Source organism: Fukomys damarensis, unplaced genomic scaffold (genome assembly GCF_012274545.1).
Source record: "Fukomys damarensis isolate Sample0158 unplaced genomic scaffold, DMR_v1.0_HiC HiC_scaffold_29, whole genome shotgun sequence".
In the NCBI taxonomy this organism is placed as follows: Eukaryota; Metazoa; Chordata; class Mammalia; order Rodentia; family Bathyergidae; genus Fukomys; species Fukomys damarensis.
Window position 1 is genome coordinate 31,897,104 of NW_022900941.1, and position 72,089 is coordinate 31,969,192.

General features: G+C 38.2%; 2 pseudogenes; one reads left to right on the forward strand and one right to left on the reverse strand.

The window, feature by feature from the left end:
• Positions 1 to 16,265: 16,265 nt before the first annotated feature.
• On the reverse strand, positions 16,266 to 17,618 carry LOC104860008 (annotated as a pseudogene).
• Positions 17,619 to 40,817: 23,199 nt separating this feature from the next.
• Positions 40,818 to 55,573, forward strand: LOC104860009 (annotated as a pseudogene).
• Positions 55,574 to 72,089: the final 16,516 nt, after the last annotated feature.

Consider the following 72,089-nt stretch of genomic DNA (forward strand, 5'->3'; position numbering starts at 1 on the left):
ATTAACTACACCAGGCTGAATATTTTACAGTACCACTGTTGGTCAACAATGTCACACCATAATTAAAATCTATTTCTGACTTCATTAGAGCCTTAGGAAGTGGTAAACTTAGCAGAAATTTGTAGACCTCTAAGATTCTTTGAGGAGGTTTATAACTCCCTAGCGGAGGCAGTCAAAACCCAGGTTCTTTATAATTCACAACAGAAAGGCAACAGAAATAATTAAACTGCATACATAAAGAGAGAACTGTTTTCTGAAATAAAACCTGAGTTGTCTTTGCTTACATATTTTATTTCACCAAAGAGAGCCCATCTTAATATCAATCATGTGATTTTGGCAATAAAAATTCATTTCTGACATCAAGTAGAGTAATTAGTAAAATTTTGAAACTTGGTAGATATGGATGACTAGGAAAAATTGAGAAAACAACTTCTGTAGTATGCCTCTGTCTGAAATAATGCTACCTAGAATTTAGGTTCTCATTTAAGACAACTGACTGTCCCTAGAGTTGAAGTCATTTGGCATATGCATTCTATTGCCAGCCTATCTGGAAGTGCTATAAAGTTTATTTTAAGCATTATGGCTGGAAAGGTCCCAAGAGTTATGCCCAAGACCAGATATGTACTATATTAAAAGAAAGCATGCCACCACCTGTACCAAATGATTCTACCCATGTCTGGGCTAGGAAAAAGTACACATTGAAAAACACCCTGTCAGAAGATGATCACTGAGCTACATTTACACAATCTGTATTTATCAATCTGATTTATCAGCAGTATGCTTTACCCATTATTAAGATAGTTTTCAAAATAGAAAAAGAGAAAATGTCATTAAATTTCTTGTAAAACCCTGTGATGATATTGGTAAAACTAGAGGGAACCTATTCCTATAGATTAATTTGGGAAGAACTGTCATTTTTAGACAATGAAATCCAACACTCATGATCATGAGGTGTCTCTTTTTTATTTCTTCTACTTACACATCCTAGAGCAAAGTATCCCAACCTAGGCACTATTGATATTTGGTGCCACATAACTCCCTATTATGCTGAACATTGTAGAATGTTTAGCAGTGTCCCTGGTCTCTATCAACCAGATACAATGCTAGTAGTTTATTCTACCCAGATGTGACTAGCAAAAATGTCCTCAAGCATTGGCAAATATCTCTGCCTTCTATTGAGATCTACTTCCCTAAGGAAACTCTTGCACAGATTATCACTAAATATGTACAAATATATTCATCGCAACATTGTTTGTAATGCAAAATATCAGAAAATAATTAATCATTTAATAGTAATAGTATGGAAAAATAAACCTTGACTTATTGGTACAACAAAATTCTATTCAGCAGCAGAAAATGAAATTGAATAATGTAGCTCTATCATATATCTCTAAATGTGAATAAATATTGAAAAACATGTCAAATTGAAAAAAACTTTTGCATAGACCAGTATCATGTAGCACCATTAATATACATGCCTCACATAACAAACACATCCCTGTAATAATAACATCGGTCTGGACATAAAGACTCTTAGATGTTTTTTTAAAGTCCTGCCTCTCAACACTCTTACTATGAAAGAAACAGTTTCCAGTACATGGTCTTTAGGGGACACATTCAAACCTGGGCTCTCAAACAATACTTTAAATGTAAAAATTTTTAAATGCATGGGAATAATTCCTGAAAATTTCAGAATAGTGGAAGAGCCAAAAAGTGGTGGCACTGTAGTAGGGTTTTATCTTTAGTTTTTAAAATTTTGTTCCTTCCACAAACAATCTGAAAAAAGTATGACACAATATATGTTAAGTCTTAATGGTTGATTTATAGGTCTCTGTAAGGTCATTTTGGATATCCCTTATATTATTGTTACTTCATAAAAATTACAAAGTACAATTATATTTTGGAATAAATCTATGACTCTCTCTTTAAAGGATTCACTAAAACTGGAAAGTATGGGCAATTTTAGATGCCAACTCAAATGAATCAGAAGTATCTAGACCCCTGATCAAATGTGATTTCTGGGTGTGTCTCTGAAAGTGTTTCCAAAGGAGACTGGAATATGAGTTAGTGGGCTAAGTGGGGAGGACCTATCCTTAGTATGGTTGGGCACCATCCAATTAGCTTTGGACCTGGGTAGAGTAAAAAGGCAGAGGAAAGAGAAATTCCATCTCTGCTGGAGCCTCTATACATTTTTTCCCCTTTCCCAGGTTCTCAAGCCTTCATCCTTGGACTGAGAGTTACAGTATCAGCTTCTCTTGTTCTCAAGCTTTAGGGCTTGGCCTAAGCCACACTACCGAATCTTCTCATTCTCTAAGATCTCCAGACAGCCTGTCATGAGACTCCTCAGCCTCCATTAGCTGGTGAGCCAAGCCCCTCAGTGAATCTCTAGTCATGTATATAAATACATGATCTACAGAACTCTCACGAACACAGAAAGCTTATACATTTACAAGAGTGATTTGTTTTCAAATATTTCAGTAGACTCTTTAAACAGTTTCTGAATTCCCCTCAACACTCATTTGCAAAAGGTAATTAACATTTTTTTCATGTCAGTATTAGTCAGTAATGTAAATACTGCAACATTTGCTCAGAGCAAACACTAGGATCTACTAAAGGAGCCCTTAAATTATCCAAATACAAATTACTCTTCTGACATTTGAAGATTCAAACTTTAATAGCATGTTTAATATTTAAATTATAACAAGTTGTGTGTTTTATCCTCATACTGGTGGTGAAGAACATCATTACTCCTAAAATTTAGAGAACTGTACATATTGGTTGACTTATTGACAGCTGTACAGCAACTAGTTACAAGTGCTATAATTTACCAAATGATATATCTCAACTTTGACAAACACAATGAAAACTACTTGGTATGATTGTAACTTATACCTTGCAGGAAATATTTATAATTTTATGGTTCTTCAGCATCCATTTTGAGTGTGGCATTCACTATTTTATTCTGGGTTATCTGCCCTATATCTATGCCTTTCTATAGCACAAAAATACACATGCCACACTCCCCACCGATTCCCCACAGTCCATGGGAACTGTGTAGATGTGTCAAAGAGACAACACCTCAGCCATAGCCTCTATCCACAGGACTGACATCTGCTTACTCTAAACCAGTTAATTAGACCTCTCTGTGGGATACCAGTTTAAGTAATCTCACGGACTCCGGGAAAGGCCACACTCACAGGTCTGACTTTCTCTGGCTCCCCATTTGTGGTTGAAGAAAAAGTTGTAAAAGGCTGAAATATATTGTGTCTCAGATTGGAAACCCCAAGAAGTCTGCAGCTATAGCTAAATCAAAGGACAGTTCATATTGAAGTTTTGACTTCCTTTTCAATTTCTATTCTTTTAAAAGGCCATATGACTTAAAGTGATTCCTTTCATACAGCAAGAAAATGAAAGGTCCCAAATAATAAGAGCAGATGATAATAATCATAATTATGATAAAAGTGCCATCAGTGTACTCACAGATGACATTTTATTAACATCAAGAGCTTGGTACAAAAAAATGGAAAAAGCAAAATAATGTTCTTATAGTGCTGGTGTCTGGGCATTTGAAGGCAATCATACTTCACTGACACAAAATAGCCTGCTAGCAGGTGTACAATTTAGAAATAGATGATAATTTCCTCCTTTATTTAAAAACAAAAATTGAATTTCTATATCAAATTCTATCAGCAAGAGATATATTAATTTCTCATCAATCAAGTATTTCAGTTGGTAACACTGTGACTTTTTCCAGATATGCAAATTATTTGCAATTTAAATTGCTTTGAATTAAACTTCAAAAGTTAACACCTACAGAATATGAGGAAAAGACTTTTTTAAATTCATAACTCATAAATAAAAGAGATATTTTCACCATTTGAGTAATATGATAAAATCATAGCAGCAAGTAATTCCTCTCAGGCCAAAGGAACTGGACCAGAAACAGCCTGTTAAATAGCTACCAACAAGTAGAGGTCATCTGAGACATTTGAAAACCCTAGACTTGGCTTCAAATCACAAACTTGCAGAGGGCCAAACAGCATCTCCAGCCAAGGAAACTTCACACCCATTGTATTTTACTGAAAACAAGGAATTAAACAGAGGTTTACCCACTGAATATCAAGACCTCCAGTCATTATCCCAGGATTAGTTCCAAAACTGCTGGCACACAAGCTACTATTCTCCAGGCAACAGATTAGAATTTCATTTTCTAAGGATTCTAAACTGCCCAAGGGAAGATAACTAAAGATAACAGCATTAGAGTTCTGATTTAGAAAAAAATTAGATGAAATACAGTCAGATCACCCTCAGTTTGGCTCACTGCTGATAAGCCCCAGTTTCACCATAGAGTTTCTAAGTTACCTTTTGATATTCAGTCTTTGAACATAAAGCAATCAATGAAACTCAACAGATATATGAAGAAATGTCTCAAATAATAAATTATATATTAATATTATTAATATTTATGTGGAGGCCAGATAAATCAGCTAATTGGGAGGAAATAAAGAATATGCAGGGATTTTTCTAGGAATGTATATCTTGAACATGATATGGTCACATCATTGTGGCCTCAGGAGGAAAGAACAAGTTTAGAAGAAAGAAGTTTATTATAATCACTGGTCCCAGAGAAGGGATCTGAGAATTTCATGCCACAAAGTGAAGGGTTCCCACCACTCAGATTCGTGCTGCCCACTGTTCTCCAAAAGACATGGGAAGTAGTATTAGTGGAAAAGAAAAAAAGATTTACTCAAAGCCAGCTCCAAAAGAAACAGGAAAGCCTCTGCCTCAAATCTCTGTCTCCTCTTGTTAGGTGTGCAAGAGTTCTTATGAAGAGAGGGGAAATACAATGATATAATAGACCAGAAATTTTCCATGCTATTTTATCCCCTGACTGTTCTTGGCTCCTTCCCTCCTTTATGGAAGGCAAACTGGACCCCAGCCTTCTGAGGCCAGCATCTCATATTCTTTTCTGACAGATATGCTAGTTTTATGATAAAGATGTTGTTTTTATGATCTGTTATCTGAGGATAATTGGTTGAGGAGAGGAGGGAATGGTAGATAATTCTTTTAAAAAGCACAAAGAAGCTTTGGAGAAGCCTCTTACCTCTAAAACAAAACAGTCCTAGTTTTAAAATATCCATTTTACCATCTCAATTACTGAACCACCAATACAAGGAGCAGAAAACAGAAGCAAAAGGCAAGTCTATCCTGTGCTTGAGCTTCTGCAGGAAAGGCAAGGCAAGGCAAAGAGAATAGTTTAGGGATAGCTACTTTGAATAATTTTTGCAGGCTTTAGGCTAAATGAGGACTCTCTGTCTGTTACTTGGCACTTGGAAGACTTAAAGTAGGGGAAATATTGGCTTAATGTAGATGCGATGATTGGGGGACACAGACTCAATTTGTTAGTGATTGTCTTAGTACAGTTATGCTGGTACAACAGAATGCCACAGACATAGCAATTTATAAAACACAGAAATTTATTTCACAGTTCTGTAGCCTGGGAAGTCCAAGATTATGGGTGCAGCCTCTGATGAAGACTTTCAGGCTGAGACTTCACACAGCAGAAGGTGGAAGGGCATAAGAACAAATGTTATCTAATCCAAGAATTAGGAAGGATAAGAAAGGGGATGAGTTCAAGGCCAGCCTGAGCTACACAGTAAGACACTGTCAAGAGAGAGATGCTATCTTCACAAGTAGGAAGGCAAGAAAAGAAAAACTTTCTGTTTATATCCTTTGTAAGAGAACCCAACCCCTTTAATAAGGGAAAAGTCCTTGCAGGCTAATCATCTTTTAATATACATTGGCAATACCCAAATTTTGGAGAAGGCCTACCCAATGGTCAGTGCCATTCACCTGTAAATTGAGCTTGTATTTTTCACCTATAGACTGAGCCCTTGCCTTTCATCCCTCAAAAAAAGCAACACTGTTAAATGGGTAACAAATCTGTAAATTTCAACAGTGCAGATGGTTTGCATTCTAACTAGCCCACCAAATGCGTAAACTGAGAGACACTAGGAATACAAATCCTATGTTTTGAGGACATAAAACCCTCAGCCCTATGCACTTCTAAATGCACTTCTGAAGGCCCTCACTCTATTTTCTCTGAGTTTGTACATCTTTAATTCTGCTAAATTCATCTTTCTTTCTAGTTCCATCCATCTCCAAAGTTTCCAGTATCATTTTTCCATTGTGTTGATGAATCACATTTGGTTCCCTTATGTACATACTAATCTCATTGGTCACTTGGCCACACTTTAGTTTTATCTCCTAAACACACTTTATTCTTTACATAGACAGAATTTTCTTAATCTTCACCCTCTTCTTTCCCTTTATTTAAAAATTTTATCCTTAAATTGTTTCATTCTTCTTTGTCTTAACTACGCACAATTAGAAGTCAGTTTTCCTCTGCCAAATACACTACTACCTCATCAGCTGTAAGTTCTACTTCCATAAAGTCCCAGAACGTGAGTATGAGGAGTCTGATGTCCTTCAGCCAAGTTCTTTGCCATTTTATAACAAGACCAGCCTTTCCCCCAGTTTCCAGTAGGATATTCCTCATTTTCATCTGATATGTCATCTGGATGGTCTTTACAATCCACGTTTCTGCCAACAGTCTGATTTGACCACTTGAGTAATCACTTAGAAAAATGAGCCTTTACCTTCAGTTCCTCTCTTCTGAGGTCTCACTAAAATTGCCTTCCATGTTCCATTCATGACAAAAGAGGCTTTTCCCAGCATTTGATCTAAAACTATTCAAGTCTCTACCCATTACCCAGTTCACAACCCAGCTCCACATTTTTACATATTTACTATGGTTACACCACACTCTTCTGGTACCAATTTCTGTCTTGGTTCATTTGTGCTACTCTAACAGAAAACCATAGATTAGGACAATTTATATTTTTAAAAAATCATTTTTGACAGTTTTAGCAGCTAAAATCAATAGCATCTGGTGAGAGCTTTTTTATGTGATTTCACAGAAAGATGCAAATGACAAATGCTATGTTCTCACATAGTAGAAGTGTATAAATTCACAAAAAGAGTCAAATTCCCTCAGTGAAGCCCTCAGTGTCATGAATAGGACATCTACTCCTGTTCATGAGGGAAAAGCCCTCATGGCCCAATCATCTTTTAAAGACCCTATGTGTCCTAATATTTTCACATTGGCAACATCTGAATTTTGAAGAGTTTCTGTGTTACAAGTGTGCTCTCAGATGAGCCTTTTGCCATCTCTAATAATTGTCCTACAAGGGACAGAATCTTCACAAGTGTTTAAACTTTCTAATTCCACAGCACCAAGAATATAGAAAATAAGAAAACACAGTCAATATCATTGACCCTACTAGACATATATACTAAATAGAAAAATATAAAATCTAAAGAAACACAGGGCCTCAGCAGAGAAATAATGAAAGATACATCTGGAGCTTGTCTGGGACCAGAGTCCCACACCCCTAGGGCCTCTGCAGAGGAATGGTGAAAGGAGCAGCCTCACAGGTGCCTGTGATCCCCTCAGCCACAATGAGCCTCTGGAGCCTCCTGGTTGGGCTGGTACCTGTATTCACCTCTATGAGGCACAGGGCATCATAAAGGTAATTGCTCTGAGCTCCAGCCTCAATTTTGATTTAATTTGCATAGTTAAAGGCGATAGATTAATAAATATCACAAATTGTCATTTTCTAAACAGTGTGTGATGCTATTGTATTGCTGATTGTATTACTTGGACTAGGGTGTTGTGCTTTATTTAATCAGTTGTCCTTCCTAGTATAATGAAAATGGGATTGCCACAGAGTCATTAAAGTCTCAAAACCTAAAGACAAACTACAACAGGAAGATCGAAGTATTAACCCAGGAATTAAATCAAGGACAGTGCCAACACCAAAAGTAGAAATAAGAAGACAATCAAATGAGTCACAAGCACAAACACAGTCTTCCTGTTCATCAAAGGCAAATTCTTGGGAAATGAGGTGGAAAAGTCTGATAATCAACCACATGGACACCCTGAACTGGTAGCACAGGAAGTAACAAAACAGATGAATGAGGCTCTAGAAAAATCCAAAACAGAAATAATTTCCCAGATAACTACAGAGATGGTGAGCAGAACAAAAGATATGATTAGATATTCTAGAACAGAAACAGATAAAAAAAATACATGAGTTCAGGGTCATGATAGAAACATGAATGCCCAGGATAGCAAAGAAATGGAAATCATGAATGTCCAACATAGGAAAGAAATGGAAACAATTAAACAGATTCAAACAGATACGGGAGATTAAAAACTCTATTGAAAGTATACATAACAGACTGAGCCAATCTGAAGACAGGTTATCAGATATAGAAGACAGGATGGTGGTCAGTGACCATGAAAAGAGGGATCTCTTTAAAAATGTAAGGGAACATGAGAAATCAATCCACTTCCTAGGTGACACAAAGGAGAATAAGACTGATAGGAGTCCATGAAAAAGCAGAAGAAAGTACAAGTGACATAAATAAAGCTGTTCATAGAATTAATGACAGAAAACTTCCAAAACACAGCAAAAGAATTTGACATACATATAAGTGAGGCTTATAGGACTCCAAATATCCATGATCACAAAAATTTTGCATCTAGACATGTAATAAACAAGATCCCAGAAACTCAAGAGAAGAAAAAATACTATAAGCAATTAGAGAAAAGAAACCAATCACATGCAAAGAAAATCCCATCAGAATCACAGCAGACTTTTCAACACAAACCCTCAAGTCAAGGAGAGCTTGGAGTGGAGTATTTCAAGCCCTAAAAGAAAACAAGCTCCAACCTAGATAGGTGTATCCTACAAAACTCTCTTTTGAAATTGATAGAGGTATAAGATACTTCCATGACAAAGAACACCCGAGAAACTTCATAAATACCAAACCAGCACTACAAACAATTCTAAATAATATCCTAGAAAAATACAATGAACATCACAACTCTAAGAGGCATAACAGAGCAAATCTAGCAGGCAAGGCAAGAAATTAACGAGAGAGGGGGAAAAATTAAAAAGAGCCAACAACAGGAAAATGACATGGTGATGCTAAGTCAATACATATCAGTTATAGCCATCAATGTTAATGACCTCAATTCACTAATCAAAAGAAATAAACTGGCAAAATGGATTAAGAAGCAACATCCAACAATATTCTGTATACAGGAAATGCTCCTAGTTCAAAAAGAAATTCATAGACTGAAAGTAAAAGGATAGAAAACAATTCTCCATGCAGCAAGAACCCAGAAAGAAGCAGGGGTAATTATCTTATCAGCAGATGAAATAAATTTCAAACCAAAACTGATTAAGAGAGACAAAGAAGGTCATTATATCCTTGTAAAGGGAACAATCCAAGAGGAAGAGATGACAATCATAAATACATATGCACCAAATGCTAATACCCCAACTATACAAAACAAATACTTGTTTGTTTTGTTTTGTTTTGTTTTTTGGAACCAGAGATCGAACGCAGGACCTTGTGCTTGTGAGGCAGCTGGTGGAACCACTGAGCTAAATCATCAGCCTAAAACAAATATAAAGAGACATGAAAAGCCAAATAAGCACTAATACAATTGCAGTGGGGGACCTCAATACCCCACTGTCACAAGTAGACAGATCAACTAGACAAAAAATCAACAACAAAATACTAGAACTGAACCAAGCTTTTGAACAAATGGACTTAATAGACTTATACAGAGTGTTCCACCCCACTATCTAATGGCTATCTAATGGACAGTCTGTTCCATTCTGGTTCAACCTGAATACAGCTTGACTGTCAGTGTGATGTCCCTCCCCTGCTCCTGTCACTTCAGATACTACCATTGCCTTGCCTAAGAAGGTAGATGTACTCTGATGAGGTTAAAATCAGGGAGGTAGAGCTGTGGGCTCATTGTTTACATCCTCAACCCCACAGCTATCTTCCAAAAGATTCCCTAGTTTCAGCCCCAGCCTCTCACTATCACTGCCATGACAGCTGAAGTTCTGGAGCCCTGTGATTGGAGCCCAATCACAGATCAGTGTTGGACCAATCACAGGCCAGCAACTGCTGTATGTGCAGCACTCCCCCTTACTTCAGGTGAGTCCAAAAAGGCTTCTTACAGTGTACTGATGCCTTTGTGCTGCACTACAAGCCCTGTTAAAATAATGATTCAGTTTCGTGGTTATGTAAACCCACTCCTTATTCTTTCTTGGATAGTGTGAGCTTAAAAATTTGAGTAAATCTACTCAGGATTCTTTTTTTGTTTTTTTTTTGTTTTGGATACTGGGGATTGAACTATGGCCCTTGAGCTTGCAAGGCAGGTGGCAAAACCACTGAGCCAAATCCCCAGCCCATCTACTTAGGATTCTTAATGTGAATAGTGTGGCACAGCAATAGGTTCAAAAGAAAGAGCAATAAACACCAGGGGTTACTACTGAAGAGCTCCAGAGACCAGAAGCCAACAGAGATCTACAGCAGATGCCAGCACCTGACAGAATCAGCCTGCTGTTTGCAGCACAAGTCAGCACCAGACATCAAGACTGCTAGCAGAACTGTACTTTGCTAATTTGTGATTTCCATCTGAATCAAGCCAAAGAACCATAGGTGGATTGGCAACATTTTTTCACTTGTAAAGCGGCACACCAACACTCTTCTAACAAAGGACAGATTAACAAGAAAAACATAGTAAATTTATTTAACTAAAGTCGTGTGTAACAAGGAGCCTTCAGAAATGAAGACTCAAATACCCAAGGGAAAACTGTCCTTTTGTACACATAAGTTTGATGAAGAATGAACAACCATGTAGAAATGTGGCTGAACAAAAGAGTATGGTCTAATGTAGTAGACTGTAGGGAACCCAGCAAGCCCTGTCTGCTCAAGTTCTTTTGGGCCTCTGAATGTGCAGCATTCCTTCCTTTCAGGTTTAGGGTTGGCCCCCTTCTAGAATGGGGAGTCTTACAAACTATTATCAGACAAAGTACTCAGAGAATTTGTGTGTGTGTGTGTGTGTGTGTGTGTGTGTGTGTGTGTGTACACGCACAATTGTGGGAGTGTGGACAGGGGTAACCAGGGTCTTCAAAATAAGCTACATTCCCAGCTCATTTATCTGTCTGTCAATATATCTATCTACCTACCTGTCTAGACACAGGGTTTTGCTAAATCTCTAAGTTGACCAGTCTGGAATGAAAGTCAATCTTCCAGACTTAGCCTTCCAACATGCTGGAAATATAGGCAGTTGCCACAGTGCCTGGCCAGAGAATTTCATTATCACCAACTATTTCATTCAAGTTTGGGAAGTTCGAGGCAATTTTTCTAGTTTTTATGATTGGTTTAGGGGGAGAGGTGACATCACGAAAGGTCATCATACATAAAAGCCAGTGCTGCGACACTAGATTTTCACAAAAAGAAAAGGCTTTTAATGCATAGCCAACCAGCTAAGAGGGCAGAAGCTGGTAAAAACTTAAATACATTTCCCCATCATTTACTATAGGAAGAAAAGGGGAGAAGCTGCTTGTTGATGGGACAGTGAGAATGGGGAGGTTGAGGTGAATGTGTGTATGTTTGATCATAGTCAAACATTTCTTTTCAGGGACACTTATGACACTCTTTATGAGAGATTTTGAGCTTGTGACATCATGAGGTCACTGAATGAACAAGCTGGCTTTTTTTGTGCATGTTCAAATATTTTGGCAGTAATATGCACTAAGCTGCAGCCACAGCTTTTTATTTTTTTTTAAATTTCAAATAGGATCTCACTAAGACTGTAAGTTAACATGACTGGACTCACACTTGCCATCCTCTTGCTTTGGCATCCCAGAGTTGTCAGAGTACAGGCACGCACCACTGCCAGTTCATTCTTGAATAGCTTGATCCAAACCTCTAGTAGATTGTGGAGTTCCATCCTGAAAACTTGTCCATTTTGTTACACAAGGAATTTGTGTCTGGCTGTGTCCAAGCCTTAGCTAATTTCAGAGGGGCTCTAGTTTTATGACCCATCTTGGGGAAGAAGAATTCTAGTTTTTGTCATCTTTCTTGAGGAAGAGGAAGCCAGAGAAAGAAGAGTAGTTAAAAGTCAGAAAGAGACTTTCCTTCTGAGTTCCTTGCAAGGTGATTCATGTTCAAGCGTTTGGTATGCCAAGGGCCATACTTTCAGGTATCATTTTCTGAACCCCAACAAAGTAAAATGATGGAATTTGGTTAAAGAAAAAAGAAAAACATTAATTAAAATTAAATGCTAAGGATAAGAAATGAAGTTCTCAGGTGCAGCTGTTTTATCTCTGGACTCTGCCTCTTGTCTCAGGTACATTGATAAATAAGGAATATACTTAGGGGAAAAAAAGAAAATAGGACACTTTGTAACTTGAGGGTGTTGGCAAGGAGCACTGATCTCTGCCTGCCCAGAGATACAGTTGCTATTAATGCATCTGAGACAAAAGGCGCCCTGAAGAGCATCTCTGAGAGCTCTTTTTCCTGCTGATTTCCAGGCAAAGGAATTTATATGCAGATACTTTCCCTTGAGCATTTTTTGTGGTGATGAAAACCCACAGTCAGTATTCTCATTCAAAGCATACTTTCCCCAAGGCCACACACATCCAGCCTGGCAGCAGAGGCCCACTGCCCACTCCTCTTCTCCCTCCTCCCAAGATGCCTTCTTTAACAAGTTAAACAAGGGTAAAGAAGACAGCAGTATTTGGGCACAAAACCTTCACAATGTAAATACTGCATACCACATAGAGCTAACTGAGTCATTTTGCATATGTGCATCTGCCTCAAATTAGAAATACTTGTGAATGGAATACCACAAATGTCTTTGAAGTTCATTACTGTAGAAAGCTATGCACGGAGGGGGCCTTTTCCTTGTTTGCATTGCATGCTATGGTCTCACAGAGAGACTGGAGGAAGTGGAGTAACTGCTCTGGTTTATATTATGAGATGGTTCAGCAGATGAAAGGATTTTGTTCCTTGAGTCATTCAGGCTATGTTATTACCACCAAGGCAGATTTTGCAAAGAGTAAATCAAGCTAATCTGCCAGAGCCTTGGTTGATATATGTGCGGACCATTTTACGAGATAATCTCATGCTTAAATTTGCAAAGGACTGTATGACCACTCAGCCTATTCCCAGTCTATGTTTTTATAAGGTCTCTGTCACACTTTCTCTCACATTCTCTTCTTGTAAGAGTTTGATATCTATCTTTATGCTTAAGGAGCAATTTTCTTATATTTAATATACTAAGAACCTATATTTTGGAGGATCTCAAAGCAAAAAGGAGATCAACAGACTTTGGAAAGAGAGGCCAACACATAGGTGAGATAAAACAGCCAATGTGTACTTATGAGCACTCAAAACTTAATTGTTTTAAACATTATTGTGCAGGCCAAACATGCACACACACACACACACACACACACACACACACACACACTTTCTCCAGATGACATTGTGTTTAATGTGTCAACGGTGGAGAATCCACCAAACATAGGCAGAGAATAAATGGAGAAAAAGACATGAGATGAATGTAGGTGCAGCCAAAAGTATTTTGTACATATTCCTATCTGCACTTCTTCGCCATCTTTCTGCTACAGTGGGAGTTGGAAATCACGTGTTTCAGGAAACACTGAGCATTAAGGACATTGTGAATCTTGTGCTTTTTCAGCCCGGTCTCGCTTTTTAAGACTTTTTAGATTAGTTCTTAAATTCTACTCTTTAAATATACCTATGGCCTCTTGAATCCCTTTAATGAGCAATTTTATCTGAACAAATAGAGAAGTTTGTAATTTAATAGAGTCCCTTCCACTTGAAAGTATAGCAGCAGAATTCCTCAAGCTCCTAGGCAGGTTTTCCTACCTTGAAAAGCTGCCTCAAATACAATATGTGCTTCCCTTAAGGGCTTTCTGAAAGTCGACATTACGTTTGTACCCCTTTTCCATCTCCAGCTTGTGTCCACCAAGCTGCCTACCAAAGGAAATGAAAATTAATGATCATCCTTGGAATATTGGTATAAAGCTGCAAGTAGAGCTTCAAAGACAACATAATAAGATCTACTTTTTCTTGTTTTTTTGTACCAGGGATAAAACTCAGGACTTTGCAATTGAGAGGCAGGTGGAGGCACCACTGAGCTAAATCCCCAGCCCATAAGATCTATTTTTGTCATAAATATTTAAATCAGTCTTGCTCTCTAGTCCCCCAGTTATTCTCTCCTGGAAGGTATGAGTAGGCACAGACCTTTAGAGTGGCAGTCCAGTGTGTTTGGCGGCATGATGACAGGGGAAAGGAGTGTGGGGGGTGGGTAAAGAGAAGAAAGAGATGAGTAGACTAAAACTCTAAGAAGAGGTAGCCATAGGGTGGACTTTATGATACTCATATAACTCCCACTGAGAAGCTAAGAGTAAAACCTGATTTATGTTTTGTTAGTGTCACCAGTCACCTCCTGATCTGATCCCTCTACTGCCTCCATTGCAATGCATTCCCTTTAAGAGGTCGCAGTATCACTGGATGGGCTCTGAGGCAGTCCTCCAAGCAGGTGACAGGGACCTCAGCTTGGCCTACTGAAGTAGGTTTTTGACCTATGTTATGGAAAAAGAATTTCATGAAGCATCAGTGTGAGGCATAGGTAGGTTTGTTAGGCAAAGCTAGAAGGAAGGGGGAATAGGAAAAGAACTCCAACCTGAGTAACTGGAGGTGGCACGCTCTGATGCAGGAATTCAGATTGGTTTGCTTACCAAAGCATGAGACTAGCTTTGAAGGATTAGCTGATGTGCTCCAGGGTGTGGCCACTCACTTCCTTGTCAGGGGTAATTTATAGAGCAAAATCACAATGTGGGTACAATGTGGGTATATTATGGGTCACAATCAACCTAATAGATTATAAGTATAGCTGCTTAGCTTATATTGATCCAACAGGGAAAAAAGTCATGTAGCAGGATAGCAGAGAAAGAACAAAGGCATTTTGGGGAGAGGAGGAGAATATGGGTCTGGAAGTTCTGTTTGCCTCCCTATGTGTCTGATACCTATCTGGACCTCGTAGACCAGGTGGTGTTATTATAGTATAACTTCAATTTGCTGTTTATCTTGCAATCCTGATTATTACATCCCCATCCTGAAGCCTGTCTTCAGATTTTGAACCAGCCGTAATTCTGATGCTTTTGCTGTTATTTTCTCTACAGGACAGAAAGCATTTTCATCTCCACTAAACCAAAATCATCTGCAACTTTTCAATCTTTTACCAGATATCATCTAACTCTATTTTGTCTGGATCCTTATCAAAAGTAACTCAGACAAGTTAGATCACTTACCAGTGTCTCACAGACTTGAGTAAGCATAAGAATCACCTGAGAAATTGTTTCTGTTATGAACGAGTTAGAATAGTGATGTGCTACTTTCTGCACCATATTGGAGTCCATTTATTAAAGCCAGTAACCAAGAAGGGGCTAGTGCCCAGAAAGTTCTATTGGCCCTGATAAATGGTTTTATTTCTCCTTTTAAATCATGCTTTTGGTTGGGAAGGGCTCAATGGGAGAGTAAATGGAATTTTACAGAAGCAGAACCATGCCAGATTAGTGGGGTGGGGAGCACAAAAGTTTCACAGACTAGGTGAGTTACAAAACATCCTGCAGCAGCAAGTTTAGTGCCAACCAGGATGCTGGGGTTTTGGGTGCTTTGTCCAAGCACCAGCATACAATGGTGGTAAGATTTAAAATGGAGTTGTGTAGGTTATCACATTACAACTAACTGTTAGACTACACCTGATTTTCCCATTCAGTGGTCAGAGTTTATACACAGGAACTAGTATTTCTAAAAAGTTCTGCTGCTGTTCTCCTGCTGGTATAGAAACCAACATTGAGAAATAGTATTATAATCTGACATTGAAAAGGCTTGCAGAGATATTTCTATTTTCAAGTATCAACATATGTCAGGATAAATTATAAAAGATTTTTGTTTCCTCTTAACATTTTTTAATTTTGATGTTTGGAACTCTTGATGCAACATTCTAGAGCAAGGTGCTCAGGACCTGCTGTGTCCAAGGGACTGTTAAAGGAAAAAGCTCTATTCTTTGTGACTTGATGCACAGATGAAAAACTTACACAACAAAAGTTGGTCTTTTATAGGTCACAGCCTTTCTTCAGAGCTTCCATGAGCAGACATCTTCAGTTTTCTAGCTCTTGTAGGTTTAACACTGCAACATCAAGGATGTGTATGTCCAGGACCAGTTAAAATGACTGTCAAAGACTTTTCTTTTAGTTCATCCATTTTTCACTGTCTCTTGGTCCCAGGTTTATCTAAATGATTACCTTTCTCTGCTCTTGCTCACTGGGATGCTCTCAATTGTCCTCATGTTTTGTGGGTTGGTTGGGAGAGGGAGCTTGGGAAGGATGTGCCACCGTGGGGAGGTTGTGAGTCACGGGGATGCTTCCAGAGATAATCCCTTCCATGGCTGCAGGAAGTCCTCCTGGAGCCACACCTACAATGCCTGGTGGATACCTGTATGGAGCACCATTGAGCTCAAGATGAATTGATTGCTGGTCTATTACTGACCAAGGAGCTGCTGTGATGAAGAATTCCTTGTTGACATGGCTTCTTAAGCATTCTGGAATGAGGCCCGTGATTGCTCGGCAGATCTTGGTGGAAGCTACCTCCCTCATCTTCAGGGATGTGTGTTCACTGTACCAGGCCATGTGGGGAGTACAGATGAGATTTGGTGCGTCTCTCCATGGACCCTGAGCAAAGCTAAAGGGCTCAGATTCATGCACATCAAGCACTGCCCCTCAAATCCTGCCTTCTTTGAAGGCCTGGGCTAAGGCTTTCTCATCCACCAAGCCACCGAGGGCTGCATTCACTAGGAATGAAGGTCCCTTGCCTTGTCTGCTTTATAGTAAACTCATGGATGAGGTGGTGGTTATGCTCACTGAGATTGCAGTGCAAAGAGACACAGTCGCTCTGATACAGCCAATCCCGTAGGGTGTAGACCCTCTGCACACCAAGGGGTCGCTGTATGCCATTCTACAAGTAGGGGTCATAAAATATAATGCTGAATTCAAAGGCCTTGGATGGAACAGCAAATGCCCATCTTAGGCCACCAAAGCAGACGAGGCCCAGTGTCTCCCCATGGATTCAGGTTGCTCCTTAGGCCACCTCTTGAATCTGTTCCACGCTCTGTACTCTCCGTCCTTCCCACAGGGCCTGGTACAGCCATGTGTTCCACTGGTACAGATTGAGGATGTGGCAGATGGTGGAATCGACTGGTTCTTCCACGGCTGCGTATGGGATGTTGCACACAGCGATCCCAAGCTCGCCAGCAGCCTTGATGTCCATGTTGTCATAGCCACTGCCGATCAGTCTCAGGCCCTTGAGCTTCTCCAAATCCTCCCTGGTGAGGGTGATGGTGTGGTATATCATGGCACCCCGGCTTCGTTTAACACCTTTTCGTGGATCTCCTGTGTGCACTGTGCGTCACAGAAGACCACGGTGGCCAGGTCCTTCGGGATGGGCATCTCCACGGTGCAGTCTCTGCCGTTCAGCAGCGTCACCAGCGGGCGGTGGTGCAGGGGTCGGTTCATGATCTGGAGTCAGATACCTTCTCAGATTCTGTCCAATCACTGTCGCTTGACTTTGTGCTTATCCACAAGGGCCATTCTTTATCGAACTTTGCAAACTCTCTGATTCAAAAGGCAGAGCAGTCCTCCAAGAATTTAAGGGAACTCTCAGGAGTCTCCGTGCATTACGCCACTATGAACCCAATATTAATCTGTCCACAAAACTCTATGGTTCACTCAAAGCGTTGTCCGTCTCTTTAAATTGATAAAACCCTCATCTGGGCCCCGCCCCTCCCAACTCACCCTGCTGCAATGGCTGGCATACCACCCCCTCCCTCGCTCCTCCCTCCTCCTCCTCCTCCCCCTCCTTCCGCCCTCCTCCTCCCTCCCTCCTCCTCCCCCCCTCCTCCTCCGCACCAGCTCCTCCAGGCGGCTCCCAAGCCACCTTAAAATGACACACCTTATGAAAGATTTTTAAATAGACTAACAGGATTATTGAATATCTCTAATGGAAAACTAGTCACAACCTAATTCCAGATTTTCTGAATCACTGGGGCTTTCACCTTTCATTGTCTTTGAGCTATTCAGAACTCTGTAATTTGTAGATAACTAACAGTAATGCAAATGATTCTTGTCCATAAACATGCAAATTATTTCTTCCAGGTGGGAGGATAATTGATATCCTTCCCTCACCCTCCACTCACCCCTGTGTAAGAAGCCATTTCCCAACTATTTGAAAATTAATTCCCAGGATTTATTTGTATATACATATATAGTAACATACATATATTTATATAAATTTTCCTTTGAACTAGATGTGGTTCCTACAACTAATGAGTTAAATAAAATCTTTGTCACATGTTTATTTTATATTGGTATATTGTATGATTATACCTTCTTTTTTAAAAATCTCTTAATGAATACTTTTTCTTTAAAAAAAAAAAATCCCTGTTTGGAATTTGACTTTTATTTACTCTGTTTCATTGTTTTCAAACAAGTAAATGTCTCCTTGCAGTGGAGCTGACTTGTGGTTTTTGTGTTTCCTAACACTTAACGATCAGCTTTAAAATTTAGTCTACTGGGACACTGACCAGACTGGGATCCTATGGATTCCAGCTGCCTATTTCCTTTAACAATAACACAGCTGCTCTTACTTTTTAAATCCCTCTTCACTCTTGTCATTATCTAACTCAGTTAATTTGTATTTACTTTGTTCAAATTGCATTATTTAAAGGGTTAGTTCAGCCATTTCTGTTATTCAGTGTGTTGACCTCAGTTCTTAATTAGCAACAGCAAAACCGCAAGCCATGTGCTGCTACCTGTTTGAAAGCCTGGAAACTCTGTTAGACATCTGGAATGTGAGGAGGAGCCAAACTTGTATGCCAAGTTAGAATCCTTTGAATTTCTAGGGTCAGCAGGAAATCCTTGCTGGCTGGCCTGGTCACAGGCAGATATTTTAAGTTCTAAGTTCATGACCCTGGATGCTGACCAGCTTCTGATCAGAACTGCTTCCTTCTAATGGAGCATCTGTGTTCTACAAGAGGAGCTGTGATTCTCTGCATAACCCCCGGAAGAAGGCTTTCCTGGGCCCCTAAGCCCTGGAACTCTACCCAAGAACTATCAATTATGATTTCATTATTTTTCTCAGAACTGCAACATGCTATGGGTTGTATTATGGGTAGGACAGGCTGAGTTTTCTCCGTGTAATTATTTTGTGCCAAAGAAGAAATGATACCATTGACTTTAGGAAAATAAGGCCTTGAATTTTTGAACCAATTTTCTCACAGTTGTTATTGTGTATGAAGTCTTCCTGATTACCATTTAGTCTATCTCAGGACATATGCTTTCATAGAAAACACAAACTGCTGTGTGTATCTACCAGTTCTGTATCTGCACATGCAACCAAAAGGAGGTGGAATGTTTGAAAACAAGAATTTTGTCTATACTGAATGTGTACAGTTTTCTTATAACAGTTATTTTACTATATTGTTTAGAGAATAAAATAATACAGTTTAATAACTTCTTATATAGCATTTACATTGCACTAGGTATTATAAATCATAAAGACAAAGTACATGTGAGGATATTCCCTCATATGCAAATACTATGCCATTTTATATAAGAGATGTGGGAATCCACGGATTTTATTATCTGTGGAATGTCTTAAACCCATCATCCTATGGACCTCAAGGACCTACTATATTCCTAGGATGCCATATTTTAATTAACACCTTAAGATACCTTTCAAAAGATCGCATGGATTGCCTTAAAATTTCATTAATGTAGAACTTTTCTCCCAACATTTTCATAGGGTACACAGATTCCCAGATATAGTCAGGTTACCTGTGTTCTGACACATCTGCTCAATCCCCGATTGTCAGGTATTTTCTACAAAGTCAGCAAAAGGAAGATAATGCAGTATTTAAGTGACAATAAAGAAGGGAGGTGTAACACACTGTCAAATGGACAGTCTGCATTTCATTGGCTAAGCCTGGCATCCCTCGTAGGGACGATTCATTATCCAAATACATCAGGAGAGCCAGCATGAAGAGTGCACGAGTACTGCAGATCACATCAGGCTTTGATCTACTGCTTCGGGGGTGTGCTCAGGTTCATTTTCTCTTATCCTTTTTCATTCATTCAAACACTACACACAGCCTCTTTCTCTTGAGATTTCCAGATTGCCACTCAGTGCCAGTTAGATGCTTACGTACTACTCAGTGTACTATTCAGGGGTGCAAAGGGAGGTGGTTTTGACCTCAGAGTAGAAATGTTTTCATTTGCCCTGACTACTGCCCAGCTTCTTTGCCATGGATCCAGCTTCCTTATGAGTGTCTGGAACTCTCTCTGCTCCTGAGTCCTTGCTTATCCAGCCCAACTCCCTAAACCCTCAAATATTTTCACTCGTGAACATATTTGGTTCTGAGTTATTGTCAGGCCTGCTAGGTGTACACAAACACTTTTATCTGCCTCAATGAAAAGCAGTCACTCCAAATAGCAATTGTGTGATCAGTGCTTAAATTACAATGTTTAACTCTCCTCTACACAGGAGAGCAATAAAGTTTATATAAAGCTGGAGAAAACCAGGCTCAGGAGAGAAGACTGAAAAGTTAGGATTAAGCTTCTTGTAAAAGAGCTGTCTTACACAGCTAGTTAACAGATTTTTAAAAAAAGTTAAAGTTAATGTTAACAAGTTGTTCTCCATTTCCCATAAGTCAGTTTCTAGAGAGAAATATCAGATTTTTGCATTAGGAGAGCTCGGTCACTTGTATCAATAGGCCTCTTGAGCTTGTGTGTGTCAAAGCAATCATATTGTGAACAAGTGATACTCAGGTATCATAAACGTGCTGCAAAGAAAGCACTTCCACAATCTGAGATTACAAATGCACAGCAGTTCTGGAAATTTCTTGGGATGCCTCATTGATTATATCACTGACACTTGCCAAAGATGATAAGATTCTCTTCTTTAATCGAAACTTTAGTCAGGGTCCTCTGAGTCTTCTGCTTGATGAGGCCTGAAATTCAGCTTCCCTCTCTGTCCTTGAAGAATCCAGTCTGAGAAGATTCCTGATAAAACAATTTACCTGATATTCCCCATCCTTGATATCTGACCACCCTCTATATCAGCATCCTGGCCTATCTTTAGCAGTACTTTTATAAAGACATTTTAGCCTTAAAGTCCTTATCCTTAACATTTTATCTCAGCAGTTTTTCATGCACTGTTCCCCCAACACTACTCCTTGGTTATAAATCCCCATCCACCTTTGTAAGAACTGAGTCCAGACTCTTCCCCCATAAGATCCCATTTCATTGATCTCTGTGTCTATCCATGGCCTATCATGAATACAGTTGGCCTCATCATCTTTAACAAGTGTCAAGAATATTTTTCTTCTTTACCACACTAAAGACAATTGTGAATAGCATCGTCCCAATTTTGTGCCTTTTGTAACAATTTGGGTGTTATATTATTGTTATAGGGGCAGAGAGACACCAAAAACAAAAAAAACCATAGGGCAAAACATGTATAGATAACACTGTAAAATTATCATATGCTTATCTGTGGCTGAAGATTGTAATACTTACCTGTTGCTGAAAGTTGCAAGATCATCACATGGTTATCCTTTTTAGGTGATTTAGACTGGACTTTGCTTGTTATGTTACTGGACAGTTGGTTTCAATTTCACCTAGTATCCAGTCTTGTCGTATTCCAAAGAATTTAACAGCCCAGAAAAGCAGTAAACAAGGCAGAGAGATTTTATAAGTAAAAATACAATTTGCGAAGCAGGAGCAAGCCAATGAGAAATTTCAACCCTGAATTTGACTCAGAGCCACCCTGAATGTTGCAAGTTTGAGATGAAAGTATACTTTAATGCTCCAGAAGAACCTCAGGAGGGCAGCACCCTTAGATGGCAACTTCCACTGATGAAGGTACATCCTCAGTGATGTAGGGAGGGCAGAGCCAGAGATGCAAATGCTGTGAGGTCCAGAGTTAGTTTTTCTTTTGTTTTCCAGAATTTCAGAAGTAATTCGGGTTGTAATTAGCTGGGCTTTTTTTCCAGTTAACTATGAGTCTGTATTTCACATTGGGAAAAGAAGTTTGTGAATTTACATGGGCCTAGACCAAATCAGTATGGTTGACATAGCCCATCAAGGAGATCAAAATCACAACGTCAATGGTATTATAGTGACCTGGTATTACCCTAGAGAATGTGCTCCTTTGACTCATGCCAGAGGTCAAGGACGTGTGATAAGGCCAGGAGAATTTGTTTAAGCTTATATCAGGATGTTAGGGAAATATGGGGAAAGCAAGGTGCACTTGTGATTTCCAAGACCCAGTAGGCATCTTGTCTGTTCTAAGCCTAAAGCCAAGATGTCTCCCATCTGCCTAACTCCCTCCTCAACTGTAATACTAAATTCTCCACACAGGAGCTTTCCTGCCCATCATTTTTAAAAAATATGTAATATGATCTCAAACTGAACATGCTCAATACTGTACCTGCCCTGACATATAATGAAACCTTTCATAAAAATACACAGAATAGGTTTTCCAAATAAAAGCCCCTTCCTTCCTTTGTCCAGCGGGGCACTGCTTTGAGAATTATCCCAAGTGTGCTACTTACGTGCTGCAAGTAATAAACTTTTGTTCACTCTTATCTCTCAGTTGTGCTTATCAGCTTTGTACTCATCAATAGGCAAACCCACTACGTTTGGTTACAGAAGGAGTTGTAGCTAGTACTGTGGGAATGCCTAGCTTGTCATCAAACTTCTATTTTCTTCAACTTCTGGATTCTCAGCATAGTTACATTTTTCAGCTTTCCAGGAAGCCGGCGGCGGGGGCGCTTGTTTTTTTTTGTTGTTTTTTTTTTTTTTTTTTTTTTTTTGGTACCAGGGATTGAACTCGGGTCCTTGCGCTTGCAAGGCAGGCCACCGAACCGCTGAGCTAAATCCCCAGCCCCCAGGGGGGCACTTGTAACTGAATTCTTTCAATGGAAAATGAGCAGAAATGATGTGCCCCTCTACAAGTCAATCCTTCTAAGGATACCAAATGTGACACTGATGGTGAGGAATAAGATAGAGGTTGCCAAGTTCTGGTGGCCCTGCCTGGACAGGAGCTAACCTATAATAATAATAAGAAGAAGAAGAAATAAAAAACCCTGCTATGGATTTAAGGAGTAAAAAACAAAACATTAATGCATGAGCCATTCTACATGTGGAGACCCATTTGTTGTCACAGCTTTACTCACCTAATAAGATACCTACTGTTTCTGCAGTTTGATCACAGTTCAATGTTTCTCTATTCCTCAAAAAATATCAAAAATCATTTTTTTATTTCTTCTGGTACTCCTACATTTAAATGGCTGAAATTCCACAGGCTGAGGAATCTGCTGAGAGTTAAAAATATCTATGCCAGGTGACACATAGAAAACCAAAATATGCTTTGTGATTGCTTTTAATTGGTACCTGTCATCTACTTGGTAGAATTTTATTAACAGAAATGTAAACATCCATTGTAATCTCAGAACACAGGAATCTTAAGCAGCTTATGAAATTCAATCAAAGTTCTTTTTATTGTTTGGTGTTTGCTGATAACTCATTAATGTTTCTCAGTGTTACAAGTTCTGCAGCAGAAATGTGTATTGCAAATGAAAGTGACAACATACAGATATCAACACAGCAAAGTGGTTGAGAGTTGATCATCATTGTACAAAATAGTATCAGTCCTTTACTACAAGATTTTTACTATAACTAGAATAGTACTGTTGTTACTGCTTTATTAAAATGAATAGAATATGGCAGATAGTTATTTTTCCATACATACCAATTTCATCAAAGCCACATACTCTTCCCACACAGAAACATATATGTACTAGTGCATGTGCAAACACACCCATGAGCGTAACACGCATTTGATAGAATTTAAATCATATTATTAACCCTTGGAAATTTTATCTAAATTCTACTGGGAAATAGTCTCAAGGTCCATTTGATTTCCCTGGAATGCACTTTGTATTCCCAAATAAGGCAATAACACAGATTTCATTGTTTATGCATATTCAGCAACTCAGTCACTGATGGGTTAAGTGACAATATGGCTAACTAAACTTCAATTTCTCCCTTGGTTAATGTGCATTTATATAATAGAATCAGGTGAACAGTCAATTGGCTGTATTAAAAACAAAGCTGAATTAGGCTGATAGAGTGAAATCCTCGACATCTACACAAATCTTGTACTGCTCTGCACTGGCCAGTGCATGTGTTTCTCATCGATTTGAGGCGATAGCTTCCCTGAGCTGAGCACCAGTAATCAGTGGGTCTTTCTGGAATTAGATGGTCCAGTTTCACTGCTGATGTTTTGCAGATAGAAAATGACAAAGTCTGCAAAACTCTCTCAAGGACCCCATGGAAGTTATCTTTGAGAAATTAGTCTCAGCAATTTACTACTATTGAGAAAATCTCTACCTGGATGTCACATAAGCCAGTGTGACCAGAGGCCAATAAAATTACATTTTGTAATTGTGCTTTCAATTGCAGTCCTCACTAAGTTTTCATATCTTATTGCATTGAAATCTCAATAAATTACTCGGTTAATATTTCTCACATTGTCATGTAACTGTGCATATATATATGTCTAACATCTGTCCTTGTAGACTGGGTATAAGAATCACTAGAGAATCTTTCCTGGCTTTATTACTACACTGTTTTCTTCTCCTGTGTCTGAGGATAGTTGGAGATAAGAAAACTAATTTAAAAATATGATCTGGACCACAGGAGTCTTCTACTGTAGCTTTATATGAACCCAGTCTTGCACAGCTAGCTGCTGTCTTGACCAGCATCATCCCTAGGCTGGCCTGTGACTCTTCCGATGTCCTCATTTCTCATGCCAACATGGACACAAGGGCTTCACTCCCACCTCCTGATGGTACTCCTACACTCATCATCCACACAGTCAGCGGAGACCTCATCCATCTGAGATTCAGTCCTTTCCACATTTCTTGGATGAGAAGATGAGAATGTGCCGTAGAAGAGCCAACTTCTGAAGTTCAAGGAAATGCACTGGATCCCCTTCCTCTACCGTCATCTACCAATATGTTTCTGTGTGGGAAGAATATGTGGCTTCCTCTACCAGTCTGCCATCATCTATTCTGTCAATTGTTTAATACTATGGGAATTTAATACTATGGGAACACAATAAAACTCTCTAGGCCACAGATAAAGCTTAGCTGTTGCAAATGTTAGCATTTCCATTCCCAAGCTTGCTTCCTCTTCAAAGCAATGTTGGTTATATTTTCATATCTCACTGCACTAAGTTCTAAAAATTCTTATCCTGTTCAGATAGGATTCCTTCATTTTCTAGTAATGTAACTTTTTTGAGAATCCACTGCTAGATTAGGAGTGCTTCTTGTTGGCACAGATGATTCATCTTCTCATCCCAAGAGTGTAGAAAGCAGTGCCTGGCACAGAGAAGATATGCAGTAAATTCTTAATAACATTTTTAAAAATTTTTATCATTTCAGAGAAACATATCCTTAAGCATGACACCATAACTATTATCTTTTGCCTTCATATCACATTCTCCTTTTCCTCCTTTGTTATAATCACTTCAGAGGAGAAACCACACTGGAGATTGACACCCTCTTTCATCCGTAATAAATTTCACTCTAATCTGACTTGCCAGCAAAATGACTTGGGGCCAGAGCACAACCCCATAATCTAATGGGTAATGTGCATTTAGCAGGTAATAGATGTTTCAGAAATTCACTTTAGCTTCCTTTAGTCACAACAAAAACAAATAAAAGCCTTTGGCTACTGTTCTGTTTCAAATAAATACAATGTGAATCTAGGAAATAGTAAATTAAGTTTCAAAACCAGCAGATTGACCTTGTATCTTCTATCAGCCAAGTGGTGGCCAGAATAAGGTTCATTTTTTCTGCCTGTCAAAACTTCGTAAGTTTAGACTGCTCCAAGTGTGGCTATGTGTTCTTTCCTTTTGGGCCTGGGACTTCACCAGGAGCTTGGGCTTGTTGGGTCTTGGGAAATAGACCTCATCTGGTTTACATTTCCTTTGTGCTCCATTCTAAAGGCTAATGGAGGAGATTTCAGATTTCTTTGCTAATGCTATGAACGAAGTGATGAAAATCCCAGTAGGATGCAAACTTCCTCAGTATGCTTAGCAAGTATGTGTGTGTGTGTATGTATGTATGTGTATATATGTGTGTGTGTGTGTGTGTGTGTGTGTCTTTTGGGCAATTGTGACTTAATAATCTTTTCCTGAAACCACTTTATATTTAACAATTATTTCTGGCATTATTCCCTCTTTCCCAAAGGAAATTTCTGTAAGCTTATTATTAGAATATATATAAAGTGTTCATTCTAAAATGCTATGATATTATTTAGCTTTCTAGCTTGTTTAAACTACTTTGAAAATAATAAAGTCTATCTCTGACCACTTATATTTTAAATGTAGATACTTTTAAATGATTAATGATAGAATTTTTCAAAGTATTATATTTAGTATTAACTAACAGTTATTAAAATCATAAATTATTAAAATTATAAATTTTTCTGTTTCTTCCTTATTTTTTTCACATCAACAATAAATACATTTGTCAATGGAATTGAATTTATCTCAGTTTAGATCCATTCCCCTCCAAACAATTGTCAAATTCTTCACACTATTACTAACGTTGGGCACCAAGGATATTACATATTATTTAGAAATTAAGACTTTAAGTGTCTTCTATACAACTCACCTTATTTACATAAAAACTTTCCCACTGTAGATTAACAAGGTTGTGAATTATGACCTAGACTGCTTTGATATGTTTCCTTGAGTTTGAAATATTACCTGAGTGGCTCACGTGTGACCCTGCAAAGTGCAAGTGTTAACCCAGAACATGGAGATCTCTAGCTTATCTGTGGCCACTTGAGTTGATTTCTTCTATTTTGTTTCATGAGTCTTCTGGCCCTTTTGAGGCTTTGCAGCAGCATAGCGAACTCATGTCTAGGAGTTGGGCTGCTCTTCATTTGCAATTGCTTTTATTGGCTTATCTTCTGTTATGGGACTCTCTTTGTGGAGTTAGTGCTATTGCTAACAAATGTTTTGGTCAGCTGGAATGGTTGAGAGAAGCAAGGCAAAGAAGACTACAAAAGGGAGTGGGTAAGACCAGCAATCCTATAATTGGTTCCTCCCTTAGTTTATTATGAGACAGCCAGCTTACCTTCCCTCTTTCAAATAAAGGTAATAAAGTTTGTCTTAACTATTTTAGAGAACTACTGTAAACTTAAAAAGAACTTGATAGATTTTTAAAATTGATTGGTATGCTATTATTTTAAAGAAAATACTATAAGCTGAAAGGAAAAATAAACAATTTTAAAAGACAATCAAGAAAAGTAAAAATACTAGTAGTCAGAAGCATTTCAAATGTTAATCCTTTCATGATTAAAGAAATGCAAATGAAACCTAGGAAGTTTTAAAAATTTGAACCCTTAGGCTGGGGTGGGTGATGAAAAATGGGTTTTCTTACACATCATACTGGAAACATAATTTGGCACAACAACAAAGCACAACCTTTTCAAATGAGTGCAATTTAATTGCACAACCTTCATCCAAGAATTCTACTTCTAAAAATCCATTCCAAGAAGGTAATCAAAAAAGCATGCAAATACACACACACACACACACACACATATATATAATATACACACACACATGTTTTGTATAAAATGATTTAGGCTGGTGAAAATTATATTCAAAATAAACAGTAAGGTTATCATTGGCAGTGTATAACTGACATGATGGGCAGAATTCATTTTATACGCCTTTAAAATAAGAAGGAAAGGCACTATGTTACTAAATGGATTCACCTTTTCTTCTGAAAGTAAGGCTTAGATAAGAATATGGACTGCCCAATACACATAGAAAGAATCTGGATTGGATTCACATTTTCAAGACCTAAATTCTTTGTCCTAGTCATTCCATCTCAATCTATAATCTCCTTTATTGCTAAATTGAAAACACAATTCTTAATTCAAATATACTCATGCTACACTTTCCCTACTCATGACTTACATGTATACACACATGCACTCCACATTTTAGCTAAAAATATTAAATCAAGGAAAAATGTCTGAGAAGTTTTTCTTACACTAGGCTAATGGAAAAATTAAGTGATGTTATGAAGATTAAAGAAATCAGTCCTGTAGAAATGAGTCATGGGCAATAGACCAATTCTGATTCTCTTTCTTAGTCATTATTTATTTCAATTGTTCACAAGTGAGGCAGAAGAGACCAGTATGTTGAGAAAGTCTCCGAAGGAAGTAAGAATGTATTGTCTTTCAGAATGTATAATTCAGGATTTTCAAGAGTACCTAAAATACAGCAAGTATTTGAGAAATGTTTGCTGAATAAATAAATACTCTATCCCATAATAGAGATCCAAACTACAAACATGGCCCTTCCTAATAGCCTCACCACAGCTGATAAACCTCACTCAGAAATGGATACACAACAGAAATAAAATGATAGCAATTGACTTATTAAGAAGAAATTCCTCCTCCTTGATAATAACTTAATAAGGACTTGAAGCATTACAGTGTCTCCATTCTTAGTTGATTCCACATCACAAATTCATATGCATCAGGTAGATTATTAACAATCTTTATTGAGGAACACTGATCAATATGAAGAGGGATTGTCACTGTACCATCAGTTCTTTTTTCTCTCATTGAGTTTATTGGCACATTTCAGTATACCGTACAGTTACATTCATCATTGGGATCTTGTACCTTTACATGACAGGGCTTGGTTCTAATTTTTTTCCCCTTGACCCTGCCCTCCCATCACCCCTCCTCCCTTCCCTATTTGCAAATACTTTATTTCCATTTTTTCATTTTCTCATATTTTTTCTTTTCCCTTATTTCCTTTCCCCTCCCCTTCCCACTTCCCCTACACCTTTAGCCCATTTCAGTTCTTTAAATTTCCTTGACATACTGAAATGTAAGCTCTAGGGATCTAATAAACATCATGCTTTATTGCCATTTTAGTCCCTTGTCTGTTGCTGGGTCAAGGTTCCTTGCATAAACAACTTATAGGAGATAAGTTTTGACTCATGGTTTTAGTCTGTGGTTGGCTGGCTCTAAAGCAGAAATGTCATGGCAGAGCAAATGGCAGAAGAAGAATGTTTAACTCAAGTCATCAGAGAAGCAGAGAACAGGAGAAGAAGGCCAGATAAGAAGGAGTGAGGGACCAGATACAGTACCCAAGACTACACCCCAGTGATCTACTTCTTCTTGCTAGCCCCACCTCCTAATAGCCCACTTAGCTGTAAACTCCTCCAGGGAAAAACCCATTGATGAAGTCTGTTCCCTAACAATTCCATCAAGCTTTCCAGGAGTCTCTTAATCTAATCAAATTGACAACCAAGATTATGCAGCACAAGTACATACTGTAGATTTGCTAAAGGTAGATCTCATTGTTCATAAAGTGTGTGTGTGTGTGCACATGCCCACACACAATGGTAACTATGTGAAAGATGGATATACTAACTAGTTTCATGGTAATATTCAGTTTATTCCATGCACATATATCAAATAACACATCACATACCATACATATATAACATATATGTATATAACATATACATATAAAATATATCTTAAAAATAAAAAAAAATTTTTGAAAATTTTAAAAAGAAATATATTCTAGTCATGGAAGGCAGAAGAAGAGAAAAGACCTCCCTGATCACTCATGCACCACAAAATGTGATCTTTTCTTCACCTCCTCCTGAGGTCATGTCCCATTCTGTCCAATTTGCCTTCTCCTGAGGTCATTTCCTGAGCACTTTCCATAATTCTTACAGTGCTTACACCAAACCATTGCAACTAGTTCCATCATGATTGATAGAAGTAGCCAACTCCATTCTCCAGTTGATTAAGGTATTTTCCTCAATGATAGCCTACAGCAGTGGGCTAAACCCAGTAATTTATATACCTATCCTTTAGGAAGGGCTCATTCCTTCTAAATAATCGCAGTAATGAAATCTTCATAGAGCAGCCACAGGAAGAAGCAAAGATATCTCAGACCAGATCCTCTCATTCAAATAAAACACAATATAGTATTAAACTGATTATGGAGTTATTCTGGAAATTAGTGCACTTTAATTTGATGCATGAATGTCTGCTTTTCTTCACTTCTCCAGCCACATAATTCATCTATAGATGAGGAAATCTGCATGGCTTAGTTGTATCAGCATCATGATTTGATCATACTTCAACTCAGATTTACACAGAAAAAAGGTAGTCTCTATATTATAGTTTTTATAATGATATATGTCCTGGGGCTGGAAGTATAATTCAGTTGTGGAGCATCTGCCTTACAAGTGCTCAGCTCTGGGTTCAATCCCCACCAAATATTAAGAACAGTGACATACATTCTTGTAATTGCTCTGATCTCTCTCATGTTTTGTCTTGTGGAGAGCAGGGAGACTGAACTGGGGCCATTAATGACAACTCAACTTAAAACTCTTTGAGAAAAATATTCAGTCTTCTAGCATGCTCCATGCCTCTCTTCTCCTGGACTCCTTAAGTGTTTGCATTTTTATTCTCTATGCTGTTTTGTCATCTGTCTGTTTGCTATGTTGTCATCTGTACCTTGTGAAGTTGAGGTCCATTTTCCCTGGGGTTTAGTCTTCCTGCCATTAAGATCTACTCTCAGCTTGCACTGCCATTCTTACCCACCCTGCCCTGGTGATGAACTCTCTGGCTTTTCATAGGAGGATGCTCAGCAGACACGGGGCCACTTGATGCCCATTTCTGTAACCTAGATATCACTGTTGCTCAGTTAACAAGCAGAGAGAGTCATTAGCTATTTTTTCCACCTACAAGTTTTACCTTAAAGCAGCTTCCATTGTGGTATTAGAACATTTCAAGATGACCCCATCTGGGAAATAGGGAAGATTCTTCTATGTTTTCATCTTTCCCTTCAATCTATCCAGTACTCTCTTTGCCCTGAGATCATGTCCTGGAACTGCATTAGGTAGGGTTGGGCAAGATGAGAGTGAATTTCACATTGTCTGCTTCCCTAATCTCTAAACTCTTTTCTGGGCATGATTCAGTGCTAGCACCATACTCCCTTCTTTGAAAGCATAAAGGAGGAACAAGTTCAGCCAAGGAAAGAGTATGAATAAAGGACTTTTAAAATGTACTTTAAATTAAAAATAAAATTTCTAGGGCTGGAGATTTGGTTCAGTGGTTCCGCCACCTGCCTAGCAAGTGCAACAGCCCGAGTTCAATCCCCAGGACCCAAAAAATAAATAAATAAAAATAGAATTTCTATGTAATTTAGCAATTCTAGTTCTGGTAATATATTCCAAAGAATTGACAGCAGGAACTCAAAGAGATATTTGTACATCTATGCTTATGGCAGCATTTTTCATACCACCAAGAGTCAAAAAGTGAAAGCAATCCAAGTGTCCACTGTTGGATAAATGGAGGAACAAACTGTGATACATTTATACAATGGCGTATTACTCAGCTTCAAAATTCAGGAAACTCTAGCACTCATTACAACTTTGGGGAAACTTGAGTACATTATGTTAAGTCCTCAACAAAAAAAGATGAATACTAAGATCCCATCTCAAAAAAAGAAAAGAGCTCCAGTGATGTAGCTCAGTGGCACTGTATCTTCCTCACAAGCACAAGGTTCTGAGTTCGATCCCTGCTACTAAAGAAAGAAAGGGGGGGATTTAGCTCAGTGGTTTGGTGGCCTGCCTTGCAAGAGCAAAGACCCGAGTTCAATCTCTGGTACAAAAAAAAAAAAAAAGAGAGAGAGGGAAAGAAAAGAAAAGAAAAGAAAAGAGGTGGGGTGAGGGATGTCACTCAGTGGCATAGCATTATGGCTTGTATATGGCTTAAGTGAAGGAGAAAGATATACTTTCCACTGAAAATTATGCATCTACAAATTGCACATGACATAGGGTATATTTCTTGAAATACATCAATAGCCAGAAAATTTACTATTTATACTTTCAAATAAATTAAAATTTTGTCATTTTCTTAGGCTGTGATATATTAGCCATACTGCAATAAGATGAGAAGGATGTCTAGGAGAAGGAGTGATCATGTCACACTGAAATGGTGGAGAGACACAGATCCAGGTATTCTGGCTCCTGTACAACTAATTACTTACCATCAATCTGTGATTCTCTGAGTATTTTAGGAATATTATGGGCTGTGTTTAGGCATTCCCCAAAGCCTCATGTGGTTTTAGGTGGGGCTTTTTCAGAGGTGGCTGGATGTAGTGTGTGATTGATGCATGGTGCAAAGCTAGGATTAAGGGTGCTATGATTAAGGGTGGGTTGTAACTAAATCAGACCAATGATTGATATGGCACCACCCTAATACTAGTATTCTAGATAGAATATTAAAAAGGACAGAAAAAGCTGCTAAAGCCCCTTGTTTGCTTTGCTGCCTTCTGCCCACCATGAACTGCTTCTCCTCTTTGATGTTTGTCTACCATGCCACCTGCCTTGGTGCCAACAGATTCTAGACTGAAATCTCTACAAACTGTGAGCTAAATAAACCTTTCCTGCTTTAATTTAGGGGGTCAGGTATTTTGTTTCACCAGTGAGAAAAGTAACTAAGACAAGAGTTCCCAAAAAGCACCAGCACTGGACTTTAGAAAGGATTTTTAAAATGATGTGACTACATATTTACTTCTTATTCAGGAAATTAACATTATAAACCCTTAATTTTAATGTAATGCAAAAACTTGGCTTAAAAGTGGATAACCACTTTCATGACCTGCTCCCCTATTCAACTCTCAATAATTTTTTTTTGTGTGTGTGTGTGTCATGTCTGCATCTGATCATAGCATATAAGTCTCTGGGTTTAACAAACTGCAGTTTTCTATTCTTGCCTGTCCAATCATTTCCATTGACTATGTAAAAGCTGATACTCCAAGCATAACTTGCTGGGCCCTGTGCAAAACATAAACATGTGACATCCTGTTAAAAATTAACTGAAAGTTTCAGAAGGGGATGTGCAGAGCTTTAAACTAAGTGGCAGAATCTTCTAAGCATAGGAGCTGGTGGAACTGTGCAAACATTACTATGAAGCTGGCCTTGAACCTTCCTTCACTCTGTGTAAAGCAGCTGAGCCAAGTAATGTTATACATAGTGCAGAGAGTGATGCTAATTTTGTTATGTGTGATGCAGAAACAGAAGGAAGAAACATAAACTTACTACCTAGTAACTTCTAAAATAAAAGAAAACTCTATTTTATTGTTTTATAAAATCATGCCAAACTCAATCTATCCTATCTGTGCTTATCACCAACACTTTATCCATTAAATAGATAGGTTAACCATTGGTAACCAAAAAACAACAGGGCCAAGGATTTAGCACAGTGGCACTGTGCCTGCCTGACAAGTGTAAGGTCCTGAGTTTGAGTCCCAGTACCAGAAGAAAAAAAAAAAAAGTGGTGGTGGTAGTGGGGGTGGGTAACAGCTGAAAATACTAGTAACTATTGTGAATGAGAATGTTATTTTTTCAAATGAAATAGTGAGCGTGGGAAGGAGAGCCTCGCCTGCTCCCGACACAGCCCCCATTGCTCAAGAGCCATAAGGTAGGCTGGGCCCCGATCCACCTTGGGAAGGAGAGCCATGCCTGCTCCCTACCCAGCTGCCATCACTCAAGCACCAGTAAGGTTGCCACGTGTGCCCCTGAACCCCCATAAGTGCCCCACCCCCTGCACTCTCAGACCTCCTGACAGTGCCAGTCTTTGGACCTACTCTCCAGAGGCAGAGGTGGTCATCAAGGGTATTTTTCTGAGTTCCCAACTTTGAACATCTTTAAAGAAAGGGCATGGGAAACCTGTAACAGAATGTTGTGGAGTTCAACCATTCAGAAGGTTGGGGAACTCAATCTGGGCCTTGCAGCCTGAGGTCAGTCAGCATCATGGGGTTCAGCCATCAGCTGAGACCAGGGGACTTGCATCCTCGCTCTGTCTGAGACATTGAATGGTAAATAAATTATATTGAAATTTTGTTCACTGCAGACATGTTCTGGACTGCTTCTTGATTTCAATTTAATTCAAATGATTTAAGGATGATAGACTAGTGACTACCACAGATGGTCATTGTCCAAGTTGTGCTTGATCTTAATGTGTTGCTTATTGTATCAGTTGGGGTAAAGCATTGCAGTTGATTTGATGAACTGTTTCTCTAATGTTATGAAGATGAGAATGTCTGTGGGTCATTACAGACACAGAAGCTAGGGCGCAAATATATCACGAAGATTTGGGTGATAACCCAGAGATTAAACTAAGAACAGTCTGACAACAAAACTAAAAATGAGAAAATACTTAAGCAAGACACAAAGACAGACTTCCAATTCACCAATGCAAACAGTAGAGCAAATGAGGATGTAAAGGCTGATAGTGAACCACCAGGACACCCTGAACTCAAAGCACAGGAAGTAACCAAACAGATCAATCAGGCTCTAGAAAAATTCAAATCAGAAATAATTTCCCAGATAACCATACAGATAGTGAGCAAATTGGAAGTCACGATTCGACACTCTAGAGCACAAACTGACAAAAAAATAGATGAGCTCAGGACCATGATAGAAGCCATTAAGGCCCAGCATAAGAAAGAAATGGAAAAATTAACATCCAACATAGGAAAGAAATGGAATCCATAAAACAGATTCAAACAGATATCCAGGAGATTAAACACTCCATAGAAAGTGTATGCAACAGAATAAAAGAATGCAAAGATAGACTCTCAGATATAGAAGATAAGATTGCAGTCAGTGACCATGAAAAGAGTGGTCTCTTAAAAACAGTAAGGGATCATGAGAAAAAGATCCAACAACTCCTAGATGATGCAAAGAAGAATAACATAAGACTGATAGGAATCCATGAAGTAGCAGGAGAAAATACAAATGACTTTAAAAAGCTGTTCACAGAATTAATGATGGAAAACTTCCCAAACAGAGGGGAAGAATTTGACATTCAGATGATAACTGAGGCATATAGGACCCCAACTAGCTACAATAAAAAAAAAATCTACACCTAGACATATAATAATCAAGATCCCAGAAACCCAACAGAAGAACAAAATACTACAAGCAGTAAGAGAAAAGAAACAAATCACATGTGAAGGAAAGCCCATCAGAATCACAGCAGACTTTTCAACACAAACGCTTGGGGCAAGGACAGCCTGGAATGAGATATTTCAAGTAATAAAAGAGAACAACCTCCAACCTAGACTGATGTATCCTGCAAAATTCTCTTTCAAAATGGATGGGGAAATAAGACACTTCCACAACAAAGAACACCTGAGAAACTACATGAATACCAAACCAGCACAACAAGTAATTCTAAACAAGATCCTAGCAAAAGGCAATGAAGGCAACAATACCATGAGGCCCAACAGAGCAAATCAAATAGGCAAGGCAAGAAATTAAAAGGAGAAGGTGAAAAAGTAAAAAGAGTTAACAAAAGGCCAATCACATGTCAATAATAAGTCAGTACATATCAGTTATAACCAGCAATGTCAATGGCCTCAACTCACCAATCAAGAGAAATAGACTGGCAAAATGGAATAAGAAGCAAAATTCACAATATATTGTATACAAGAAACACACCTAGTTCAAAAAGAAGCCCATGACTGAAAGTGAAAAGATAGAAAACAATTCTCCATGTGACAGGAGCCCAGAAAAAAAACAGGAGTAGCAATCTTATTTGCAGACAAAGTAAATTTCAAACCAAAACTGATTCTAGTATTATTGATGTAGGATGGTACTGTACCATACCTCTATGAATGTAAAATATCTTATACCTGCTTTATGATACATAGTAGCAACCGTGCTTTATCGAGCTACATTTAATGATATTACTCTAGAATGTTCTCTTTCCAGATGATGATTAAGATGCTAATAAAAAAAATGGTGCCAGTTACCACAACAGCAACAGAACTTTGCTGTTTTCTGGACATTATTCTTTTCTTTGTTGTTTTTTTTTTTTTTTTGGTATTGTTTTGTTTGTTTGTTTTTAATGCAATGTGCTGAATGTCTATAATTTTGTTCAAATGACTGCAGAACCTGGAAAAGCTGTTGCTGCTATCGATGCATAGCATACTGCTATTATTAGTTTTTTCATATAAATATAAATACATATATACATATACATATACATATACATATACATATACATATATATATATATATATAAATTGAATTTGGGGAAACTTTAACGGTGCTGCCAATTTTGGAAAAAGTCATCCCAATTTACTGTGTTGAGTTGGCATTGTACAGTAATGGACAGCCATATTGGTCTAGAAATGTTAATTTTTTTAAATCTTTTTTTTTTTCCATGTATATGGGAGTAACACATCATACTAAATATGTATGGTCATATCTATGTGGGTTTGATTACAGAAACTAATAAAGTATTCTCTAAATAATGAAATAAAAAGAAGATAAGACTGTAAGAGCAAGAAGCAATTTAAATATATTCAAGGACCATTTTAATCTCCAGAATTAAGGATTATTTTAATGTTACATCATTGCCTTTTCTCTTTTACTTTCCTTTTTAGTTTTATTTTAAGGATTCCCTATTTTCAATGTTTATACAGAGATTCCTTTAATTGAAATACTGAGTAGTTTGGTATGAAAAACTATAATAGTACACAGGATCCTAATGAGATAATTAATAATGTGAAATAGGAAGTAAAGGGCTAAAGGTATAGGGAAAGTGGGAAGAGTAGGGGAAAAGTAATAAGGGAGAGGAAAAAATATGAGAAATTGAAAAAATGGAAATAAAGTGTTTGTATATGGGGAGGGGAGGAGGGGGTGAAGGGAGGGCAGGGACAAGAGGAAAAAATGAGAATCAAGACCTATTATGTAAAGGTACAGAATCCCAATGATGAATGTAAATGTATTGCATACCTAGATTGTACCAATAAACTCAACAAAAAGGAAAAAAAATGAAATGGTGAGTAGATGTATCAACTAATAAAATGATAGACTAAGCATGCTCCCATTCACTGTGTTGGATAATCAAAGGAGGAAAATCAAGGTGTGCCAACTTTGTCTGCATCCTTCATGGCATTTGAACTAAGGATGGAGGGAGGATTAATGAGCTACAACCTTGACTTTACTGCCATAACCTCCTTCATCAGCTCCCCAACTGAGACCTCTTGACAGATGTGGAGTAAAGTAGAACCGATAAGGGGGGAAAAAAGACACAAGCTGTTGCCTGAGGTGATTTATGAAATGGTTCACTACTTTCTTGACACAGTAAGAGAGTGACAGTCATGTAAATCAAAAAATTTAAATCATTGTGCCCACATTAAGAGCACCCATGAAACTGTCCAGGTCATCAATTGAAAAGTCACCAAATACCTGAAAAAGTCACTTAAGAAGAATCAATATGTGCCATTGTGGCATTGCAAAGGTGGAACTGGTTCATGTCCAAACAGTGGAGATTGACAGTTTTAAGGAAAAGGGTGAATTCTTTGCTGCACCACCTGCTCTAAAATGAAAAGAGTAATGCTGAACTTAAAGGATTTTGATCCAGATTCTCCAGTGACTGAACACATAAAGGTCAACAGATTGCCCAAAATGGGCAGCACAGAGCTCATGGTTGGTTAGATTAACCCGTACCTGAGCTCCGCTTGAGATAATCCTTACTGAAAAGGAACCATTGTTCCTGAACCAGAAGAGGACATTGCAATTAACAAAAGATATCCCCAAAGAAACTGAAAAAAAAACTTATGGCACAGGAACAAAGTAAATACATATATGGCACAGCATAAAATAAATATAAATAAGAAAGTAAACTAAAGAAGGATATAGAGAAGGTCCTAATACTAACCTCATCCCTAATTTACCCTCAACTGGCTGGGTGGAGGAATTTCTTCTGAAAGTAGGAATTCAAAACTTCATTTGCTCCTCAATGTGTTTTTAATTACTCCATATATTTATTTATTAAAGTAAAACACATACACACACAAATACACACTCCTATTTTGGGGCCCCTGCTGGGTCTGGAGCACACTAGGAGCTTGTGATCTATGCTATATAAGTAACTTGGCTTGGTCAGGAAATTCTCCATAGTACAATTATAATGTGAGGCAAGATATGTAAGGATGCTCATTAACCATAAAGGTTATCCCTTCAGCTCCCAAACATTCTGCTCAGCCACCTCAAAGGATTCATTCATTTGGTAAAAATTAGAATAAACACAGAATGCCATATTGAAAGAGAAATATCTTTCAGATTTATTCAAATTTAATGTCAGAAATCTTATCCTAAATTTATGTTTTGCATATTTGCATTGCAAATACTTTTGATCCTAACTGCTAACCTATTTTAATAATTTTATAAGATGGGACTAAAAGAAGTTCTAGGACTAAAATTGATAGGAAAGAAAGGAGGTCTGAAAAGGTATGACATTTGCCATCCCTTCCTCCCACTCCTGTATTGTTAATCTTTAGAAGAGCCATTTGGGGCCATTCTGATTATCTTATCATGGACTGAAGCAGAGTGAAATGAAGTAATTAGGAACTGATGGGAGTTGGGAGGAAAATGTTTAAAACTGGTAGGTGTAAATGTGTTTGGTATATTTTTCAGACCAAGACTTACCTCTAGTGCTTTAGGGAGATATTTTACTAATTCTAAAGGGAAAATCAGGAAAAGAAGTACAGACTTTAAGGGTAGCAAGAGCTGGCCTTCCAGCTCACTAGTTATATGATCTTGCGACATACACTTAATCACTCTAAAGTTGAGGCTTCCTATCTGTTAGTCAGCTCTCTGTTGCTATAACAAAATACCTAAGAAAAACAACTTAAATGGAGGAAAGACTTGTTTTGGATCATAACTTAAGGGGTTTTCATTCATGGTCACTTGTTCACATCACTTTGGGGCTGTAGTTAAGAAGAACATCAAGGCATGGAAAACATGGTGGAGTGTAAAGCTGCTCACCTCATGGTGGCTAGGAAGGAGAAAGAGAAAAATAGAGAGGAGAGAGAGAGAGAGAGATCCTCCAAGGGCATATCCCTAGTGACCTGCTTCTTCCAATGAGGATCCACTTCCTAAAGATTCCACTCCTAGTAAATAGGGAAGGGTGGAGGGGATGAAGGGAGGGCAGGGGTATGGGGAAAAAAATAAGAACCAAGATATATCATGTAAAGGTACAAGATCCCAATGGTAAATGTAACTGTATCGTTTGCTTTAAATGTACCAATAAACTTAACAAGAAAAAAAAAAGATTCCACTCCTTCTCAGCAGTTTCATTACCTGAAGATCAAGCCTTCCATGCATATGCTTTTGGAGAACAGTTAAGATGCAACATACCTAGATTGTACCAATAAACTCAACAAAAAGGAAAAAAAATGAAATGGTGAGTAGATGTATCAACTAATAAAATGATAGACTAAGCATGCTCCCATTCACTGTGTTGGATAATCAAAGGAGGAAAATCAAGGTGTGCCAACTTTGTCTGCATCCTTCATGGCATTTGAACTAAGGATGGAGGGAGGATTAATGAGCTACAACCTTGACTTTACTGCCATAACCTCCTTCATCAGCTCCCCAACTGAGACCTCTTGACAGATGTGGAGTAAAGTAGAACCGATAAGGGGGGAAAAAAGACACAAGCTGTTGCCTGAGGTGATTTATGAAATGGTTCACTACTTTCTTGACACAGTAAGAGAGTGACAGTCATGTAAATCAAAAAATTTAAATCATTGTGCCCACATTAAGAGCACCCATGAAACTGTCCAGGTCATCAATTGAAAAGTCACCAAATACCTGAAAAAGTCACTTAAGAAGAATCAATATGTGCCATTGTGGCATTGCAAAGGTGGAACTGGTTCATGTCCAAACAGTGGAGATTGACAGTTTTAAGGAAAAGGGTGAATTCTTTGCTGCACCACCTGCTCTAAAATGAAAAGAGTAATGCTGAACTTAAAGGATTTTGATCCAGATTCTCCAGTGACTGAACACATAAAGGTCAACAGATTGCCCAAAATGGGCAGCACAGAGCTCATGGTTGGTTAGATTAACCCGTACCTGAGCTCCGCTTGAGATAATCCTTACTGAAAAGGAACCATTGTTCCTGAACCAGAAGAGGACATTGCAATTAACAAAAGATATCCCCAAAGAAACTGAAAAAAAAACTTATGGCACAGGAACAAAGTAAATACATATATGGCACAGCATAAAATAAATATAAATAAGAAAGTAAACTAAAGAAGGATATAGAGAAGGTCCTAATACTAACCTCATCCCTAATTTACCCTCAACTGGCTGGGTGGAGGAATTTCTTCTGAAAGTAGGAATTCAAAACTTCATTTGCTCCTCAATGTGTTTTTAATTACTCCATATATTTATTTATTAAAGTAAAACACATACACACACAAATACACACTCCTATTTTGGGGCCCCTGCTGGGTCTGGAGCACACTAGGAGCTTGTGATCTATGCTATATAAGTAACTTGGCTTGGTCAGGAAATTCTCCATAGTACAATTATAATGTGAGGCAAGATATGTAAGGATGCTCATTAACCATAAAGGTTATCCCTTCAGCTCCCAAACATTCTGCTCAGCCACCTCAAAGGATTCATTCATTTGGTAAAAATTAGAATAAACACAGAATGCCATATTGAAAGAGAAATATCTTTCAGATTTATTCAAATTTAATGTCAGAAATCTTATCCTAAATTTATGTTTTGCATATTTGCATTGCAAATACTTTTGATCCTAACTGCTAACCTATTTTAATAATTTTATAAGATGGGACTAAAAGAAGTTCTAGGACTAAAATTGATAGGAAAGAAAGGAGGTCTGAAAAGGTATGACATTTGCCATCCCTTCCTCCCACTCCTGTATTGTTAATCTTTAGAAGAGCCATTTGGGGCCATTCTGATTATCTTATCATGGACTGAAGCAGAGTGAAATGAAGTAATTAGGAACTGATGGGAGTTGGGAGGAAAATGTTTAAAACTGGTAGGTGTAAATGTGTTTGGTATATTTTTCAGACCAAGACTTACCTCTAGTGCTTTAGGGAGATATTTTACTAATTCTAAAGGGAAAATCAGGAAAAGAAGTACAGACTTTAAGGGTAGCAAGAGCTGGCCTTCCAGCTCACTAGTTATATGATCTTGCGACATACACTTAATCACTCTAAAGTTGAGGCTTCCTATCTGTTAGTCAGCTCTCTGTTGCTATAACAAAATACCTAAGAAAAACAACTTAAATGGAGGAAAGACTTGTTTTGGATCATAACTTAAGGGGTTTTCATTCATGGTCACTTGTTCACATCACTTTGGGGCTGTAGTTAAGAAGAACATCAAGGCATGGAAAACATGGTGGAGTGTAAAGCTGCTCACCTCATGGTGGCTAGGAAGGAGAAAGAGAAAAATAGAGAGGAGAGAGAGAGAGAGAGATCCTCCAAGGGCATATCCCTAGTGACCTGCTTCTTCCAATGAGGATCCACTTCCTAAAGATTCCACTCCTAGTAAATAGGGAAGGGTGGAGGGGATGAAGGGAGGGCAGGGGTATGGGGAAAAAAATAAGAACCAAGATATATCATGTAAAGGTACAAGATCCCAATGGTAAATGTAACTGTATCGTTTGCTTTAAATGTACCAATAAACTTAACAAGAAAAAAAAAAGATTCCACTCCTAGTAAATAGGGAAGGGTGGAGGGGATGAAGGGAGGGCAGGGGTATGGGGAAAAAAATAAGAACCAAGATATATCATGTAAAGGTACAAGATCCCAATGGTAAATGTAACTGTATCGTTTGCTTTAAATGTACCAATAAACTTAACAAGAAAAAAAAAAGATTCCACTCCTTCTCAGCAGTTTCATTACCTGAAGATCAAGCCTTCCATGCATATGCTTTTGGAGAACAGTTAAGATGCAAACCATAACACTATCTGAAAGGGAATAGTGATGCTCAACAACAAGGCCACACACACACCGAGAGGTCTGACTGGAGATTTTATTCAAGGGAGTAGAGAGAGAGAGAGAGAGAGAGAGAGAGAGAGAGAGAGAGAGGAGGAAGAAGAAGAGAGGAAGAGGAGAGAAGAACAAAAAGAAAAAGGAAGGTCCTTTTATCAGTTTTGGACCAGGCTATTGATTATTTATGTGGTGTGAGCTACTTTTAACCTATCACAGGCCAGCTTGCCTTTTATGGGTCCAGCCCTGCAGAAACAGGTTTCAACTTCTCCATCTTGCTGTGGCCTTGGTGGGAGGGAAATTAAAGATAAGAGCATGAGGTCATTTTAGGAGCCAAAAACTACCAGGAAAATGCAGCCTGTGATGGCGGCATCACAGCAAACTTTAACATGATCAATTCCCTAACACTATCTGTAAAATAGGATTAAAAATACTTGCTCCTAGGATTTGAATCCTGGCAATGGATGGGGAATTTCTGAGGTCTAGCTGCAAGGAAGCACTTAGCCCAAAAGGAGTTAGCCAAGGAACTTCATTTATGTGTCTCTGCCTCCTACCACCACCATTCTACCTCCTTGTTCTACTTTCCCCTCTTTGTACCCAGGTGTTCTTCTCATTTTCACCTTTCCTCTGTTCTTCAACAGCTTATAATTCTCTATATTAAGGGGTAGTATGACCAAGTAAAGATATTCTGCAACCAGGCAGACCTGGATTCAAATGCTGGTTTTTACCAGCTGTGAAAAATAGAGTGAGTTGTTAAATCTTTCCATTGCCACTTCTGTCCAAAGAGGACAACAATAGAGCCTCATAGGTTTGCAGTGAGCCTGCAGTGGAACAAACTTACATCCATGTAAATTACCTAAATTGTGTTCTGTCGTATTATTAAAACTCATCTTTAGCTAAGTAGGATTTCATTTACCTTATCACATCATGAACATTGTTGTCTCTCAGAATTGAAAAATTTCTAGAAGACTTGCTACAGTTTCAGAAAGTTTGTAAGAACTTAGTGACTATTCTAACCCAGGAACGAAAATAAGGCTACTTTGAGCAAATAAAGTCATAGGTCTAATTTGAAGAAGATGCTTTCATTATCTATTTAATGATAATTTGTGACACAACAGTACCTTTAACTGATTCTCACATAAGTACTAGGTATCACATATGTTACAGTTTAATAAACTTTTTAATGAAAAGGCCCCATATTCCATTTATATTTTCCAGTGAAATTCTATCTCCTCAAATAATTTTTAAACATATGGAACTTATTTTCCCTCACACCTGGCTATATTTAATTTGTTGTGAGAGGTTCCTGATTCTGTCATATGACCTATTCCCATGATGCTTAAGGGTTAAATGTGTTTCCTGCTTTCCAGAAAACCAAATAAACTGAATAAGATAACCAATCTGTAGATGCACAAATAAAATATCCTGACCCTACATACACACACACAGTCACCACAAAATGTTCCTGTTTTCTATTAACTTACAGCTTGTGGGTAAGAGGCAGGACAGAAGTAATAAGGACAAGGAAATTATGAATTCTTTAAAGAGAATTACTTAAAATTTTCATATTTTAGTGATTTTTAAAGTTCTCAACCATTTCAAATTTTAGTATGACACCTTAATAAGTTATTTGTTTGATTTATCTGAGTTTTTAATGAGCTAAATACTATAAATACTTAGAATATATCAATTTCAAAAGAAAAATTAGTTTAAAAGCAGCGCAATACCTAATTCAAATGTAGTAATATATTTTGGAAAGTCTTAAGTCTATCTTAAAAATAAAAGCTAAAGAAAAATATAAGTAAAGGCTACAATATGACTTTCAATACTCATCTTTTAAAGCTTGATTACTCTATGTACAACTACTATGATATATTAAGTCAATCTCAAAAAGGTGTTCTTAAATTCTAGATCCATAATTTTCAGTATTAAAAATTATTTTGTGCTATTGGAACTGTGTAAAGATTGCATTTCATGTCTAGCTTGCAGGTATTATGGCAAGGTGTACTTTTGCAGTAGACATGGTTACTTCTGCCACCTGCCATGAGCAAGTCTTAAATAAATCATGTTACCCCACTGAACTAAATCTCATGTATAAAATGGGATTAATATTTTCCTTATCTAATACCTAGTTGTTAGATAATGTGATTCAGTGAAGACATTAAGAGCACAATAGTTGCAGTTTCAATTACTAGTTATGTAGACTTGGGAAAGTCACTTGATCTCTAGATCTTGGAATCCTCACTGAAAGGTGAAGACTAAAATTGCTCATCCCTACAAGCACTTAATACAGTCCCTAACAGTGCTCCAGTTAAAGCCTCAGGGTCAGGTGCCATGGTTTTCTTTTTTGATATAGCCAAAGAACCTAGAAGATAATATAACACACAGGAGGTGTTTAACAAATATCAATGAATTAATTTTAACCCACATACTATCTAGCATCATCTTGACCCATTGTATAGCCAATAGAAAAGTCAGAGTCACACTGAACAATTTTATAAAAACAAAAAGGTGACTCTTACTTTTCTTACCATATTGAGTTTAGATTTCTAGCTTCTACCATTTTGTTTTGCTCTTTATTGTAAGACTTGCTTCTTTAATTTCCATGGTTACTTTTCTTTGATTTAGCTGTTTTACTACTAGAGATAATTCAGAAGCAACGGTGAGCAGGTCTAAATTACAGAGGTACCCACAAAGCAACTTATGCTTGAATGTTAACCTTTTACAAAATATCCCTGGGCCATAGGATTTTCCTCAGGAGAGAAATTACAAGTAATAATTCTGAGAATTCCTTCAGCAATTATGCTGAGTAGCTATATTGTATTGTTCTGAAAAAATTTTTCAGCAACTAGCATCAGAATCTTTCTTTGTTTTCCTTACATTTGTGCATTCATCAAGTTTTTTGCATTTACCATGGGTAGGAATAAAAATAAACAAACACACACATTTTCCAACTCTCCCTTAAGTAGATCTCACCTTTCCATCAAGGAGGACACACCAAAAGCCACCCAATAATGATTAAGGCAATCTCCTTTAGGTGGCTTCTATACAACCTGTGCTAGACATCACAGATTTCATTTCTGAAGCATTCAGCAATTTATTTAGGAAAATTCCATTCAGAGAACCAAAAGAGCATCTGTCTGGATACAAAATTACTGTGTGTATTGCTACCAGGAAGGTATTTGGGAGGAATGTAGCAAAGTGTTTTGCAATGTGAAGAGACAGAAATCAAGCAGTATAGTTAATGTTCTTTTTAGAAAAGTGGATCATTTACTCTAGGAGAAATGTTCTGTTTAATGTTATTTCTCCTACTGTGAGGACTATTAAGAATATAGTAGGTGTGTTTACACACATGATAAATGCAAACAATTCCACTACTAATAGAGACCTACAGACATTTCCTACAGAGGAGCTGTGTGGGGTTGGGGGATTGGGATGCTATGTCAGGAACTTTCCCATTCTTTAAAAGCAGGTTCCATGTTGGGCATTCTTTCTTCCTTGTAGAAAGACCCAGAGACCCAAGAAAAACACTGCTGTAGATGGAAAGACCAAAAAGATATTATGCACCTTTAGAGAGCGAGAACTTGAAGAGTATCTTGGAATGTATCCACCCTATTTCTCAAGACCCTTACTTTGTTCATCATATTATCCTAAGTTTGCATAAAATGTTTATGAGAAAAACAAATCAGCAAACCACATAGAAGGCACTGTTACCTATTCACAAGAGAAGTTGGTAAGGTCAGAAACTGTAGCATCACACTGCCTGGGTTCCAAAACTGACTGTACATTCAGCTCTGCAACTTTGGCCAAATGGACATCCTCTCTGTGCTTCAATTTCTACATAGGTCAGTGGGAGTGATTAAAACCTAAACTATGAGATAAAAAGAGACCTAGAGTCACATAAGGAAAACAAACAGGTGTGCAGTCAATCCAACTAGCATCCAAAGAGTGTGAAATGTTAAAATAGAAGTATAAAGCAAGTCCCTGTAGATTCAAAGGAGTGGCAGTTAAATAAAGCACATTCACATCTAGAGCATAGGAGGGATGATACAACCACCCTGAAATAATATAGCAAAATTATTGTCCAAGATGACCCAAAGATGAAGCCTGAACTAAAAACAAGGATATCTAGATAGATAGATAGATAGATAGATATCCCTGTGTGTGTGTGTGTGTGTGTGTGTGTGTGTGTATTTGACTGTGGTTCTCACCTTCTGCTCTATTTCCAACTTATTACTTTATCAAAATATTACAGACTCTTGAATTCAGAATCTCAGGTAAATTTAATCCACTAAAATTCATAACTCAGCTGGACCACATCACAAAACACAGGTGTAAGCCACTAACAAAAATCATCTTATCAGAAAAATACATATTTTCCCACAAGTATCACAAATAACCATTTAAAAGACTTGCACTCAAAGTCCCCTAAATGTCATAATGATAGGTGCCTTTGTCTTCTCCCATACTAGTCATTAAGACATCCACTAACAATGCTGTTTTTTATTAACAATACTGTTTTGATTACATTTCTCTCTCTTATGGTCTGTCTCTATAGAGACAATCTATAAAGACTGTAGCAATAAAAAATTAAAACAGCAGACTTTTAAAACTGGTCTAAGAATGTCATTGTTTCCTGTAGGTAGAAATGCAATGATATAAAACTCTAGTTTGAAGCATGGAAACCATTAGCAGCTGGCATGGAAATTACCCCATTATTTATTTCTGTTATTAGATGAGATTCTTATGCTGCATAACTCAGTAGAGAGCAACATCTATTTGATTGCACAGGATGAGAGCCTGGCCCATTATTATTAATGTTCCCACCCTCTAGCCATTAAGTAACTGCTCTTTTGGTCTATAAAAGTAGTGCATGAGTAACACAAAAAGGTTTTTACCCTTTTCCAAGATAATGAATGCTAGCCTCTGCTCCAATAAAAAATTCAGTCACCCGCTTGGATATCTTCCTGGGACTGGACATAAGAGTGAATACTACTGGATCCAACTTGTGCCTAGTGGGACAGTATTAGTCTTTTCCCAGGTTGTTCATCTACTTAGAACTCTGGATTTCTGTAAGAGAGATTTGTGAGTACACTCTTTGCTGCAGAAGTTAATGATGGCTCAGCCTTTAGCACAATGCTACAATACATAAGCTACCTGGCATTGACAACAAAATGTTCTCCACTCATGTAGCTCTTTAGATGATTGGAGATCTTAGCATTAGGCATAAAATCTTTTGTTTTTAAACATTCAAAAATAAATAATTCTATAATGGTAGGTATACCTTTCTCTGCTTTCTTTTTCATTTGGTTGTGCTAAAGCTAAATTAAAATTTTCTTGATGACTCTTTCATAGATTGTTTAATGCTTTAGGCCAAAGATGCAAGGATTGATTTTGGCCCTGCAGGACATAATAAGGGCCTGTTGGCGAATATCCAAGTAGAGTCCTATGGTGTCCTGTCCTGAGCAGCTCCTGAATTCCCCCAATGCTGATGCCAGTTAAGAGACCCTCCAATAAGTAAAGCTTTAAGACTCTCTAAATTCACCTTTATGTACTACCAATTGGCTATGTCAGTGAAGGGTCTGCTCTCCAACATCATGTCTCAAGACCAGTTGGGCTTCCACCAAAGGCTATTTGTATTGGATTCCTTGTTCTTCAAAAATACTGAGGAAATTCCTCACAACCAGTGATGCTCTTTGCCATGACTGTCCTCAAACCTGCCCTAAAATCCCAGTATAGCACAATTTTCACATTGGGTTTCAGGAGCTCTTCAAAAAACCTACATTGGATAGCCTCTGATCTTTCTTTGCACTTTGCTTCTGCTTTTCCTGCCTCTTTCCGGCTGGGTCTCTATAGCCTCAAGGCCACCCTACTTTCTGTCCACTGTGCTAGGGCAGAATAAAAATCAATAGACTTTGACCCCTGCATATATTTGGAGGAAATCAGTATTAAGTCACCTGGCCCAGTGAACCATATTCCACTGAGGGCCTCCTAAAAATCCCCTGACTCTCCTTCATCTAATTGGACCAGGTTTTCATGGTCCAGGGGAAATTTCTGGGACTCATGCAGCACTGGGATTACATACTTCCAAGATTATTCGTATTTTCTGTGTCTGTTTCTTTGTCACACACACACACACACACACACACACACACACACAAATAGAAGTAGAAAACCAACCAGATTGCTCTTAGTTTAAACTTTCATTACAAAATGCCTAGACCTAGATATCACCAAAGGAACTCATTCTAATGTGAGGACGATTAATATACTTTATTCTATATGTTTTACTAGGAGAGGAACTGGCCAAAGTGCAGCTTGTTTGGAGAATAGAAACATTGTATTTAAATTAGCAACTGTTATTTTTAAAATATTGATTTTATTAAGAAAAGAACAGAGCCAGATGTGATGGTGCATGCCTGTAATCCCAATAAGTGGAAGGCTGAGGCAGGAGGATCACTGTGAGTTCAAGACCAGCCTGGGCTACATAGTGAGTTCCAGGTCAGTCTCAACTACATAGTGAGACCCTGTCTCAAAAAAACAAAACAAAACAAAAAAAGACAAGAACAGAGGAAGAGTTAGGGATAAGGGACAAGGATTGTGAAGGTGGCACTAAAATATTCTCAAGTTCTTCAGGTTATGCATGAGGGACTGGGGGGTAAGATACAGACAACATAAAATTTACCATTTTATGTAACCATTATACGACTGACAGCATCTCAGTGTCGTTCCGTGCATTCATGTTGTTGAACAAATATAATTATCATCCACCCCTAGAACTTTTTCATCATCCTAAATTGAAACTGTATTCACTAAATAATAACTTTACAGGTTTTCCTGCAGGGAAGGTCCAGGTTCTTTTGCAGGGTGTAAGTTGTTATCAGAGAAGCTACAAGTGTCATCTTTGGCTGCAGATTCATAGTCTGTGCTACAAAAGGAGCTCCTGTCAGACTCCTCTGTCTTCTCCAATTCCCTGGAGGACAAGCAACAGGTTTCTTATTAGAACAATACAGAGAAGGTGAAAGTGTACCTGAGGGTTAGGCCCTTGTTACCTTCAGAATTGGAACGACATGAGGATCAGGGCTGTGTCTGTATTGAGAATATCATAACTCTTGTTCTACAAGCACCCAAGGACTCATTTGCCCTGAAGAGTAATGAACAGGGAGTTGACCAAGCCACCCACAAGTTCATCTTTTATCAGATCTTTGGGCCAGAAGTGGGACAGGCACCCTTCTTCAACCTGACCATGAAGGAGATGGTAATGGATGTGCTAAAAGGGCAGAATGGGCTCATTTGTACATCTGGAGTCACCAACTCAGGGAAAATCCATGCAATCCAAGATACCAACAAGGATGGAGGATCCTGCCCTGGTCCCTGTCTCTGATCTTTAATAGCCTCTGTGGCCAACTTAACCCAAGAGCTGATCTGAAGCCCTTGCTCTCCAGTGAGGTGATCTGGCTAGATAGCAAGCAGATTCAGCAGGAGGAAATGAAGACGCTATCCCTGCTAAATGGAAGCCTCCAAGAGAAGGAGCTGTCTACCTTCTTCAAGAAGAGTGTCTACATTGAAAGTCAGATGGGTATGAGCACTGGCTTTGACAGTGGCATTGCTGGGCTCTCTTCCACCACTCAGTTTACCAGCAGTAGCCAGGTGGATAAAACAAGTCACCAATGGGCACAGTGAGACAGTACTTCAATAAGTATCCCAGCAGACATTTGCTTCTCCAGCTGGATCTCATTCTTGAGATCTACAATGAACTGCTTTATGATCTGTTAGAACCACCTAGCTAGCAACATAAAAGACATACTCTATGTCTGTCTGAGGATCAAAATTGCAATCCATATGAGAAAGATCTCAATTGAATTCATGCTCAAGATGCTTAGGGAGCTTGGAAACTCTTGAAAATGGGTCAGAAGAATCAGGGCTTCACCAGCACCCACATGAACCAGAACTCTAGCTGTGGCCACAGCATCTTCTTAATTCAGATCCTGCACCTTCAAGGGGAAGGAGATGTAGTTTCCAAGATCAGCAAGCTGTCACTCTGTGATCTGGTTGGTTCATGGCATTGCAAAGATCAAAAGAGTGGTGAATGGCTAAAGGAAGCAGGAAATATTAACACTTCCCTCCATACCCTGGGCCACTGTATTGCTGCCCTGTGCCAAAACCAGCAGAACCAATCAAAGCAGAACCTGATTCCCTTCTGGGACAACAAGTTAACTCAAGTGTTCCAAGGCTTATTCACAGGCTGAGGCCATGCCTGAATGATTGTCAGCATGAATCCTCATGTATCAACCTATGATGAAACTCTTCATGTGGCCAAGTTCTCAGCCATTGCCAGCCAGCTTGTGCATGCCCCACGTGTGCAGCTGGGACTCCCATCCCTGCATTCATTCATCAAGGAACACTGTCCTCAGGCCTCCCCTGGTGTAGAGAAAGGGGGTAAGACAGATCCAGGCCTGGATGATCAGATTGAAAATGAAGCAGACATTTCCCTGTATAGTGAGGAAGAGCTCTTACAGGTGGTGGAAGTCATGAAAACCCTGCTTTTGAAAGAATGACAGGAAGGTGGAGCAGATGCAACAACAAAAGCAGTGGTGCTGTGAACATTTGGACACCCAAAAGGAATTATTGGAGGAAATGTATGAAGAGAAACTAAAGAAGGAAGGTGAGATTGGGACAGCTGCTCTGACATCTGATCTCCCTCCAGCCTGCCTGGGCCCAGCCCCTGGGACCGGTAGCCACGCCCTCCCCTGTGGGAGCCGCTACTGCTCCAGCACAAAGAAGGTGAGATTTGGGAGAGCCATTCTGACTGCTCTCCTTCCGGCCTGCTTGGGCCCAGTCCTTGGGACTGGGGAGCCATGCGCTCCCCTGCAGGCACTGCCTTTCCTCCAGCACAAGGAAGGTAGCCACATGGGCACCCCTGAAACACTCCTCCCCCCTGCTCTCAGACCTCCTGATTGGGCCAGTCCTTGGACCCACTCTGGAGAGACATAGCTGGTTATAAAGGGTATTTTTCTGAGCTCCCAACTTTGAACATCTTTAAAGAAAGGGTGGGGGAAATCTGTAGTAGAACTGTGTGGAGTTCAATCCTGCAGGAGGTCGGGGAACTCAATTTGGGCCTTGCAGCCTGAGGTCAGTCTATGTTTCAGAAGTCTGCCATTGGCTAACTGAGATCAGGGGATTGGATTCTGCATATGGCTGCACATGTTGTATATTATGACAGCAGAGATATAGTCTGAAAGAGGCACTTCAAAGTCATTTTTTCTTTCCTTCTTCCACTCTGCAAATTCTTTCTTTTTTCTGTCCTTTTTCACTAACTCAGTCTCTTGCTCCACCATATTATCCCTCACCTCCCTTTCTGTTCCTGCTCCTGCCCTAACTCAGATTTCTTCTTTTATCATTTTTTCTTTTTTCTTATGTTCTTTTTTTCTATCATTTTAACTCAAGGGTCAATAGTTTCAAGGGAAAGTGAGCCCCTATTACTGTTAAGGGGATATATTCTTGTCCTTATACTTGCACTCTGTCTATCCCTTTGAATTGAACAGTTTCTTAAAGATTGTGTGGTCATTGTATGTCCTCTGGCTTCACTGGAAACTTTCTCCAATTCTTTTACTTACCTACTCCTCTCATCCTAACTCTGTCTAAGCCCCCATCCTAAATGGTAAAGATGTTATGTTGAAAAGTATATTCACTGCAAACATATCTTAGGCTGCTCTTGATTTTAATTTAATTCACATGGTTTAAAGGTGATAGGTTAATGACTACCACACGGGGTCAATTTGCAAGTTGTGCTTTATCCTATTGTGTTGCTGATTGTATCAATTAGGATAAAGGACTGTGATTGATTTAACGAGTTGTTTTCTCTGATATTATGAAAAGGAGAATGTCTATGGGTCATTAGAGACTCAAAAACTAAAGCACAACTATATCAGGAAGATTAGATAACCCAGACATTAAATCAAGGACAACCCAACAGCAAAAATAAAAATGAGAAAACACTTAAGCAAGACACAAAGACAGTCTTCCATTTCAACAATGGCGAACAGTAGGGTAAAGGAGGATGAAAAATCTGATAGTGAACCATCAGGACACTCTGAACTCACAGCACAAGATGTAATAAAACAGATCAATCAGGCTCTAGAAAAATTCAAAACAGAAATAATTTCCCAGATAACCATAGAGATGGTGAGCAACATGAAAGTCATGATTTGAGACTCTAGAACAGAAACTGATTAAAAAAAAAGAAGAGCTCAGGACCATGATAGAAGCCATGAAGGCCCAGCATAAGAAATGGAAACAATGAACACCCAACATAGGAAAGAAATGGAATCCATAAAACAGATTCAAACAGATATTCAGGAAATTAAAAACTCTATTGAAAGTGTTTGAAGCAGAATAAAAGAAAGTGAAGATAGAATCTCAGCTATAGAAGATAGGACTGTACTTAGTGATTGTGAAAAGAGAGGTCTCTTAAAAACAGTAAGGTATCAGGAGAAATCAATCCCAAAACTCATAGATGACGCAAAGAAGAATAACATAAGACTGATAGGAATCCATGAAGCAGCAGGAGAAAACCCAAACTAAAAAAGCTGTTCATAGAATTAATGACAGAAAACTTCCCAAACAGAGGGGAAGAATTTGACGTACAGATAAATGAGACATATAGGACTCCAACTACCTATGATTAAAAAAAAAAATCTACACAAAGACATATAATAATCAAGATCCCAGAAGCCCAACAGAAGAACAAAATACTACAAGCAGTAAGAGAAAAGAAACAAATCACATGCAAAGGAAAGCACATCAGAATCACAACAGACTTTTCAACACAAACCCCCAGGTCAAGGAGAGCCTGGAGTGAGGTATTTCAAGTCCTAAAAGAAAACAACCTCCAACCTAGACTGATATATCCTGTAAAACTCTCTTTCAAAATAGGTGGGGAAATAAGATACTTCCATGACTAAAAACACCTGAGAAACTTCATGAATACCAAATCAGTACTACAAGGAATTCTAAACAATATCCTAGAAAAAGACAATGAAGGTCACAACACCATGATGCCCAACAGACCAAATCAAATAGGCAAGGCAAGAAACTAAAAGGAGAGGGCAAAAAATTAAAAGAAGTCAACAAAAGGACAATAACATGACAATAAGAAGTCAGTACATATCAGTTATAACCATCAATGTCAATGGCCTCAATTCACCAATCAAGAGAAATAGACTGGCAGAGTGGATTAAGAACCAAATCCAACAATATGTTGTATACAAGAAACACACCTAGTGCAAAAAGAAGCCCAAAGACTGAAAGTGAAAGGGTAGAAAACAATTCTCCATGTGACAAGAGCCCAGAAAAAGGCAGGGGTAGCAATCTTATTTGCAGACAAAGTAAATTTCAAACCAAAACTGATTAAAAGAGACAAAGAAGGCTACTACATCCTTGAAGGGAACAATTCAAGAGGAAGAGATGACAATCATAAACATATACGCACCAGACATTAATGCCCCCAACTATATTAAACAAATATTAATTAACATGAAAAACCAAATAAGCACTAATACAGTTGTAGTGGGGGATCTAAATACCCCACTATCATAAATAGACAGATCACCTAGGCAAAAAATTAACAATGAAATACTAGAACTGAACCAATCTTTTGAGCACATGGACTTATTAGACATCTATAGAGTGTTCCACCTCACAAAATCAGAATATACATTCTTTTCAGCTGCACATAGGTCATTCTCCAAGATAGACCACATGCTAGTTCATAGAACAGATTTGAGTAAATGCAAAAGAATCAAAGTCATTCCCTGTATATTATCAGATCACAGTGCAATCAAGGTGGAGATCAATAGCATAAGAAACCATAGGAACTTCACAAACACATGGAAATTGAACAACACTCTCTGAACAATCAATGGATCACAGAGGAAATTAAAGAAGAAATCAGACAGTTTTTACAAATAAACAAAAATGCCAATACAAAATACAGGAATCTATGGGACACAATGAAAGCACTTCTACGTGGAAAATTCACAGCACTGAATGCCCACACAAGGAACACAGAGTGAGCTCAAATAAACATATACCTCAAAGAGCTTGGACTAGAGCTTCCATTTGACCCAGCCATAGCTCTGCTGGGTATCTTTCCAAAAAAATTAAAAGAATCATATCACAGTGATATATGCACACCTACATTTATAGTGGCACAGTTTGTAATATCTAAATTTTAGAAATAGCCCATTTGCCCATCAGTTGGAAACTAGATAAAGAAGATGTGTTTTTTCTATGCAATGGAATACTACTCAACCATAATGAATGAAAAATTAGATTCATTCTTAGGAAAATGGATACATATTGAGGATATACTCCTAAGTGAAATAAATAAGTCACACGTGTAAATACTGAATAGTTTCTCTGATGTGAAAAACTGTAACAGCAGATAAGAATCTAATGAGATAACTCACATTGTGAAATGGCAAGAAAAGTGCTAAAGGTGTAGGAAAAGTAGGAAGGGTGGGGAAAGGTAATAAAGGAAAAAATATGAGAAAATGAAAAAATGGAAAAAAAAAGTGTTTGTAAATGGGGAGGGGAGGAGGGGTGAAGAGAGGGCAGGGACAAAGGGAAAAAATGAGAACCAAGACCTGTCATGTAAAGGTACAAGATCCCAATAATGAATGTAACTGTACTGTATACCTAAAATGTATCAATAAACTCAATTTTAAAAAGAGAGAGAGAAGCTAAAGATCCTCAAGGAGTCACTGACAAGTTTTTACCAAGAAGAGGTTCGAGTGGGACAAAAAGATTGAAGAGCTAGAAGTTCTCTTGCATGAAGCCAGATAGCAGTCTGTGGCCCCTCTAGGTCTGAAATGTCCCTACGGTGGTCAAAAAGGTTGGCAACTTCTGCCTCCACTAAGCAGCTCCAGGAGGTTTAAAGATAAACTAGAACAGTGCAAAGCAGAGCTAACCTCCACTACTGAAGAAATACAGAAGTATCAGAAAATGGTAGCCCACCACCCTCAGCCAAGCCTTTTACCACTGATATAGACAAGAAGTTAGAGAAGGGCTAGAAGAATATAACGCTGCTTCAGTCAGAGATTCAGAAACTCAGTGAGTCTCTCCAGTCAGCAAAAAGGGCCTGTTGCCATAGTACTGGGGCAGTAAAACTTCATCAGGTTTTGACTACTTGTGACAATATCTTAATCAAACAGGACCAGACCCTGGCTGAGCTGCAGAATAACACGATGCTAGTGAAACTAGACCTTCAGAAGAAGGCAGCATGCATCTCTGAGCAGTACCATACAGTGGTAAAGCTCCAAGGCCAGTCTTCTGCCAAAAAGCACCTGGGTGCCAACCAGGAAAACCAACAACCAAACTAGCAGCCCCCAGGGAAGAAATCAATCCTTTGAAACTTACTTCCTCGAACAACCATAGTCACAGGTCAACAGACTGCAGCCCGTATACCTGAATCTTGTGCTCACAGTGCTCTCTTTTGCTCAAATCTGAGCCTTTCAGCAAAAAAGTACTAACTGTGGCCAAGGAGAGTGCAGTCACTGTCCTGAGGTGGATCAGCTGCCCAGTTTAATAAGTAGATCTCTTAAGATTTACCATACACCTGGAACTCTCGGCAATACTCAGATGCTAGTTGTTTTTTCCTTCTTGTATTATAATCACCTTCATAGTCTCATATTTTTCCACTCATACATCTATGCACACAAGTTATATGAAATAAAAATATTATTGTTCACATTTATTTTAATTCCAAAATAATAATAATAATAGTAATAATAACAATAACTTTACGTTTTTCCCTTCTCTCAATCCTGCTAACCACCATTTTACTTTCTGTCTCTACGTATCTGGGTAGCTCATGTAAGTGAGATCCTAAAATATTTGTCCTTTTGTAACTGGCTATTTTCACTGACCATAATGTCTTCAAAGCTCATCTATGTTGTTGCATGTGCCAGAATTTCCTTCCCTGTCAAGTCACCAACTATATCAACATATACATCTCATTATATTTATGCCTTCACTTATTGAGGGATAGTTGGGTCACTTCCACATTTCCCCATTGGGAATAATATTGTAGGGGGTCTGTATATTTAACTTCTTAAAGTACTTAGGGTTGGGACTGGCATCAAACTGAGAGCTTTATATATTCTGACCTCAAAATATAATCGGTTAAGAAGACAAATCTGAATTTTTTGCTTACTGCCATATGGAAAGGCACTACCATTAGAGGATTAGAAGTACCCGAGGGGAACAATTTATTAGGTGTGGAGTTCTGATTTAAGGTGTACTGTTCAAGAAGGGCTTAACTGGGATTGCATAAAGATCATGAATCCTAAGAGAACAGTGCACTAGATGCAGCAAGAGAATTTTGAAAAGAGTCTAAGTCTTGTACTATAAATGATCATATCATCTTTTCCATTGATGGATGCTTCAGAAAGTCTTAGAATAAATAATATTAATTTTAAACTTACTTTTCTAGGAATATGAAAATTATGTTAATGAATGCAATGAAATCTTAAAATCTATTTGATGTAGGTATTAAGCAGGATAGATAGCTTAATTCTAATACCAGTGATTTCCCTACCAATACCGGAGCGATGCTAATCATCTTTCCCCAGCCACTTCGCTGGAGTCACTAAGTGGGAGAGTGCCACTGATTAGACTGGTACCAAGGCCCTGCCTTAACCACTGCTTAGGCCTGCCTGCAGATCCTGTCGCTGCAAATTTTGACTTGGGTGATGGCACCAAATCTTCCCTTGATCATTTAACTTTATTCTTTTTTCTTTAAAATTGAGTTTATTGGTACATTCTAGGTATACAGTACAGTTACATTCATTACTGGGATCTTGTACCTTTACATGACAGGTCTTGGTTCTCATTTTTTCCCCTTGTCCCTACCCTCCCTTCACCCCCTCCTCCCCTCCCCATTTACAAACACTTTAATTCCATTTTTTCATTTTCTCACATTTTTTTCCTTTTTTCCCTTCCCCTACCCTGCCATTATTCTCATTAGCTAATACATCAGATCTAAACTCGAGCCTGAATTGTTCCCCTGTGGTCCAGGGCTCCTAATGCAGTATTTTCCCTCACCCAGGTCCTGTCCCTCACTGCCCAGACAGCTGATTATTATCATGACACAGCAGCTTTCCTGCAAAGGTAGCTTCCTCTTCACCTCAACTCCCACTGCTCTGTGTCCTTGTCTGGTGACTTCCAGAATTACATATTGCATTTCTTTATTCTTCCTCTGAAACATGACTGGCCCTCTCTAATGGCCGTCTCTAGAGCCAGCATACACACTCACATTATCTCTTTCCACTCCTACACTGCCATACCCTGTTGGTTTAGGACTGTGGCCCTTGAACTTTGCTCAGCCAAATGCCTGTTTTTGTGTGGCTTACAAGCTTTGAAGAGGTTTAACATTGTTAAGGTTAAAAAAGTCAAAAGAAGAAAAAATAATTTCCTGACATAAATGTTATATGAACTTCACATTTTAATGCCACAAATAGTGTCATTGGGACAGCCACAAATAGTGTCATTGGGACAGTCGCACTTAGAGATTTATATGTTGTCTATGGGTGTTCAAGGGTACAGCTGAATAGCAGCAACAGCAAGCTTGTGATCCACAAGGCCTAAAATATAGACTAGCTTGTCGTTTTCAGGAAAATCTTGCCAAGCCATATGGATTAGGGCTTGGGCTTGAATTCAAGACAGTTTAACTTTCAGCTTCCCCCTTTTCCAGAGCAGAGCAAAGTGGGTTTTGGAGGTTGCCAGGTCACAGACAAGTACACACTCTCTTCTTTGCAAACATGGAGCTTTGCCTCTGTCATCTCCTCTGCTGCTACACCCAGTATTCTGCCAACGTCTTGAGAGACATGAAAAGAAGTTCAATGACAAGTGATAGCTGCAGTGCTCAGTTCACTTCCATCTGCTGCTCCAGTCCTGGGGAATCTGGAAAAGCTGACTGAAAGACGTAGGTAAGGAAGAGTTGATGGGATAAGGAGTGAAGACAGTAATGTTCTCCTTGCATTCCTAACTATGGAAGGTAGATATTTTTACTGAATAAAATCACAAATCTTCTATCAAAAAAGTACTCTTCTGTCCTTTTTAAAAGGAGACTGTTCGTTAAACTTTATAAGAGACCCCCAAATACTTTCATATCCCGAGGTTTTCTATAACAGCCAGTTTAAAGTTAAAAGAATAAAGTTGTTTATCTCCTTTGACTGTCACTCATGCAATAGCTGACTTACTTGCCATTGCCTTGGGTAGGAATTCAAATCAGACCTCAACAGATTTGGGTGAAAAAGGGCTGCTTTTTCAGAATTTCCTGAAGCAAGGGAAACCACCACCATCACTTGCATTTTGGAGAAAAATTTTAAAAAGAAAAGGAGTGAGGGCAGTTTAGAGTAGAAAAAAGAAAGAAAGAAAGAAAGAAAGAAAGAAAGAAAGAAAGAAAGAAAGAAAGAAAGAAAGAAAGAAAGAAAGAAAGAAAGAAAGAAAGAAAGAAAGAAAGAAAGAAAGAAAGAAAGAAATTTCAGACAAGCCTTGACTAGAGGCTGCTAACAAAAATTAGAGAAATTTCCAGTTCTGGCTATCTAGGGCTGATGACTACAGAAATTATTGCTTAGCTACTTGAACTGTTTGTAGAGACAGAAGTCTGGTTACCTACAAGTCTGAGTATAGTAGACTGGCTCCCTGGGTCATTTCTTGTAGATCGAAGAGTAACTTTCCTGGGCAGGTTGCATTTAAAGTTCTATTTTTTTTTTCAATTCAACAGAAGTGTACTTAGCAATGTCTGCACAGTACTAAGGTAAACAAAGGAAAACAGGATTATCACTGTCCTCAGGGAGCTGACAATCTTGGTGCATAGTGTTTTAAAATCATCTTTCATTCCTTTCTGGCATGTGGCTGGTGAACCATTGAGAGCGGTATCTGTTGGCCTTCTGGAGTTTCATGCTCACACCATGATTCTGGATTTTATTTGCTTGCTGCCATACTCACTTACTCACTCCAAGGTGTTCATGATCCTGCTGGATTTCTGCTGCTCTGTTCTGTTTCCCTCCCCTCCCCTCCCCTTCTCTTTTCTCTTTCCTTCTTTGCCCTTCCCTTCCTTTTCTTTTCTTTCTTTCTTTCTTTCTTTTCTTCCTTCCTTTATTTCTTCCTTTTCTTTTTTACTATGGTCTTTATTTTTCCACATTTTTATTAGTGCATATTGAGTAGTTTCATTTTGTTAGATTTGTACATGCACATAATGTACTTTTTTTTTCTTTTATTGAGTTTATTGGTGCACTTTAGGTATACAGTTACATTCATCATTGGGATCTTGTACCTTTACATGACAGGTCTTGGTTCTCATTTTTTCCCCTTGTCCCTGCCCTCCCTTCACCCCTCCTCCCCTCCGCATTTACACTTTATTTCCATTTTTTCATTTTCTCATATTTTTTCCCTTATTCCCTTTCCTCTACCCTTCCCACTTTCCCTACACCCTTAGCCCTTTTCTTGCCATTTCACAATGTCAGTAATCTTATTAGGATCTTATGTACTATTACAGTTTATTCACACCAGAGAAACGACTCGGTATGTACACATGTGTTACTTATTTATTTCACTTAGGAGTATATCCTCAATATGTATCCATTTTCCTATGAATGAGTCTAAGTTCTCATTCATAACATACTTTAACCATCCTCTCACACAAACATTATCCCTTCTCACCCCACCTATCCTCCCTCCTAGTTTCACATATTTTGAGGAAAGTTTCAATGCATGTAATGTATATTTATGATCTCTATTACCCACCCTTGCACTCTTTCGTATCTCTTCTTCTTCACTGATCCCCTGGATAATTTGAGGTTATAGTTTTTTGGTTGTTTTTTGTTTTGTTTTGTTTTGCTTTGTTTTGTTTTGTTTTGCTTTGTTTTTACCTAATGTGGCCTTTGTCATCTGTGTGCTCAATCTCTCAAAAACAAAATTTATATGTAAGCTTATTTTTGTCTTCCTTGGATTCCATAGCATTATTTATAACACATCTTAGATGCTTAAGACCTTGCCTAAATAACTGAGTGGCTTCATGACACATCGGTAGAAGGAGGATCAGAACTAAGTCAATTGGATAAGCAGAATAGCACCTGCAATGGAAAACACTGTTGGAACTGGATGTAAGAACAGATGCTTTGGAGCATAAGGGGAAAGAAGGTGAAATCTTTTGATATTGCTTCTCCTGTAATACCTTTGACAACTAAGTTTAAGCTCTATTTCCAGAAAACTACTCTTGGTAAAAAACTCACCCTCAAGTGCTCCTTTCTTTCCTGGCCTTTTGGATTTACCCAGCATGTTTCTCACCTTTCCAGTACTGTAGAAAAATACCTGAGGAAATCAATTTAAATGATGACAGACTTGTTTTGCTCCCTCTTTCCAGTGTACTGTCTCTGAGTTCCGTTGCTTCTGGGCCCGTGGTGAGGCAGAACATCGTGCTGGAGAGGACAGGCTAAGCTGCTGACCACGTGGCCTCCAGGAAGGAGAAAGACAGCCAGAAACCAGGGGGGATGCACTCATCCAAGGCCGGACTGACTCACTTCCTCTAACTAGGCCCCACCTTCTTGAGTCTCCTTCACCTCCCAAAAGTCCTATCAGCTGGGGACCAAGCTTTTATATATGACCTTTGAGGAGCATTTATGCCAAACCAACACATGTGGGAATATGTCCAGCAAAACGAAATACAATTGCACCTATAAACATGAAAGAGAGCTATACAGAGCGAGGAACACTACACAGCCTGGATGAGACTGTGTGCGCTGGCAATGACTTGCCAGTGCATAGCAACCAAAAGACAGAAAGACTGGGGACAGCATTTTGGGGAACATTTTGAAAATGGACAGTTTTATTCAATAGCTCTTGTACCTACATCCCACTTGGCACAGAATCAAGCTCTGATTCCTATTTTATTTACTTATTTATCTTTTTATTTACTTCTGGATGGAAAACAAGAGGCAGCCAGACTGGATGCCAAACTATGCCTTGCATTTATTTTAGTCTTGTTTCACTTTTCTTCACAGCATCCCTGTCTGGCATGCCTTAAGTTCATCCTTCCAAATCATTTCCAATTCTATAAATTATTCTCTAGTCCAGAGCCAATTTTTATAATGTTTCCTCTGAGATCTGAAAAGTTACCTCTTCATTATTTACATTTTGATGGCACTCATGCTGCACCATTTACTCACTATTAGCACAAGCTTTAGGATTTGTTTCACTACCTTCCCTTGTGTGAATGCCCACCCTACAATTAAACCCAAAGATGGAAAGGATAATGGCTCATCCACATGGCTCTTGTGCCACTACAGTCCCTTCTGTCAGAGTTTTGCACATGCTATGAAGACAATAAATCGTGACTTTTTGTGGCAATTATAAGGTTTTCTGGCACTTGAGCAATGAATTTTAATGTTCAGGCTTGCTTCAAATTGTAAACACAGCACATGATTTCCCCAAATGAGCTCACAATATGCTTATTATATTTTAAATGAATGTATCCTATTAAGCAGTATTTATTTTCATCCTTAGAACTGACTATAATTTCAGTGTTTAAGGAAGTAAAAAATATTACTGGGAGTTTCATAATTTTTCATTGAAGTAGCCTAATCTGATTAGAACAAAGAACAACTAAAATACACCTGTAATTTTCACTGGTCACAGTTAGTTCACACCCATTAACTTTCCTATACTTTTCCAGATTCAACAATATTAATTTTATTTTGACAGCAATTATCGTTTTGAAAACCATCTGAATGTACATGTTTTTACATAACCTTTCTCCAGTGTCTGATAAATTTTGCCAAACTGTGTACAAAAGTAGTCTGTCACTGTAATTCAGTTTTAGCCAGCATAGTTATCACAGCTTTAATGTCTTCCTATTTTAATTGCCCTAATAATATAAGCAAAATTGTGTTACTTGTTCCTAACATTCTCATTTATAAAATATAATCACTTTTCCTGCCCTAAAGCTAGGATTAAAAACCATTTTCTGTTCCTTTTCTGTAAAATGTGGCTGATGCCATATTTCTAAAACTGATATAAAATTCAGTCAATTTTTATTAATTTTATATGAACTATCTTCTATAGGCCTATTACATGTACATACTGATCATTAAAACCAATATGTGTAATTGTCATTGTTGTTTTACATTATTTGATTTAAAGTTGGTTTAGGGAATCAAGCAAATAAATCAATATTTTGGTTTGTGGTATCTGCTTATGAAGACTCATAAGTGATGGTGTTTTAAAGGGTAGGATAAAAACAAGATTCCCTAAAGATTTGAGAGATTGATTACTATTGAGCATGATTTTATCATTCATGATCAGAAGGATGAGAGACTCTGAGGAGTTATAGACTGGACCATCACCATGCCTGTAATTAGATACCTTCATCATCTATCACCAATTATAGCAGATGAGAAGATAGAAGTTAATGATCCCAGTCATGTCAACTGCTGAACACATTTAAATGGGGTGCACTGTCTGATTAAATTGCCAGTAATTTTAAGAATTTTGATAAATTCTTTCATATATTTAAAAGTAAAAAGAAATCTCCCCAAAATTTTCATGGGAGACATACTTATAAAAAAATGTAAATAAAGTATTATTTTAATCTGGGAATAAATGCTGTTTATTTTACTTAAAAATACATACAAACTAAAGCTAGTAGAGACAAATAAAAATAATGTGACTAAATTCTGCAATTTGAAAAATGGAGCAAAGAATAGATAGCCAGGAAATTTGCATGGAAAACCAATTTCATTGTCTGAATGAAAAATTAGACTAGAATAACAATGAAATCAAATCCTAGTGGATAAAACCTCAAAAGAATTATTTTGTGTGGGGTCACATCTGCCAAGCAGAGAAAGCCTACTAAAGGCGTTAGCTAACAGTAAACACCTTTCTGTAGCAGCTGCCTCCAGGCTGCTTCTGTGAACTCTTCTCAACACAAAAGGTGATTTTATTTAAAAGTAGACATTATGTCATGTATAAATTTCAAAATGGGAATCAGCTTTTTAAAAGAAACTTCCAACAATGTATCAACCTAGTTTTTTATGCATATTATACTGAATTTGCTTAAAGTGATACATGTTTATATTTAGAATATGGCCCAAAAATAAAAGTAATATTCAATGAATGCCATAAAAAACAGACACTGGCTAGATATGGCTTTTTTTTCAGTGAAAAAAGTAAAATTTGAAATGTATAAAAAGCTGATATTAAAAAGAAGAACCATAGGATGGGGATTTAGCTCAGTGGTTCTGCCACCTGCCTTGCAAGCATAAGTACCTGACTGAGTTCAATCCCTAGTACCAAAAAGAAGAGGAAGAAGAGGAAGAGGAAGCATAATAATGCTTGTGTCACAGCAGCTAGTGTCTATTGCCTATCTACTAGTTCTTGCCCTGAGTGTACTTCACTATCACTATTCCATGGCCAGTTATTTGCTTCAGCTGGCATATTTCTAATAAATGAAAAATGACTTACTTCATAGTAAAAGGAAAGGAAGGGCCAGGGATTTAGTTCAGTGGTTCTGGTGCTTGCCTTGCAAGCACAAGGATCTGAGTTCGATCTCTGATACACACACACACACACACACACACACACACACACACAATGGAAAGAAAGAATCAAGCAAACCCAAGGTCAAACAAAAAGTCAAAGCTTATAATTTGGGCTTTTGTCATATTTCCATAATTTAAAAGAGATAAAAAGAGAAATAATAAGGGGAAAGAAGAAAAATGATTCATTTGGAGCCAGAAAATACTTGTGAAAGAATCTTTGAGGTAGAAGTGTCTAGGCAGAATGGTAATTGCATAAGATGTACTATGTCAGAAAAATAATTCAGCCTTATGGGGAGACGTCTTCTCTCTGTCACTGGGAGGCCATAGTAGCTCTCGGGTGGTGAGACCGACCAGTAGCTCTGGGGCTGCTGTGTTGCCACCACTATCCCAATTCAAGAAGCAAGACCAACAGCATGTTAACTTTCTTAATCCCAAAGCTGGTTTTAATTTTGCACTGGAGTGGAAAGGGAGGGTGACCTTTATTTCTGGCTAAGAGAAATTCAATTTTGGGAACCTCAAAAGCTCAATTTAGAAAGTCTTTTAAACATTCATCACCTCACTTGCTTAACTGAGTTCCCAGCTCTTCCCAAGAAGAAAGTAACTCTCAGAAAATTGATGTATTTCATGTCTTTCTGTAATACAAGCCACAAATAACTCCTTGTAGATTAATTTTGTCCCCATTCCTCCCTTTAACTTCTCATGGTAGACTATAGAACTGTATATACATCACCCGCATCAAGAAAAGAGTTTGGACTTTGAGTACTAAAAGCTCATTGTCAGACCTTTTCTGGCCTCTCTTTCTTGATAGAAGTGAGTTTTACCTAGGATTCTTGTTTTTCCTCAGTTCTTACAGATATCTAATAAAAGCTTTAGACATTGTTACATGTATAGATATATCACTGGGGGAAACGTTTATTAAAAGAATCCAAATGTGTTCTTAATGACTTTAGGAGTCCCTATGCAAGCAAGCAGCAACTTAATCATTCAACTAATTGAACAGTGCTGAGAAATACAAAAACTTTTTTTGATGTTATACTAATTAAGGTTTACTCTACTTACAAAAATAAAGGAATAAATATGCAACTCAAACTACATTTAACCATAAAGGTGTATATTCTCCAATGTAACTGAAGAGTCCAGGGTGCTTAAGTTTCCAGCAAGGGAGGATCCCACAACCCAGCTATACTGCACAGGCCCTGAGTCTTTCTGCCTGGCTCAAGCTCTGTCTTGCTTGAAATCTGTCTCCCTCCTGTTCCCCTCCTGGTTCAGGATGGCAGGGTTACCCTGTCATCAATACCATTACATAGAGAAGTCCAACTTTGTCCCTAAACATGGCACAAAATCTTTCACTTCTTTGTGAGTGATTCTGTTTAGTTCAGATAACTTCCCTAAATCAATGAGTGTGGTCCAGGGAGGAATTGTTCGATACCTCACACTGCTTGAAGTCACTATGTTGTTATGGCTATATCAGACCTGAATAGTAGTGTACACAGCAGTGATCAGGAATATTTGTTCTCACACACTAACTAGAAACAAACAAGGTATCACGAGGGTGTCCACACATAAACGACTTTCTTAAAAAATGAAGGGAGGTTCTCTTCATTAGATTAATTTCTGAGCCCCTTATAGATTTTTTTACAGAAGAATTTAAACAACTGTATAATATATAGTTATAGATCAGAGGCTGAAAAGAAAAAGAAACCATTAACAGGGTACAATGAAAAGATTACAAAAGCCCATGGAATGTGTTTTATTAAAAAGTCAAAGAATTTTATAGTTGATGTCAGACTGTTAGTTGATTATAGATATTGATTTCACTGAGGTTTATTTTATTAAATAAAAATATTGATATTAGGGTTACATTGGTCTTGGAACAAGTATTCAGTGGTTGGCTGTTTACAGCTAACGAAGGAGTCAAAGACACCAAGATTTCCAATGGCAGCAGTTGGAGGTATGAACAGGTAATATCAGTATCTGATCACTTGGGTGTACTCCCTGTTTGGCTGTTTGGTGTTTGGAAGTTAGCCTGGGTTAGCTTCAAATTCTCTAAATCGATCAAGAAAAGGGGAAAACGTGGTGGAGAGGTGGGACCACCTGAGAGGGATTCTTCACTCTATGAATAGGCTATATGGAGTGTCAAATAATGAACAAGAAGAAAATTTAAAAGGACAATATGTAGACCTAACTGTAATCTCGTTCTCTGAAGCAGGTCTTAGAATTTCTAGTAAGCTACCTGCTTAGATGTGTAAATTTTGTTAAATAGACAAAAGTCTATCAATCAAAGCATTGTACTTATTGGTCAGCACACTCCCTCCCCCGTCCCTGAAACCAGTGGAACCAAACTCTTGAAAAGCAAACAGGTTGTGTCCAGTACAGGTGGGGTTGTGTTCCTGATGCTCTACACAGGAGCTGCCAGCCCTAGAAACTGTTGCTAGGCCAGGGTACAACTGAATTAGGGATAAGAGAAGAAAAACGCTCAATTTGAGAAATGTTCAATTAAAGAAAGTACACAGAGAGAGGAATGCAGCCTGGTATATTGTAAGAAGACACTGGCACAGTATAAAGAGGCTGAGGTTAACATGTTGCTGTCTGAAGTGGAAAAATGTCTTGAGCATCTCATTGCAGCTGTCTGCTGCTTTTGCTGCTGTCAGTCAGGGTTCATTATGGGAACCTGTGGCTTTTCTCACCCTGCCATTGGCCATGCAGACCACAGAACAGAGACCAGGAAGGCATCTTGAGCCCTGGCAGGAAGCAAAGCATAGCCTCCACTTGCACCTCTTATCACATAGGCATGGGGCCCGGCCCCAGGCACTGCTATGCAGCCTGGGAACTGTCTTCTGGGAGCTAGGGTCAGCATGTGGAAGGCTGTGAGGACACCAACCAGTGCAGTCAACAGAGCAACAGCATCACTCGCAGCCTCTGAAGGCAGGACCAGCAGGCTATGATGTGCTATTAATTCTCTAGGGCAGCAATAAGAACCTGACACAAACTGATGGTGGCTGAAAACAAAAGACATTTGTTGTCTTATGCTTTTGGAGGCTGGCAGTTCAAAATCAAGGAGCTACATGGCCTGGCTCCCTCTGAAACTGGTAGGGAAGAATCTTTCCTTGCCTCTTCTTCGCTTCTTGCAAATGTTAACAATCTGGTGTTTCTTGAGTGCAGCCATATAGCTCCAACTTCTGTTTCCATTGCCACCCATGAGTCTCTGTGTTCTCATGACCATCTTATCCCAGTTACGATGGATCAGGGCCATCCCTATTCTAGTGTGACCACCCACTTCAACTTACTACCTCAGCAACAACCTTTTTCACAACTGAAGTCACATTCTGAGTTTCTGGAGGTTGGGACTTCACCTTTTTCTTTCTTTCTTTCTTTTTTTTTTTTTAGAAGAAATACAATTAGGGCCATAAGGTTCACAAACTGAGATGAAGGAATTCAAGCATATTAAAAATCGTCTATCACATGAGGCCAAAAAATATATTTGTTCTCTGATCTAAAAACAGGCAAGAATTTTGTATCTGTATGATTTAATGCCAGATCATTCAGGTGTCACCAATCATCCTTAGTTCAGCCAAAGACTGAGAATCCCCAAAGGCAAATCTCACTTCTCTGGGACCAGAGAGCAAGCCTAAGGCCCAAGAAACTATTCTGCTATTAAACATTGGGTGGTCAAAAAGAAGAAAAAGAAAAAAGAATAGAGAATAAATCAAGTAAAAAGTCATCAGTCATGAAGTCTTTCAAATTCATTAACTATGCAATAAAACAATCAAAACAGCAACAGTATTTTCTGTCTTAGCAGCATTATATTTTTTAGGGAAAGGAAGAAATAAGATTCTAGATCAAAATTAATTTTGTGCCTTTTTCTTTAATGGTATTTACATATTTTGAATAAAGTGTTCTTAATATATATATATATATATATATTGACATTGTACATATATAGTAAAAATATACTTTTTTAGATAATCTTGGTGAGAGAGCAAAATTTCACATGATACTTAAACTTATTTTTTAATTTTGAAACTAAATTAATAACAGATTTTAAATCTAGGTATATATGTATAACATCCATGAAATAATGTAAAATAAGAATGATGTTTTGCTTGTGAGATTAAACGGAAAGGAAATGTGTTATAAGAATGGTCCCTTGAAATCTATCCATACTGAAAGGTATTGCCTGGTTTTAAAAAGAAAAAAACAAAAGGAAATGTCTTTGACAATTTAGAATAAAATGCCTGAATACTTGATATAATCTTCAAAGAATACTATATCCATAGCAAGAAACCACACCCAAGTGACTCGCACTGGCTTTGTAACTCACTTTCTGAAGTTCATTTAATTTCCTTTGTATCAGCCCCAATGTAGACTCCTGTTTATGTATTGAATCTGAGGCTGGCTACCCTAGTCCTCAACACTCAGGTTATACACACCTGACAATGTGGCCTTGAAGAAACATAATGGCTTTAATGAGTTGGAAATCAATTAGGCATTTTGACACATAGTGATATGCTTAAGCAATTAGGGCTGTCCTGAGCTAGGAGATTCTGCTTTTAATATGACAATGAAATTGACTATGTCGTTTCAGCCTCCTAATGGCTTAGAGCAACTTTGCTCATTGCCCATCACTGATCTGAATTCTACTTTCTAGGGAGAGCAAGCAGCTGCAGGCTGACTTGAATTTGTGTTCTGGATCACCTGTAATTATGGACGTGTGCTTTATTGGTTTTCTATCAACTGCTTTTTGTTTACACTGAAAGTAATGAAATTTGGTTTTGTTCTGAAACTCCCACTCAAAGTGAATCATTCTAAAGTGATGCCTGCTTAAATCACATGGATGATTTGAACTGTCAATGAGCAAAAAGTCTCTTAATTACATAATGCATGGCAGGCCTTACTTCAGACCACTATTAGCACAGATTTCGTATACCCACGTCCCTACCATGTGAGGCCTGAGAGAAACGCTCAGAAATATGGCAAGATGTAGAGAAGATGAGTCTTGGATATTTCTTTGGACTCACTACCAAAATCATGTGCTGTGGTCAAATCACTCAGAACTCTGTAGACATTTTATAAATCTTTAAATTCCTAAAAGAAGCTCCAAATCCTAAAATTCCTAAAACTGCCTTGCCCTTCTGAGGAGTGAAATGCGGGCAGCCCACAGATGATCAAAGCCGCCAGACCTTTCCCTGATTTGGATTCAGCAGTGTGCATTAAGCCCCTGTGCTGATTCTGGCCCCGCAGCAATGAAGCAGACAGATCATGCACTTCCTACTCTCAGGAGCCCAAGATTGATGCGGAAGTCTTTAGTTCCAGCTTCCCTACTCATTTCACCTCAACGCTTCTTTTTCTTCCCATTGTTTTCCTGTCTCACTCTTGAATTGACTGATCTTTCCTCCAGTTTAATTTGCAAGCAAACCCAGTATACATTTTTATATGAAAAATATACTACTTTGCAGGTGACAGAAAGAGCCCCAGTCTCATTCTATCAACATAAACCATTAAAGGAAGAAAAAAATAGATTACAAAAGCAATACCTAATTATTGTGGGAAAACATGAAACCTACAAAAGGACGGCGAAAAATAAAAATAAAAATTTCTTGCAATCCTAACTCAGAAAATCCCAATAAACCTCTCGGTTTTATTTCCTTTCACAGTTTTATTTTGTCATGCTTACTTTCTTTTTCACTTAATGTGGAACTATTTTCTCATATATTTTAAATTGCTTTTGAAAAATCATCTTACTGATAAACTTTGCCAAGTATAATTTATTTTGTCATTACCCAGAAATTACCCTACAACAGCAATCAATTTTTAGAAGATACAGAAAAATGAATTTATTTTGTGCAATTCTTTTTGTAAAAGTTTAAAAAATAGAGAATACCTACTTTTCCTTTTTAAATGCAGCTTTTTTAAAAAATCACATGAATCAAATCTACAGTTTTTTTCCTTCTCTTTCCTTGCATCTGTATAATGTCTATTGAAGCCCACTTCTGACATTTATGATTGTAGCTATAACACACATGGCAGCCAAGGAGACACAGGGCAGAGAGTTCATGTCTGCCCTGGGGAGCCAATTTGCTCTGTCTTTATGAAACTATTTCAAGGCTGCAGAGTGCACTAAGATCTAAGGCACTGGACACAGAAAATGATAAAATAAAAACCAATTCCTAGATAGCAAATAGAAGAAAAGGAAAGGAGGGAAGGAAGGAAGGAAGGAAGGAAGGGGAGGCAGAGGGCAGGGGAGAGAGGAGGAAAAGAGAGGGAGGATTACAAGATAAAAAGAAAAGAAAGGAGTAAAGGATCAGGAAGAGCGAGAGGAGGGAAATACTTAGAGAGTGGAAGGAAGCACATCTGGTAGACCATGTTAAGCTATGATTCCTGAACTAATGCTGTGTGGACTTAAGTAATATAATTTTCATGTTCTGTATTTTCCTCCTCTATGAAATGGATACAACAATAGTGCCTACAGAAATATCTGAAGAATTAAATGAGTAAACCCTTGATGTATCATAAAAACAAGATATACACTGTTACTATTATTGTCTGTTGTGTAACTCTTTTAAGAGGAAACTACTGTATGTGACAAGAGATAGCATTTGCTTTCCAAGATGAGCACATCTGTATAATTTATAAAGAATTGTTCAGATTGCCTGACCAAACAATTACATAAAACTTTTGAATGCAGACTCCTCAATTTCATCTTGGTGCACTTGGACCTGTCTTTTATGTACACTTGTTAAGAGCGGTGTTTCCTGGGCCAGGGATTTAGCTCAGTGGTTCTGCCTCCTGCCTAGCAAGCACAAGGACAGGAGTTCAATCCTCTAAGGAGTGATGTTTCCTGGCCTCATTGCAGATGTCCTGGCTCAGAAACAGGAGAACAGCAGCAATCCAGGAATCGACATTTTTTTTTTATTTATTTATTTATTTATTTATTTATTTATTTATTTATTTATTTTTAGGTACCAGGGATCAATCTCGGGTCCTTTCTCTTGGCAAGGCAGGTGGTGGAACCGCTGAGCTAAATCCCTGGCCCAGGAATCAACATTTTAAAACCTACTTCTGTTTTTTGTTTGTTTGTCTGTTTTAGCATATTTGAGTTTAAGAAATTCTACATGTTTTCACCTAGAAAAAATGTAAAGAAACATCTTTTAGTGAATATTTCAGTGGTTGCTGCAGCAGATTGAGAGAAAGTAATGTAAAATGTCAGTGAACACATGAATTTGGCACAAACCCTGTGAATTATTTACAGAGTAACTAGTAAAGACTCAAGAGTTTTTAATATAATCTCCCTGTATGCCAAAATCTTTTCTGTCATTCTAGGGGAAGAGTTTTGGCAGTCACAGATCAACCTGTGTCACCGGCCACCGCCACCTAGCTCCACACACATACAATCAGGAGCAGCACCAGGGAGTATCTGCATCTAGAACAACCTTGATTGATTCTGAGGGAAAGGGGAAAGATCAACTGACTCTCACTTAGAAAAGTCACTTGATAAAGAATTTAAAAATGAATTCTTCTAATGAGCACATCTTTAAGAGGGAATTATGGAACAAAAATGGCGGAGCTGTAAAGGGTGTTTAAAATGCTTAGCCAGTTTTGTTCAGCAGTTATCTCTTTGGCTCTGCAACCAGAATACTTTCTGCAGGCTTTATGTGTTAGATGGAGGCCAGTGAGTGACCTCACTGGGCCTCAGTTTCTCAGCTGTACTGTGGAGATTACTGTAGTATGTATCTCACTTGGTTGTTTTAGGAATTAGATGAGCTAATACATATAAAATACTTAGACTACTTACAATATTGCTGCAAACACCAAGAACTCAGAAAATGTTATTACCATATTTCTTTTCTAATCCAACAATTGAACATCATAGCTGAGAAAACTAAGGACCAGACACAGCCATCTGCTCATACTACTCAAGTAGGAAGCCAAATCATGACCTAGGTTTATGAAGTTTACACATAACATTTGCTAAATTGTCAGAAGATGATTCTGTTTTTATTGATTCATACTCAAACTTCACCCATTGCCTTGAAATAAATAAGCTATCAAATGAACACTTAAAATAATATTTTTCACATGAGACATCAAAAAATTGTTACCACTATCATCTCTGTTCATGAAGGAAAAGATGATTTCCTCAAATCATTTAATTTAGAAGAGATTTTACTACTTTCCTATCTTTAGAGCTTTGAAGGTACATATCAATATTATTGAAATATGGGAGCAAAAAGAATCAACGTGGAAAATAAATTGTGGTGGTGTTGCCTCGCTGTGGCTCCTAATTGTGTTCTTTTCATGTATGCTAATCGCTTTATTACCTATTGTGGCTTGGCTCTAATTTTATTCATAGTTTTTGTCTTTCCTCTGGGAAATGTATGGATGGCTCTGGCACACATTTCTTTCTCTTTTGAAATCCCTGAGACCAACAACCCATTTAATTATTTTTAGTAATGACTTTGGTAAATGTATCAGGCACTCTGCTGTTTTACAGCTCATTCCAGA